We start from the raw sequence: 63,943 nt of genomic DNA on the forward strand, positions 1-63,943 counted from the left end.
AAAAAAAAAAGCACCCCACGGTTCTGCAGCTGGGGGACTTAAAAAAAAATGTACATTTTGTTTTTCTTTGAGTCATTCCAAATGTTTGTTAACTGCATTGTTCAGACACATGATTCCAAATGTTAACTGCATTGTTCAGACACGTATTTGCCTCTGTGAAGGCTGCCCAGTGGTTGGAGCATACTTAAACATGGTTGTAGTATCGCTTGTATGTAAATTATGTCTGGGTTTTTTGTACTTTCAGCCTTAAAAATATCTTGGTCCTGTTAATTTTTTTGTTTTTGTTATGCAAAACCCGATTGTGACCTCTTCTTCCCCTGTTGGAGGGTCGATCCGCTGGGTGGGGAAAGGGGTCTCAATGTGAAACATGGGGTGCCAGACCGGTGGGGCCAACCTGTACACTGACTGAAACAATCCCAATAAAGTGCACATGTGTTCCGACAACGTTTGTCTCTGGTGTGTGTTTTAATGTGACTCTTGAAATCTGACAGGTAAAGGACAAGATGTCTTCATACTTTTAGTTTTTCAGACTCAAACCTAAAACAGCCTAAATCCTGAGGTGTAATGCTTCATCTTAACATTTAAAAACTGTAGCATCAGTGCTTAAGATTTGGCTCTTGCCATAGAAAGTGAATTGCAGCATTTAAAATGATTTTATCTAAACTGGTCTTAATCACCTGTAAATCACTCATTTGGCTCAGTTTTGCCTGTTAAGTCTAACACGATGACATAACTTGTTTATATCCTCAAACTGAACTCCACAAGTAAATGTTTTCACTTAAGGGCACATGTCAAGTCTTGACTTGAAGGTTGGCTTGTGAACCTGGACAAACCTCAAACAGTCTTAACATGAAGATGCACCTGTAATGTTTAACAGAGCCAGACTTTGACAACTACTGTTTAATTGCAGCAGTAAAAATCTGTTGGATTATAATGCAGAAAATGTGCTGCAATCATTTAGTAAATCAACAGTCAGGAAAACTGAGTACTATCTGACACTGTAATACTTTATACTACAGTGTGTATAAATGTACATCACCAATAGCCTGAATACAGCCTTTATCTCTAATCAAAATTCTGCTTTGTAATTTACTGTAAATGTCTGTCACACAATACTGTAAATCTGTCCTACAGGCAGCAGGATTTAATAGCTTCATGCTTTTGCACTGATTCTATTGCAGCTAAACAGATGGAAGCATAGTGAATGGGTCTGCACAGGTCCAGGGGTACAAGAGGTGAGGGGCCTGTGTATGAAGTGGCTTGTGAATCACAAAGTAAAATGAGCACAGTGAAATACAGAATGAGCATAAATAGAAAATGACCCCTACTCCCAAAAAACAAACATAAATATACAAAATACAAAACAAACATAAATATACAAAATACAACTGAATAAAATTAACAAAATGTGACAAATTCCTCCTAAAAAGATAAAGAAAACCAAACCTTGACTCAAAATGATCAGGAACAATGAACAGAAAGACCAAACTGATCGATAACTCACAATAAATGACTAAAACTAAAGAACCAAATAATGAACAATGATCAGGAATAGATACGAAAAGACCACACAGACACAAACTTATCCCAAATAAAGACAATAAAAAATACAAAGAAATGCCTGAAAATAGAAAATAATGACAACAAAGAGACTGAAAAAACTAATACTGTTAAAGTTCTTGTAAAGAGACACACAAACCAACATGACACGACCAAAAACAGACACAAAATGACAAAAAAGGAACTAAATTTGTACAAAAAGCCTCAAAATGTTCCTAAAGAACCCAGATTAAATCAGGACAGGGTTACACAAAGACGTCACCCACGATCTGAGATCAATCACCAGTTGTCACAATGTCAATAAAAACGAATCTCAGGTGGTTCAGTCTGACATCACTGTGGATCAGTGTTCTCAGGGGATCATGAGATCATTAACCAGAAATGATGTGAATGAGTGACTGAGGATGATATTTAACACTTTAATGAGGGGAATGTTGTTTTTTTGTTTCTTTTGTTTTGTGTGTGTGTGTTCCTAAAGGACAAACCTTCACAGACAGTGTTCACAGTGACTGTTGGTGAGTCTCTGGCTGTGAATGTGCAGCAGTTGTGCACTTTATACAGCAGGTGGCGACGGAGACGTATGTTAATTTCTATTCAAATCAAGGAGCGACTCTTCTGCATTTCTCTGCATCTAAACACTTTAATTCATATCTAATCGAATGCAGAGAACTGAACCTGAGTCCACGCTTTGCATGATGGCTGTTATTGGGCTAATGGACTGTGAGTGTGGACATGTGCAACCGACACAACGCTGTGTTCAATCCAGCACTAAAACCAGGACCATGAATAAAAGATGCTGATGCTTTATTCCTAGAATGGCGGAAAAAAGATCCTCAGCGGATATCCGCACATTTCCTGTCCACATCTGAAAGCAGATCTCCACATTTGCATATTACAGAGATGAAAGAGGATAAGAAGGAGGGTGGCGGGCGCTGCCCTGCCCTCATGTTCTATGCATCATATCCTGTTTCTGTGTATGACACCACCACATCTGACCAAAGTCATGCCGCATCCATTAGTCAGGCTGTCCCACTTCCATGCAGCGTTCCAGGCTGCGTGGAGACACCTCATGATGTACGATGATCCTGGAGTGCTGTGCACATGTGTACCAGAGTACATGTGTGCACTGATATGACTTCATCTAATAAGTCAGGCTGTGAGCAGCCTGCTTTGTGCATGCACACACACACATACACACACACGTTGCATATCAAGTGTGTTTGGTATTGGAAATTTATTCCATCTCGCTGCAGCCGCCCCTGTGATTCTGCTGAGGCTGCTTCTCTCTGATATCCTTTTACTGCCACGCCAGCAAAACACTCACCACCAAGGAAACTGTGTTTGGCATGCGTGTGTGTCTTTGTGTGGATGTTGAGGTTACCGTGCCTGTGTGTGTGTGTGTGTGTGTGTGTGTGTGTGTGTTTCCTGTGCAGGTGTGAGCTCTGCAGGTGTTTGTGAATGAGCCTCTCCAGCTTCCAAACTGTCTATAACAGCACAACGTCTTCCCGTGAGAGACGACACAGAGGGGGACCAATTTGTCAGAAAATGAGTCTCACTGTGTTCCTCCATTTACCACAGCTGTGCAGCTTCACTGCACCTCCTCTGGTCGGGTCACCGATCCACCCACCTCCCCCTGCATGCCACTCTCAGCTCCCTACACCAGATGGAGCCACTGCGCTCTGCATGAGCCTTATGGCCTGTAAAGTAGGTGAAAGGCAAATAGAAGGCTACCACAGCTGACAGAAGGAGGCCAGCACAGAATAATAGATCATATTCATGTGCACAAGCTTCTCTGTGATTCTACTGAGGCTGACATGTTCACTGATGGTCCTGCTCCCTTCCTCACAGTCATCCCACTGAAAATTATCTTGTTTGATTGACTGACTTAATGTTAAGGCGCTGACTGACAGGAGGTTATTAAAACTGGTTGTTTGGCTCATCTTTCTCCAGATAACATGTTGTTTTCTCCTGTTTTTATTTCCCTGTCAAAATATATTATGTACCCATGATGCAGATGTTCCCACCTACCACAATCCTGGGTAGGAATGTAGACTTGTTATAAAAAGAAAATGAGAAGAGCCAAAGCAAAGACGTGTCAGCGGTGTAAAGATGCACGGAGGCATTTTCTCTGAGGTTTTAGGGGCCCTGACACATCACCAATGAACTTTTACTCAGCAGCACATGTGTCTGTTGCATCAAAGTTTCCTCATGGTTGTGGCAAAGCTGGATGGGTTTTTCTCAAGAAAAAAAATCGGTGATTTCCCAGAGCTTTAACCACACGGCCGCAGAACAAGCACCAAAAATACACACCCTGCTCAGTGAGAGGTTTGCTTGAGCACCCTGCGTGCTCACCCTCCCCTCCCAACACTCCCCCATCCCCCATCTTGGTTCAAAGCTGTGGCAGATGGGAATCTCTTTGCATGTCTTTGCCTTGGTACTGTTTTCCACAAATACGCTCGCTTTGGATTTGATTTAATTCAACATGCAGCATCAGTTCAAATTGATCCAGTAAATGTTGCCAACTAGTGGTCTTGGATTTGGCTCCATGTGGCAGAAATGAGGGTCAACTTAATTATTTTATTAGCTCTGGCTACAGCGTGCACATGTGGTGGATCATGCTGTAATGAATCAATTAATCACAGAGCACAGAAGCAAAAAAATATATGCAGCCATGTCACTGTCACAGCCCATCGTACTGAAACTAGCTGCAGAAATACAGAGCATCACCTCATCGTACAATCATGAGTAAACAAACCGATCTAGATTTTCTTTTCCTTTAGTTTTATGTTCACCAGGACAGCGTGAGTGTGTTTGTCCACACTGCACGGCCCTGTCTGATGACTCGTGCATGTACCCAGTGGTATATTTGTTGCATGTGAGTGTGTGTTTGTTTCAGTCCAACTGAAGACACGACACTGCAGTTAGCTTTTCTTCACACAGGCGTGGATTTGTGTTGCCGCCGTGCAGACGCTTCAACAACAACAGTGCAGTGGTTGTGTGGAGCCTGAGCTGAGGTGTGATGAGTGGGTTTCACCCTGTTCACATGCAGGACGCTGTGTGTGAGAGAGAGAGTGGTTTGGGAGGAGTCCTGGAAAATATCCAGACTGCTGTTTTATTTATTGCTGCTTCTCATTTGGCATTTATGGAATATTGTAGGAAGGATGTCTGAAAGAGAGCACGTCCACACACTGAAGCTTTATTTGCAGCTAAAGTGCTGATATTGAAGGGAAGGTGCTTATGCAGGAGGACCTCTTCATGTGTTTATTTATTTATGTATATCTTTTCCAGAGAGGAGTGGAACCCCCAGCTGACTCAATCAATGCTGCTTCTGTGCTCTGTCCCCTGTGGGTTAATGCGGCCACACGCCTGGGGGAGAATCAGATAGTCTGGCCGCCAAATCAAATCATTTGCCTGATCCTTCAGCTGATAGCGCAGAATTAACCCAAACCCCAACAATGATATTTGAACAGCAACACGGGCGAGAGATTCATGTGAGATATGGCACCGAGGCAAAGATAAAGACACAAACAAGAAGGGGACGAAAGAAAAACACAGGCAGCGGAGGGTAACAAATGTTCTCATTCTGTAATTTCTGCTCTGTGGAAATAAAAACGACACAGTGGAATGAAAACTGGCCGTGGTGTTATATTGACTCAGCAGCATTTAAGACTATAAATCATGGTTTTCAGTATTTTTCCACTGCAGCCCCACATGGAGGACAACCTTGGAACTCAGAGTTGATCCATCCTCAAAGAACCCAGTTGGTGTATGGGCTATAAAAAACATAATCTTCCAACTGGTCCCATCTGTTCCTGCAGTAATGCATCCCTGTGAGAAGCTGTAGCCTAGAAATAAACCGAGAGGTGATGTAACTGTTATTATCATCTAACGAGGAAGGTGAAAACCTGGATATAAACCACACATTGTTCTGTAGGTGGAGAGTGCAATAACACATCCACAGTGGATTGGGTTATTTTGGCTGAACACTTACGGATTTCTTTACACAGTGACTGCACTGTTAGAGTCATTTCACCAAAATAAAAGTGGTTTTATTTACATTTGGGTTTAAACTGTGCAGATTATGGGCTACTGCTGCACCGATGCACAGGAAATATGTTGCTCTGCCCATTATCTCTGAAGCATGACTAACCTGAAGCCCATAAACTGTATGAATACCAACCCTGCGCTGGACGAGCCACGAACCCCCCTGACAAGAACAACAAGCAGAGGACGAAACCTGCCTCCTGCTCGCAGGAAGACAGAGAGAGCAGCAGCAGCAGCAGCAGGGCCCTAATCTGGAGGCATTGTCTGAATTCCCAGTCGGAGCGATTTGGAGAACAAAGCCCGGCTTGGACGGACTGAGCCGGGACATCACTGTGATCTCCGCCTGGTAATTCCCTCCCCGGGTCTCTTCAGGGGCAGGAGCTGCAAGCAGACAGGTCAGCGGGGTGAGGGCTGTCGCTGAGCGGCCTCCTCTTGTTGCGCAGCCCGGTGGGAATATTGTTGTCCTGATGGTGGAAAAAACAACAACCGGTGTGAGCACCGAGGGTGTTAACAAGACAGCGGACACATTTCCCGGGTGCTGGCGCTTGCGTGTGCCCAGAGAGGAGGCTCCGGTGCACGCTCGGTGCGCGGCCGCTCCTCCGCTCCTGAGATCAGGTTTCTGCTGAAGCGTTTTCTTTGCCGAACCGGAGGGTCGCCTTGAAACCGGCGCATGGTGAGGAGGAGCTGGAGAAGTGTGTGTGTGTGTGTGTGTGTGTGTGTGTGTGTGTGTGTGTGTGTGTGTGTGTGTGTGTGAGACACACACGGGCAGCTTGAAACCGCCTCAGATTTTTTAATCAACATTTTTTGTATCTATGTAACGCGCTGCGCTTCACTTCAAAGGAAACTTATGGATAATAATAAAAAAGACAGAACTGTGCACGAGGAGGAACTGAGAGGTCATGTGGATAGGGGGGTCACCCCAAAGCCCCCCCTCCCTCCCTATTGAGTTTTAAATAATAGCCCCAAACGAAAACGCCACTTCTTCTCTTCTGATGCAAACTCCGTCCTCACTCCCGCATGACGCGCACGGAGCCGCTTCACCCGCAGCCTGTTCGCGCACGGAGAGCCGCGCGTTATTCCTCAGTGAGAGCTGGACCAGGATGCACTGAGCCAGTGAATCAAGAAGACGTTGAATATATGACGTTAGTTCTCCTTTTGCACTTCAACAGTCATCATGGAACTTCAACTTTTCATGCAGCAGTTTGTTGTGTTGCTCTTCCTCACAGCAGCACACTCACACACCTGATCTCCGGTGTAAACATCAGTTTAAAATATTAAAGATTGAGGGCTGTGGTGTGGATTTCAAATCTAAAGGAATCATCCAGTTGGGGATAATTAGAGAGTGTTAACTGGGGAGTTGTTCTTTTCTTTATAGCAGGGGTCGTTGTTTCCTGTTGGAGGTGGTGGCGGCTGTGATGGAAAGTGATTTACTCACTGGGTCATTATCCGCTGCTTCCTACAGCGAGGAGAAGTAAACAGAGGCCAACACCACGTTTTTAAAGGTACAACGCTGCAACATTTTCCACCTCTGAGCGACTATTTCTTTATGTAATTAGCGTGGAAATGGGTGGTGGTGTCTGAGAGGGTGGGGGTGAAACGGCCCTCCACCCCCACTTTAAAAAAAAACACACTGCTTGTTTTGATCCCCCGTGTTGACGGGAGAGAGGACCTTGAAACGGCCCAACCTTGCTCCATAATTGGTTTTATAGCGTTGGCGCGCGGCCAGTGTGTTTTTTTAATAATGGGGAGGGTGGGGGGGGGAGTTAATTGGCATTTGCTACAGCCAATCACAGGTAAGCAATGTGAAACGTCAGCGCCGAGCTGGGATTGGTTGGTAGCGATGCGAGAGGGGCGGGCTCTGTAAAACAATGCTGCGTTTCATTGCTGAGGAGTTCACGGACGCGTCGGGGGCTTTTTCTCCCCCTGAGTTTCCCCCCACTTTACCTTCGGACTAGCCTGAAATGGACTACTCCAGTTCTCCCAGCAACCTGGGCGGATTTTAAGACCCCGTTTAGCTCCTTTCTTCAGGTTTCCCCCATTCAAGTAAGAGCCCGACATGTTTTTTCGCCCTTTTTGTTGTTTGGTTTTTGTTTTTCCACATAAAGTGTCAGAAGGTTTTAAAAACGGGCTCCGGGTTGTAAATGTGAAGCAAAAGGGCGCGGAGGTCAGTGCAAACGACGTGTTGGACTGATACAAAAATCGGGAAGCTGCTGTCGGTGTGAAAAAAAAACCACATTTCGAGACGTTTCCTGCGAGAAAGTTTTGTTGTGTCGTTAATGGAACCGTGAAAAGTTTGAAACGTGGCTGAAATGCGGAGCTCCTCCACCGAGCAGCCGCCTGCGACACAAAGTAGCTCAGCGGCGGCGTCTTTTGGAGCCGTGGAGGCGACATTCGTGTGAAATGTGTTTTTGTAAGGACCAAAAAAAGGTTTATTGTGGTTTGTGAACGAGCCTTTCTTCAGATCCCGCCCGCCTGGATATCACGAGTCACTGCTGTGATGTGTTTGCCTGCAGCCTCTGAAGGTTAACTCGACTTTCGCCTTGTTTTAACTCCAAATATTTTTACGCGCACTGTTTACTTTGTGTTTATTTCACGATAGTGCGTAAAAAATGTGCCAGATCCAAAAAGAAGAAAGCAAAGCGTTTGTCTTCGCGTTGCCTGCGGATAAAAGTCGCAGTTGTTTGTTTTCGTCCTCTTTACAGTAACTTTTATTCTAATTTTGCGTTTTTTAATATCACACATGCAGAAGTGTCTGGAGGTTGTTCTTTATCAGCTGTTTCCCAAAATCATTAAAACCGACGTTTAGACAGATTCGAGACGCGCAGCTCGGATGGACCCAGATTAAACGCGGGTTTCTTATGTAAAACTGTGTTTTATCTTAATGCTGCTTCTAACTTTGCTTTAGATTTGAAGCCGTCGATGACCTGACTGTGAATAAAAAATGTTAGTTTTAAAACTCAACTCAGGTGTTGACGGGTTTTGATTTCTTCTCCCTTCCAGGGCAGCACCCATGTCCAATTGCGAAGTGGCCCGGACTAAATTCGCGTCTGTGGGCAACAAAACACCGCCAACCCCGCTGATTAACGATGCAGGCTTTTGCAACCTTATTTATTTTTAACCCGTTTGAAATTTATATTTGATGCGCCTCCAGTATTTATGGTGGATTGGTTTACAGGGCGAGTCGGCCCGGAGTCCAGCCTGCGATGCTGGTTCACGGTTTAGGAAAACAACTGATCGGTAAAGGTGGAGGAGCTCGTTAGATTTCGACGGTTCGCGTTTGCATCGCGGGCTCGTTGGGTGTTTTCACGGCCGGAGCGGAGCAGCTGGCCGCCCCTCTCCTGGCCGTGTTTGCCTGGGAAGCGGAGCCGCGGAGCGGCTGCCTGCTCGGTGTGCAGCGGGGGTGGAGTGCTACTAGACCGCTCAAACGGTCTAGTTATTAGATCACAATATTGTGGATACAAGTCAAAGCTGCATTAAGATCTGCTGTCAGGATAAACCAGGAGCTGCCCAGTATGGTCGATCAGCTAATATTCATCGTTTAGTTTTCAAGTGGTTTTCCAAACTGCGTCATTGCACATATGGGCCGCCTGTTCGCTGGAAAGACGAGAAATCATAAAACTACCAGTTCCCAACAGTTCGCTCAATCTGCCCCGAGGTTGTGAATCAAGCATTTTTCTCTCTTGTCGTATTTTGTAGGTGAGAATGGCTGAAAAGGAGTCGGAATCGCCTGGAAAACTAAAGACACTATTATAGCCAGAATTGGCTTTTTCGGAATAGGGGGCCTATCCGAACGGACAATTTCTTTTTACAACTTTCCCCGCTGTGGATAATGGATGGCAGAGATTTTGGACCTCCCCGATCCGTCCACGTACCACCTCCGTTGTTGGCGGGGCTCGCAATGGAGTCTCACCGACTCGGAGCAGCAGCTGCAGCCGGGAGGATCCCTCCCTCGCCCGGTCACTTGGGCGCGAGTCATCCGCCACCTCTCCATTCTGGAAAATTCTTGCCATCGGCCATTAACCTACATCCACACCACAGTAAGTATATGACTGCTAGATTGCTTCACTGTGCATGCCCTCAAATGTTCAAATATTAACTTAAAATAAATAACGCTGCGCAAAAATGCGCACAGTTTCTGGAAACGTGCGGTCATCACTTGTATGTCGCTACGGTGTCCTGTGGGAAAGAAACCCAGATGTAGATTTCATGAGGAGGAGTGGCTGTTATAAAGCAGTGACAAGTTTCAGATGTGAAAGTATGGCACCATGTTAGGGATTCTCAGCTTTTGCAGCGGGCAACGCATTAGCGGAAAATTACTTCCACACACACACGGCGTCAGGTTTTAGGGCTCCGAGTGTTGAGGGCTGTGGTGCGGGTGTTGTTGCAGCAGTGTGCGGGTCAGGGTGCAATGGTCTTGGATTGCATGTGGATCATTTACACCGCGACTGCTGTGGGAACAGATGTAGTTTGTGTTTTTATGTGTGGGAGTGGAGAAGTTGTGACCTCAAAAGGATGACAGACCAGTTCTTACCATGTTGGGTGTGTGTGTGTTTGGGGAGGGGGTTTCTGTGAGTGAAGAATGTCTGTGGTTCAGTCGCCACTATTCAGAGTAGAAGCCACTCTCCTGGAACATTTGGCAAAAGGGCTGATGCTGCTTTTCTCTGCATTTATACAAATGTCGTTGGGCATCTCTGCTGTTGCTTCAAGTGCGCTGGGGAATCTGTGCTCAGTGAAATGAGTCTGTTGGGTCTAAACTGAATGGTTCAGATATGTTTTGGTCATTAAAGACAAACTAATCAGGCTCCATCTGACCTGTGTGTGTGTGTGTGTGTGTGTGTGTGTTCCTGTAGTACAGTAGATCACCTACAGCGTGTGTGTTATTCCCCGCTGAGCTGCTGATTTTACTCTTACAGCTTGCACAGTGATGTCTGCTCCTGCTATTAGTTATGGAAGCCTTGAAATAACATTGTGCACAAAAAAGATAACAGTGCATGTTTTCATACAGCTTTGTGGTTAAAGGGAAAGTCAGAGCACAGGCTCCTATGTTCCAACCTTATGTTTAGTGTGTTGGAAACATAGGTCTGCTGTGTCTTTTGGAAAACGGAAAGTCTGACAAACGCCCTCATCAAATTACTTACATCCCCTGAAATCATGTAGCTGCAGATGGAGATACAATTACAGTTCCTCTGGTTCCTTTTCAGAGGTAAACCCTGTAGATAATAATACTCCAGTTTAACCGTGTTCCCCCGTCCTTATCGTCGAGCGTGGGTTCAATGCAGCCCTTGTAATTTGGAGCGAGAGGTACTAGAGGTCTAGCAAAGTGAGGCAGTGCTCGTGGGGCAGGGCTCTGATGAAGCGTTAATGTGACACCGGCAGAGCCCACACACTCAACTCACACAACAGGCACATGAAAAGCTGTCAGAGATGAAACCAGCTCACAGCAGGGAGTGTTAGGATGACTGATGGGTGTATCTTGGCAAAGAGAGGGTGCAGTTTATTGCAGCTAGAGCTTGTGCCTGGAGATTAAACTGGAAATATTTGCAGGTGAAATGATCAAACATGTGGATTTACTGTAAACCCTGCAGAAACGCAGCTTTGTGGGGGTAAGTGTGTCTTTGCAGCAGTGGGGATGATGTTCCTCCTGTTCCCATGCTGGGGCTCCGCAGCGAGCCGTGCTGTTTGTGTGCAGATGTGCTTGTGAGGAACAATTTGATGTGTTGCCAGCTGAAAGGGGAGGGTAGGTTTGCGAAGTGGAATTGACCCGACTACTGCTCCAGCCCAGATTGGCAGTTTAAACACTCCTTTGAAAGCGGGAAACATTTGATTCTGCCCACGCACTGACCTTCTCACTCTCTGATTCTCTCATCTCCTCTGTGCACATTCGCCGCCTCCACCCACTGAAACACTGTACCACTGTACGATACAGGTCATTTAGCTTTATGGCACTCCTCAATATCAAATCCCCGCACATTACATTAACCAAACCCAATTGAGATCTCAGTCCCATGCTTGTAATAACACCATGCCGCCCTGTTACAATATAATTACCCAGTAATTGCAAATGTTCATAATGTTCCCATTTAATTGCAATAAACAGCAGGAGTCCAGCTCTAAAGGTGCAAGTGTGCAACCAGAGGAGCCAAGGTCGCCCTGCTACTGTTTCTGTTTGCAAGCATGTCCTGGAATTCAAGACTTTTTTTGTTTGGACTTTGTTTTGGCTGAGCTCTTGATAGCAGGGTGGACTGTTTGTCGTGGCCAACACACCCTTATTTCCCATGACTCTGTGTTATTTTGTTTTCTTTCTTTTTTTTAGTTTCCACCTGATTTAATGGAGTCTCTCCCTCAATGTTTGCAGCTTAACATTTGTTTTAAATGAATTGTGAAGCTGCAAATAGTTTGTTGACATTTCTGCTCTTTATAAAGACATCGTTCTCCAGCAGCAGGTCCTGCTTTCTAGGCTGCAGTGCCTGTTCCTCTGTTTTCACACAGGTTATATCTAAACAGTCACTGTTTATAGATCTAAAATGGCTGTAAATGGTCCTCTGTATACTGGAGGTCTGCTGGAGGCTCGATCACCAGATTGAGGCCATCTGTCCTCTTCCTCCTCTTCCCTCCCTCGCACCCGAGAGCAGCAGAGGAAGGACCTGCTGAAATGTGACTGCATGAGCAGCTGAGGTTGGAGGTGCCGTAGCATCCCTTGTAAAGGTTGCAGATTATTTTGTTGTGATTAGTGTGTATCGGCATTAAGGATGAGCAAGTAACCTTCACGAGTGACGTTCTTTTGACTGCATTTCTGACAGAGTACATCACTTTTACATTTTTTTGTTCGTCTACTTAAATAAAATTATGTTGCTGCAGCTGCAGGAAAAGTAAAGCACATCATGTCCTGTGCACAAACACACCAGATACCTGTTGTTGTAGATAATTACTCTAATTGTGTCGAACGACATTACATATATAGGAAGACATTTTGGAACAAATGCATGTTCACTGAGACGTTCAGGGCGGCGTCCTGTGTCTCAGACTTCAGGGATAACACGCCTTAACCAGAAACTTCCCTCCTAATTTGCCTCTCGCACATACACGCACATTTTTGGTGTACGCTCGGGAGTAGCAGGAGATGGAAGCGAGAGACACAGAGCCAAATGTAGGTGTTGTGGTGAGCGCAGAGAAGTGAGGCGAGTGAAACCGCACAAGGCAAATGGAAAAGGAGAAGTAAATGGAGGAAAGTAGTGTTTTGCTGTCGAAGGATAAGAGCTTTGGGTTGGTGTGCGATTAGATGAGAGGATTGAGATTGTGTATGGGAACAGGAGCATGTGATTGTGCTTAGTGCAGTTAGGGCTGGGGTTTCCCCTGAGAGTCTCTGCAGTGAGAAATGAAGAGATTTGTGCTGACCACAACACATTCATACACGGTTGGATAAATGTGGTCGCCCCTCAAATGCTTTTTCTTTCAGTCTCACATACACACAAGTGTAAGTATAATTCATGCTGCCTGCAGGTCAGACCAGGGTTGTCTTTCCTGATGCCTATTAGTCTTCTATGCTATTTAGTTAGTGTGTCTGTTTACATTAAAATTAATGTGGTGAGTGTTTATATGTATTCAAGACGCACTCCCCTGTGAGAAGATATAGCTCGGACACGTCCCCTCTCAGATTAATTGGATCCTTCAGGAGAGAAAACAGGCTTCTAAAGCTAAGGCACAAGACGCTGCTGCCCTGCGACAATAAACCTGTCAGAGGCAGAAAAATGACACACAGTCCTACGCACACACAGCTGTCAAACATGAGAGTGATAGACTGGTGTGTGTGTGTGTGTGTGTGTGTGTGTGAGAGGGAACGAGCGTGTCGCGGCATGTCGAAATACCCAAAGCATTAGGTAAGTCGCTCGCTCTGCCAGAACCCTCCCTTTAAATCAAACAACACGCAAAGGTCACACACACTGCGTTATGTCTGTGTCTGTCTGTGTGGCTGCACGTCCCGTTACATAAGCTTTGTAATTTTCCTGCCAAGGCACTTTACCTTCATAAAGCGCTGTCACATGAAAGAGACACACAGAAGAGGTTTGACACGTGTGAAAAGTCAAATTATACAGTGTCAGCGTGGTTAGCTGCTGATCGGTAAACGGGTTCCTCCACCATCTGAATGTCTCGGGTTGATTTAGCTGCCTGACCTGTTGCACTAACGTTAACTAGAAGAATCTGACACTGAGAAATGTTTGCTGTTATCTGATGTTACCAGAAACCAGTTGAAGGAGTTGGCATATATAGTTTACAGTATATTATCCTTTTTGTCTTAAAACGTTACACAACTGTTTTCACAGTCTGCCCAACTTTTGTAGGTTAAAGTAAAATCATCACTGGAGCAGCAAAAGTAACAGTAGTCATGTTATAATGTGAACGACGGAGAGGAGAGAGGTCAGCTACGCCGACGATAACGGAGCGAAACTAGGTGAAATAGTGAAGCAGCGGGTTGTTTATGCAGCATCTGGAGCCGTTGAAGGAACAGGGTGGTGCTCAGTCCCTGTGTGCCTCAGCCACAGCTTGGCCTGCTGGCACAGGGAAAACAGGAGGTAAAACAAACAGTTTCTGCCAATATAAAAGAATTAAATATGAATTTTTAGTTTTTAGAATCTAAATGTTCTGAAACCGTTTCAGTAGAACCACAGAAGATGGATATGAACCTGAAACTATGCATAATGTGGTTTCTTTATTGAAATAATTATCTACAATCAACTGACCAAACTAGGGAAAGGATAACGCTGAGTTCTGTGGAAATACGTAGATCGAACGTTACTGTGTGTTGTTATCAAAAGGAAAAATTAAATAATTACAGGTTAATGTCGGCCCATCCTCTAAATCTTCCTCTAGATGATGGCTGAAGTTTTACCTCTCTATTAATGTAGCTACCCATCTCAAAATAAAATCCATTGGACTCGATCGACTCCAAATGTCCAAATGTGAGAGAATCCAGCGTCTGCTCAGTGGGAGACAAATAAACAACCATTTCCACAGGAACGACACCCGTAATCGCGGTAACTGTGCAGCTGTAGCCTCAAAGTAATTAGAGGATTAAAAATGCTTGACAGAAAATATCCCTAATGAAAACGAAACGGTTCTGGTTTAACCTTTATTTTCACACTTTTCTTTCTGATAAAACTTTCACAACGTTTTCGTGTTTGGTTTTTTTTTAGTTTTTCAGACAGATCTGATCATTTCCTGTCAGTCAGCTCCTCTGTGGTTTTGTGCTTATACCACCTTTTTAGTTTATGATACATGTTAAACAAGAAGTCGGTCACCCCTGTGTAGGTGTCATGTTTCCGCATGTTCTTCAGTGTATGCATCTGTTTGGCCATGCAACTGTGCACATGTCTGTCTAACAGCCTGCACGGCATTACATGTGTTGCAAGAGCGTTTGAACCATTTGGTGATGCACAGGAGTGTGTTCACAGGAGATCTGCATGCAGCAGCATGACCGAGCACATGCATTAGGTGTGTTTCCGTCTGTCGCAGCGGTTTATGCAAAGTTTGAAAAAGATGCAAGAAATAAAGTAGAAACATGGTGTTTGAGGTGAATTTATTGAACGTTTGAATGCACTTTTACAGGGACACTTGAACCCAACAGTTCAATAAGTTAATATTAAAAGCAGCACATGCTTTTCGTACTATGATGTCTGCTGTGAAAAAGCCTTCTGCAGCTGCTAGAACTCCACGTTCAAGCGTATTTCTGTTTGGTTGGTCTGAATCATGTCGTTCCTTTTTGTAACATCTGTTTGACAATTGATGGGTCTCCTTCCTAGTTCATAATGTTGCTTTGTTCAGTGTAATTACATTTGCTCGGAGCTTAAAGTGCAGCCTGCAGATCTTTTGTCTGTGTTTTTTTAACCATATTTCAGTTTATTTTTTAGCTTTGAGTCTTGTTCCAGTTAATTATTTCTCGCGTTGCTGTGAATTAAACCAGTGTAGTAACAAGTACGAGAGCCAGGAGAAGTGTTGGACAAGAGTTGCCATAAAAAGTTGAAAGAGCAACATCACAGCAGCAGATTCTGATCCAAAAATGAAACTTCAGCCCAATGCAGGAGCGACTCTATGTTTAATTTACACCACGCTGAACCATTGTCGCTCTCAGAATTTGCAGGATGATGTTTGAATATTCCTTCTAACAAAACACATCAATTTAAATTGTTAATATTTCGTTTTCTACATACAAGGGGAAATCGCCACAAGGAGATCTACATCTCTCCACAGTATTCAATTTTGTCAAATTTCCAAATACTCTTATTATTGTAGTCTCAAGATATGCGCTGGTTTTTCCATGAAGACGTCTTCAAGAATTACCAGTCTCTGCTTTCTTCCCTGAATTACTCCCACACTCTTTGTTTTTCTTACTATTTATAATATTTTTATCAAATATTCCACTTTTATTCCAGAAAGTACACAGATAACGTGCTGTCATCACAGCTTATTATATTCTAGCTGTTGTTGGGGAACTTTACACAGTTTCTGTGTAATTTCTTTATTGATTACCTGTATTAAAAGGCAGCTTCACGCTTTTTAAAGTGTAGTCAGGTGCACACTGTCGTTTTTATTTGCTGTTATTATTCCTCTTGTTCATACTGGACTTTAAAAGATGTTTTCCTCGCCTCAGTACAGTCGGTGTAATGTCCGATTGAACCCGTGTAAATACAGCAGGTAACTGTCTGGAGAATTCACAGCAAGCGAGTGCAGCTGATGCTTCATCTAAGTGCTGTAAAAAAACAATGTAGATTTTGTCAGTGTAGTTTTTGTGCCTCGTCTGCCTCTTGCATGCTCTCCCAGATGCCACCACTCACAGCGGCCACTCGCTCGCTGTGATGTCTCTGGACAGTTACCTGCTCTATTCACACGTGTGCTCAAACGAACGTCACGTGGACTTTACTGGAGAGCTCACTGGGTAAAATTAACCTCCTCTCCAGCTGCTTCAGGCACTAATTAACTTTAGGGTTCCGGTGCTTGTCTGAAATCAGCTTTTTGGTTGATGTTTTACACAAAACGATGTCTGTGGCTTTTGTCCTCCATCTATAAACTGTACTGAGGATGAAGGAAAGAGGAAGACAAACCTGTTCCTATAGGCACCTGACTTTTTAAGGCACTTGAACAGTTGTGAACTCATCCTGACTGTGAAACAAACAGAGGACACGTCATGACTTTGCTTTGACGCTGTCACATCTTTAAATCGAGTTGAGAAACATCTTGTGTTCAGCTCTAGTTCACAAACACACAAACAAAATAGTTTCCTCTAAATGACTCAAAACAGGAAAACCGGGCTCGTATGTTTTGAAATCATTAACACACTTCAAACCACATGCCCCGCAGCCTGAATGAACTCTCTCATACACAGACACAGACACTGTTTGTGTCACCAGACGTGGATTCAAATACTGCGCATCCCTCACTTTGTGTTTATGTGAGGGCGTCTTTGTCCGTCTTCACTGTCAGGATTAATGGTTGCTGGTTAGCTGCGGCAGAGACGGATAGCATGGCGGAGTTTTACTGTTTGAGTGTTTTTCTTGCAGGGAATAAAAACCAGAGATCAATAGAGGACCCCCCCCCCCCCCCCCCCAGCTAACCCTGCTCCGAGTACCACTGATGGAAAACAGATGGGTTCACAGTGTGTGTGTGTTTGTGTGTGTGAGTGCGCGCGGCAAACATTTTTAACACAGGTTTTTCTATTGTGTTTTGTGCTTTCGTGCACATTCCACTTTAGTTTTTTGGATTTCGTTTCCTCTTACTATAGCTCAATTTGCGATCCAGACTCTTGTTCTTCAGTTTGATTTCACTGATTTTTTTTCTCTGTGCGTGTGGGTGTGTGTTGGATTTGCAGCAGCGTCTCTATCAGAATTGATCTCCAGTGGGCCTTCTCCTCTCTGATATCCAGTTTCTTATGAGGAAATGAAGTCTCGCAACGTGTTGGGAGTCAGAGAACATGTTTCTTGGCAACTTGCTCATCCCAATATGGCAAACTAACGGTCTTGTGAAGTGGGAGCCAAATAATGTGCGTTTGTGTGCGTTGGGAAAGCGGGATGGAGTTGTTGAGGGACGGAGAGAGAGAGGAAGGAAGGAAGAAAGGGTGGAGAGAGAGAGAGAGTGAGAGGGAGGTAATGAAAGAGTAATTTCAAAACATTTAAAGAAACGTTTCCCTCTCAGCTACCAGTTGGATGTTGTTTCTGGAACGAGAAGTGCAAATGTTTTCCCTCGTTCTACCCCTCCCTGTTTTTCCTCCCTAACACAGTTCAGGGAGGGGGAATGGGAATTTGGGATTGTTTTTCCCTCATCACTCTGTGTGTGTGTGTGTGTGTGTGTGTGTGTGTGTGTGTGTGTGTGTGTGTGTGTGTGTGTGTGTGTGTGTGTGTGTGTGTGTGCATATGTGTGTGTGTTGACTCTCCATGCACAGATGAAGGGCGCTGCAGGCGGCTGTGATGCTGAGATTGATCCCTACTCTGGTGAGGCATCTGTGCCTCTTGACGTTTGTGTTAGAGAACCTAGTGTTTGGCCTGAAGGAATGGAAAGTGCTGACATCCTAGCAGGACCTCAACCACCTAGACAGGTGGTGCTTGTGTGTGTGTGTGTGTGTGCGTTTCATTCCTCGCTCCCACCAGGTAACAATTAGAAAATAAATTATAGGTGAGGATAATTTGTTAGAACAACATTGCTGGCACGTAGCCTTACACACAGTGGAGTGAAGGACGGACAGGTGGCAGTAAAAATGTGCTTTTCTGTTTGTTTTGTTTTTTTTTTTTGTGGTGACTCATGTTATAATTTACATTATCAAATTACACAGAAAGGTCATGAATCACTGGAAGGTGAGTCATGCTTTATCTCACACAGTGCAAATCCCTTTTTGCAGTTTCACATAAGAATACTCCAATAAATATCAGAAGATGTTTGACACACAACACAGTGTAAGGCCGGGGATGTACTTGTACATTTACACAAAAACAATACAGTAAGGAAGCTCGATGACGCACTGGAGCCACTGAACGGCAGTGAACCCTGAACTCCTGAAAAACCCCATTCAGAATCTCATTGAGATTTTTACATCTTTAATAACCTCCAGCCTTAAACAAAGCTATTAAAAAATCTATTATTGTTGTTTTTATTATGTTTAGGAGTTTTTATTAATCAATCATTCAAATTTGAGCATGTGCAGCTTGTAATTCATGGCTGTTTAATAACCAGCGATGCTGACGTCACCGAGGTCGCTCTCATAAGATCCTATCATGTTATTTTAAGTCAGTGCTACTGCAAAGCAAACACTTCCTTTTGGCAGCACTTCAAAGTTAAAGCATTGTGCGGGTGAAACTTGGATTGGTTTTTATTGTCCCAGGACACGGTTACTGACACTTTTTGATAGTAACTTAGTTTCAGCATGTCATCAGGTCACAGTGCATCAAAGTATGGTGGAAAACAACTCAACTATTGGCCGGCGTGTCTTTTAAAACAGCTCCAGTTTGTTTGGCAGCACTGTCAACAGATACAGCAGCTGCTCGTCTGTTGACTTTCTGACAAAGCAGCTGCTTAAGGAGTGTTTACTGTATTATTAAACTGCTTTTACTGTTACACAAGAAACCACAGGTGTCACCAGATCAACCCGGACCAAAACCGTGAGGATTATAGAAGAAAAAGAATATTGTCGACTGTGAGCGATTTAAACAGGATGGGGAAATGGATAATAATCACGTGTGTGTATTAATGAGCCTCTGCTTTAATGAATAATACAAAAAGGCACAGATAGTCGTCACCGTGCTGCACATGAGCGCTGCACGCAGTCCGAGGAGTTAACGTACTGAGACTAACTGAAGGTTAATCACAGGCTGTGTGTGTATTTGCGGATGGGTGAATTTTCATACGATTGACTTTGTGTCCGTGTTTTTGCACCTGATACGTGTATTTGTCCTCACGTGTGTCTTCTGCAGTGTCTCTGGCTCAAAGGGCATTCACTGCGAAACCACACAAGTGATGCAGTGTCGCCACTCAAGCTATGAAAACACAAACATGAAGGGAAAATACACTCAGTCGTCAGATTATTAGGAATGGTCGCTCCATCTAATGCAGTTCAGAGAGGTGTTGATTCAAACGTGTGGTCACTTTGGAAGATTTGTACTTTTATTATGCTGCATGTTCACTTCTCTGCAATACAGTTCAACTGCAGCACAAACTGCATCCTCCAAAATGACCATATGGCTGAATCAACACCTCCGAAACAGGACAAAAAAACGAATATCACCACCTTCACAATGGAGGATTTATTGCAGGACGAGTTCGTTTTAGCTTAGTGTTGCTAATAAACGGCCAACGGAGTGTGTCTAATAGGGGCTGGGTGTGGAAGCATCCACCTACACATTATTTTCCAGAGAAGAGAATAAAGGAACCGAGCTTTTCTCGGGTATATGTGTGTGTACGTGCCTTCTGTTTGTGATTAATGGAAAAAGCTGCATTTGGTATTGATTTACAATGCTGTGTGTGTGTGTGTGTGTGTGTGTGTGTGTGTGTGTGTGTGTGTGTGTGTGTGTGTGTGTGTGTGTGTGTGTGTGTGTGTGTGTGTGTGTGTGTGTGTGTGTGTGTGTGTGTGTGTGTGTGTGTGTGTGTGTGTGTGTGTGTGTGTGTGTGTGTGTGTGTGTGTGCGCAGAGGCAATGACGGACTGCAGTTATAATGTACTGATTTAGATGCAGGAGAAACTCGGCAAGCACAGCATGTCTCTCGAATTCCCACAGGACTAATACAGAAACGCACAAACACACACACTCAGTCCCTTCCCCCTCACCCGTATACAGACGGCACCCTTTCCCCTACACACATGGTTAGTTTTATCAGGGTAATGACTGTGCAGTGTTTTCAGTAGTGGGCTGGGTGTGTGTGTGTCTGCAGCAGGGGGGTGTAAACCTCAGCGAAACATTTTTCAGCTCTTAGTCGGCTGTGATTGGAAGACGCGGTAATGGTTCAATGTTTACAAGTGGCCTGATTACCCACGTGCAACAGGAGGAAGCATGATTTAAAAGAACAACTAAACCACAAAAAGGATAATTGTGTTTTACTAAGAATCATTGTGTTGATTCTAAAGTGGAGGATCTGGTTTTAAAGATGAAAACAGATGTGTACATGCAGAATGGGTTATTTGTTGGATTTGAAGAGACACATTTGTGGTTGATACAAATCAATACTATGGTGGAAATCTGCACTAAACCTTAAGACATAGACAGATTTGATCATTAATGGACTAAAGTACTCACCCTGACCCACGGGTGACCTCCGTGCTCTGTACATTATATATTAGCATTTTTTTTTCAACAGTCTGTGCAGTAAAAAACAAATATTGGAACTAAACGTTGAACACACTTGAAACTAAATATTTATTTTACAACTTTAATTACTTTTTTTAGATTATATAAAATAAATATAAAACACTTAATAAATCACAACATATTGTTTATTATTCATCTCTCCGTATAAATAAAAGTTTAAATCAACATCACCTTTAACACTTATATTTTTTTATTTAAAATTCTGCAGGAGGAAAATATGTATAATTAACATTTATACACTGATCGACACAGATCTGAATTTTAATATTTTACAGTAAATAAAAATACTACAATATCATAACATTTCTTGTGGACATCAGATACATTTTTTTTGTCTTATCAATTTAATCTAAATTTCTTGGCATGCGGCGATGTCAACCTGGGCCCTGTTATTTTTACAAAAATTTAGAACATGTCATTTACCACATAGAATAGAGAATAATCTGCCGAGTGTTATAGGTCACAAACGGGTGAGTATCAGTAGCTAAATCAGACGTTGTGTGTTGGGACAGTCTAGCTGTTCACCCACTCTACTTTAAATAAAGTTACTGTTAAAGATAAGAGATGATCTGTGTCTACCAAGAGATCGAAACTGGCAGTTTGATCCAGAAGCACCCCGAAGATTTCACCACACGGTTCCTGTTGTGTGATGACTGTGGTTTTTAGTCGGCGGCTGCATAAACTGTCCTTTTCTTCGCAGCACAGTCTGTCTGTGGTCTGTCCTGTTGTAGCAGAGTGCATGGCGGCTCAGAAATAATGTGATTACAACAGACCGCCTCACCATAGAAACACCAGCTCGTATCGATTACACACACACACACACACACACACACACACACACACACACACACACACACACACACACGGGACAGTGACGGTGTGTTCAGTATAAATCGATGGCCTTTGCCGATTATTAGTTTGGTCCTTGTGGTTTTGAGGATGACTGACAGTCTTCATTATTTCTCCCAGGCGATGCCTTCCCGGCAGGCTCCAGTCCCTTCCTGTCAGGTTTCCCCGGCCCTTTGACCTCTGACCCTGCATACAGATCGTCCAATCCCAGCAGTCTGCAGATGGCTCAGCTCTGGGCATCACACGCTCATGAAGGTAAATCACCAACACATCAACAAATATTCATGTTTCTGTTTTTCCTACTTAAGATTATATAAGATCGTCGTTATTGATCCCACAATGGGAAATAAAAGCAGCAGCATGAATGAAGCAGACAGACACACATACACATACAATAAACATGTATATATGTATATAACATTAAAGATTCTGCACTTTTCAGGGTTAGAATTTAGAATTTAAGTTAATTTGTGTTTAAATCGTTCATATGAGGCATTTATGAACAGTACAGAGTGTCTGTACACTGTTGTGAGACGTTCAGTTAAAGTACATGGTGTTGGTGTTCTGTGCTGTCCAGAAATGTCTCAACAACACAGTGTAAGTCATCTGTGTTGTGAGACATTCAGGGACAACCCTCCAAAAAATAAAAAACAATACAAAAATTCCAGTCTGAACCAAACTGTGGATTTGGTGGATGCTTACAGCCTATAAACCTTGCATGGGCACACATAAATCTGCATCCGTGCTGATACTTCTCTCCTTCTTTTCTGTCCCTGTCTCATAATTTAACTGCTTAAAACCACATCACATATTCATGACACAGTCTGGTCTTGTCAAATACTCAGGAGGCTCGTTCTTCTTCTGCTCCTCTTTGCTTACACCGGTGGGATCCTGTTCCATTTCTGTCTCTCTGCTCGCAGCTCTGCTCCTGACTCTGTCCTAAATGTGTCTCCCATCCTCTGTCCTCGACCGGTCTCTTACTTTCACCTGCCACGCGTTACTGTTGTAATTTATCTTTGTCTCCCGTGTTCTTTTTTGAGCTTCCTGTCCAGTCTGTACTTTGTCTGTGTCCGTCTCCCTCCACTTCCTCTGACCCACTTTTCTACAGCATCTGTCTCCTGACCTAAAGTAAGAACATTTTTTTAGACACACACAGGTGTATACATATCAGTGTGTGTTTTCATGCTCTCCTTGGTTTTCTCTGTTCCCTCGCTGTGTCCTTGTGTCTCTTTATCAAATCTGGTTGGAATAGGTCAGATAGGAGGAAACATATCCTGGAAGAGAAGGACAAATATATTGAATGGCTGCAAAAGAAAAAATGGTATGATAATAAATAGTAGGAAAATACGTGTGTGGTTATGACATTTTAAAGTCTACTTTTAAATCCAGTGGTCAGCTCCCACTAAGATATATCCTATTTCACTTAATATCCAGCCAAAGAAGGAAGGATAAGCAGTGTCTAAAGCTAAAGAAGTTAAAACCCACTGCTGGCTGAAGCAGCTGTAGACTCGACTTGCTCTGATATGAATAGAATCCTTCACGGCCTAAGAGAGATTCTTAATACCTGGTGACTGGCTTTAGCAGCAGCTGAAGTTACTAAAAGCTGGAGACACTTCCAGGCAGCCGACTGTGGATGTGCCCGGGATGCACTGTAGCTGAGCAGGAAACCCGTATCAAAGCTGTTAGAGATCAAGGTTGGCTGTTAGCTGTGGTTAAAGGAAGCTTTGCACAAACCTATCCTGTCTGCCTTTACTCTCGTCACATCATTCCTCATATATTTCCGTCGCCTTGTGCCTTCCTCTAACCGCTGACACCCCCCATCACCCGCCTCCTCTGCCTTCTCCATTTCTGCTTCTCAAAACCGAGCGGAGACAGATTTATGCTGCAGCTCCGCTTCCCAGCGCTTCTTGTTAGAGCGCCAGCGGCGTCTTTGATGCTTCTTGGAATGACCGGAGCGTGGGAATAGGGAATGTCTCGCCCTCTCTGGGTGGCAGAGTCTTTTTGTCTTATTGCCTGACACCAGCCAGCATTTGAGTTGCAGGCAGTTTGATCATAGAGTGTTACACCAGACACTTTGTCTATATTAAGATCTGGTCTCTTGGCTGTTGGGCAGATTAGAAAACAGTCACTGCAGGTGATGGAGGGTCAACTATAAGTCTTTAACTCAAAAATTAAATTGGTGTAAAAAGTTTAACACAATTGAGTGGTTAAATAATTTTATGAAAATGATATGAAATGTGGCCTCTTCTTCTTCTTTTGTCCTACAGTGGTCATTAGTGCTGATGGCAATGATTATTCATGCAAGCAAGCATGCAACTTATAATAATTAACTGTTTAATGACAAGCTCTGTGTTTCTATGTCTCCAGGTTACCCTTCTCTACCAAGCAGCCTGTACTCCAGCCCCTACATGTCCCTGGGGCACCTGGATCCTCCCTCGCTCTCCCAGCACCCCCTCTACGACTCCCATAAAGGTCAGTCGCTGAATGTTAGCGTATAGATCATTTCATATTCTGTGATACACCGGTGGCAGTAGGTTCGCTTTTGAGTGCAGACCTGCAGGTGTTAGTGGAACTGGGCCAAACCTGCAGCCAGAAATAGGAAACATCTCTCAGTCAGGTGGACCCAGCGGTCCCTGATTCATGTGTCATTTCTTGCTGTAGCTCTCTGTAGATCTGTTACCGCTGTAGGTTTCCTTGGCAAGTTTTAATATTTACTATATTCATCTCTGAGTAAATCTGTTGGTGTGTTTTTTAGAGGGTTTTTACCTGCCAGCCTCCTTGAGCCAGTCGCCTCTCCACCCTCCATCTGCTCCTCAACCCGCCCCGTCCAGCTCCACACCCCCGCAGAGGACATCCAGGGATGGGGGTAGGGAGCGGTCTTACCGTGGGGAGAGGGAGAGGGAGCGGTTGAGAGAGGAGCAGCGGCCGCACAGCGTGGTCGACCTGACGCAAGACGGGAGGAGCGAGGAGGACCGCAGGGGGAGGAGCGGCGACAGGGAGCGGGAGAAGGAAAGGGACCGGGACGTGGAGAGAGACAGAGACAGCTGGTCTTTCCATTCTCACCCCCACCAGCAAAAATCACACTCTCAGCCCTCCTCAGTAGAGCCCAGATCCCGGCGGTCTCCTCCACAGCTCTCCTTCCCTCCAGGTGGGGGGTTGAGCAGGTTTCATGGACTAGAAACAGACAGAGGGGGTCGGGACGAAGAGGGCGGCTCTCGATCGCACCAGAACCACAACTCTAACTCAAATAACTCAAACTCCGACAGACAGAGGAGGAATGACTCTGTGGCCACATCATCAGGGACCCTCCATATCTCCTATGTCCACCCCCCTGTGCTCCAGCCCTCGATCGCTGGTCTGGCCCACCCGTCCACACCCAGAGAGCCTGTCAGAGAGCAGCGGGTCAGTGCGCCCACATACGTGCCTTCTGTGGAGGTTTACGACGAACGGGCCGGGCCCATCCAGATCGCCTCGCAGGCCCGCGACAACAAACACAGAGAGAGAGAACGAGAGCGTGAAAGAGACAGAGAGCGTGAACGGGAGAGAGAGAGAGACAGAGAGAGAGACAGAGAGAGAGACAGAGAGAGAGACAGAGAGAGAGACAGAGAGAGAGACAGGGAGAGGGAGAGGGAGAGCTACAGGTTTCCCGAGAGGAGCCTGGTGGATCATCCTCGACTCTCTCAGTCTGGCGAATCAAACAATCAAAGAGAGGAAGGTTCTGTCATTTGTTCCAATGGTTCCATTGGTAAACGAAGCCAGGACACGTCGTACTCCTCCAGTCAATCAAGGTTCAGCCCAGAAACCAGGGACGTCTCTAAACACTCAGTCCGACTGGGAATAGAGCGGACCGCGGCGGAGCCTAAGTGGAATAGCATCAGCCCGTTGGCTAACTATGCCACGAGTCACATGGCTGCTTTGGCAGCGCAACACGGACACACACTCTCCTCCCCCCACAGTCAGCAGAAACACACACAAATGTCCCACTCCCCCCACTCGACTCACCGGCACAACAACAACCCTCACCATTCCCCCCAGACACACCCCTCTCCACACGGACATGGCCGCGCAGGTGAAGAGGGGAGTCAGAGACGCTACCTGGACCCATCGGCGCTCTACCGATCTGGGGGGTCCAGCAGCGGAGAGCGAGGCGGGGGAGCAGGCTCAGACCCCACAGAGGTTTCAGCCATGCAGAGTCTAATTAAATACAGTGGAAACTTTGCTGCTGATGGGTCCTCCAGGCTCTCTGCAGACAGCCAGGGGCCCTTTGGGGGTCTCGGTACCATTGGGATGGAAGCTGACAGAGAGAGGGAGAGGGAGAAGGAGAGAGAGCGGGGAAGAGAAAGAGACAGGGAAAGGGAAAGGGTAGGTGGTGGATCAGGTGGTTCGGGGGCGTTGAGGATTCCTCCCCAGCTGAAGAGGGAGCAGGAACGGCCGGATAGCGCCCGCTCATTTGGCCGGGAGGGAGAGGGAGAGGTGCGCCACCCACCAGTGGGCATCGCTGTTGCTGTGGCTCGGCAGAGAGACAGCGGGAGCACCGGTAAACAAACCAGTGGATCTTCAGACACACAGAGACCCCTGCTGCAGACTGCAATCAAAGGTAATGACGTAGTTTATTTTATCCTTAAACAGTGTTTAATGCATCATATTGACTTATACATATCTTCCTGTTGCACCTATTTCTAACCACGCTAATAAAATGTAGTTCTTCCTGCATTTCAAAAATAGAGGCTCAGAGGAAAAGTTTCAGTGAACGTACAGTAGGAGTTAATTCAGCTGATCAAACATGTAATTTTGTATTTTATGTGTTTTATTAGTACCTGGCAGGTTAAATCAAGTATACTTAATGCACTTTCTCCAGTTTCTAGCTTCTCCTCTGCAGCGTACTGCAGGGAGTGTTAGATCCCCTCAGTTAAATGAACCAGGAGCAAACGATTTCTCATTTTGGCCATGAATAATGGAGAATTCATCTTCTTTCAGATGAAAGTCCTACTTCCTGAGCCCCTGATTGACTTTAAGGTGTTCATGCATGTGATGTGATTGAAATGGTTAAAACAACTTCTTACTAATTATGTCATGGGACATATTTGGTTGAAAGGCTCCTTTTGGCGAGTCTGTCGGCACTCGGTGCTGCATAGCAATTCCTGCCACTCTATTCTTGGACGTCAAGGTCATTCAGCTACAGTTCCCCCCCCCCCCCCCCCCCCTTCTCTCTCTCTCTCTCACTGTCTTTCTCTTTCTCTCTCAGCTCCATGCTCTTTTCATTTCATTAAAGTCCTCTCTCCCTCCTCACCCTTCCTTCCTCTCCGAGAAGGTCTTTGTGGAGGCACATCCCACCTCGGGCACCCTTCTCTTTCTCCACTCTTTTCTTCAGCTCCACCTCCCCCGGCCCCACCTCCACCCTCTCTGCATTAAACATGTCATTACGGGGTGCAGCTAAAAGCTACAAACAAGCCTTGAATTACAATAAGACCATGGGTGCGTTGCTAAGCGATGGATCAGTCTTGAGACTGACGGACCGCATGTGCACAAATGTGTTTGTGTAGATGTGTATTTGCATGTGCATGCACGTGCATTTCTGTTGGGGGGGCGTTTATTCATTTCCTTGCTTGGGCAGAGTGATTGGTTTAATAGCATCACTCCCTTGCGTTGAGACGAGCTCTAAATAAATAGCAGAGGATTTCCACTATAAGGATGAATAAAAGAATAGATGGGAAGAGGCAGGAAGGAGAAGAAGAAGCTAATGAGAAGAGATGGACTTAGATCGATAGGTTGACAGACGGGAAGAGAGAGAGGTATGTCAGGAAGTAAAGAGTGTGAGGTTGGGGGATGACCAGTGACAGGAGTGGGGAGAAAGAGGGGGCGTGCAGCGCTAATCGCTGGCTTTCTGATGCAGAGAGGATAGCATCTGGGACAGGCTCCCTGTAACCTTGGTAACAGTCTTGAAACCTTTCCTGCAGAGCATGTCAGGGATTGTTAAAGTCTCTTGTCCCTTTACGGGCACACACACAGTCTTGTAGAGCAGAACTGAAGGGTTCAGCACACTCGTATAAAACCTCTCTGCTGCTCGGGGGACCTTCAGTCAGCGTCGATGAGTTGGAAGAGGGTTAACGGAAAAGAGTGCGAGGAGGAGATCCTCATGTTTATTCTGAGTTGTTTGGTTGAGTGGGTTTCTTTTTTCCATCTTTGTCTTTTGCTGCTAGCCTTCATAGTAAGCAGGATGGGTTTAAGAGTGTGTGTGTGCTGTAGTAGTGGTTTGTCCTGTGGCAGTAGACTAATATCTGGTAAGAGCTGACACTCGGAGTGAGGGCTGTCACCCCATTTATTTGTGTGTGTTGAGCATGTGTGTGCACACACTCTGTGTGCAGGCTGTGGTCCAGTATATTTTCAGCTTCTCCTCTCGTCACCTGTTTTTCTTCTTCTCACCACATCCAGTATCTCCTTCCTTCATACATACCTTCCCTCTTTTTCTTTATTTCTGTTATTATTTCACATTGTAGATTAAGACGTGTGCAGTAAATTTTGGATCCTTACGCTTTGATAAACTGTTGGCACACTCTCTAAAACAGCCTCATGTGGTAGTCACCTGGACTGCTGATCTGACATTCTCACATCTGCTGAGCACTTGTTGGTCGGTTTTCCTCGACTCTGCAACTCCAATCTCTCTCTGGGCATCCGTCACTCCCTCGTAGAACAGACTGGAATAAAGTAAAAACACAAACGATGGTCCAACTAACCGCCTGTTGACCTTTCCTGTTTTACACAAAAGGTATTTTCACACCTACCTTGTTTAGTCTGGTCTCGTATGTGGTTTCGTAACGAACCTGGGGGCGGCTTGTTGGTGGCGACAACCTCTGTGCTGAAATAGTTACTAAAGCAAATGCCAGCGGTGCAGTTGTTCCATGTTGCTTATAATTCTTATATAAAACAGGATCTTGTTTCAGGGTTTACGATATCTCACATTTTAGACTTGTGGTGATGTGTTTGGTTCGCTTGGATTTTTCTATATATGAGAGGAAACTGAAACAAGGGGTTTGGACTGATAAGAAACAACCAACCCAAGACACTGACTCAAATAAAAGTGCAGACTTTCACTGGTCCTATGTCCATTCCCTGGGTTTCTCTTTTTCTTATCGGCCTTCCTCAGTTGTGGTTTCTTCCTGATTCACACAGTTTCCTGTCAGCAGTTAATGTTGTGTCTGCTGCTTGAACTGCGACAGTGTGGTTTTTAATCAGAGCTGCTGTTAATCAGTGATTTCTGAGTCTTCTAACTAATTAACTTCTCCCCTGCAGCAGCCGTAACTCGTGGTCTCTCTTTTTTTTTTCCTGGGCTGGGCCTCGTGAGAACCAGTTTCCTCCCAGCATGTGATGTTTTTTGTAAAGTAAAGTTTTGCTTTAACACCTTTTCTTCTCACTCCATAGATCACTATGTGTTTGGACAGTAATGATAAACAATGAGATTGTGTCCAAACACACCTTTTCTTTTAGACACAGCTGCCGTTTGCTGCAATATTTATATTATTATATTTTAAATTATGTATCAGTCGTACAATCTTCTCTTTCTTGGACATGCACATTGTATAAGTGTTGCATAATGTGTGCAAAGTACTCACCCCCTGTGTCTTTCCTGCTGCTGCTCTGTCACTGTGTTGATCTCATGAGGGGAAATTAAAGTTTATCTTATCTTAAACTTTTCACAGATACTGTTATCTTATTGCAGAGCTCATATTCTTTTCTTTAATATCTATAGTATGACATGAAGGATAAGGTTTAATGATTCCAGGAGAGTGTGGAGCTACTAACCAAACTGATCTTATCTTTTTCTTTTTCCCCTCCCTCTGTCCCTGAACCTGTCACAGATGAGGAGCGAGGGGAGGACCGTGCTCGCCACCATGAAGACAGACTGCTGGCCGGCCGACTGGAACGTGAGCAGGAGAAAGTGCTCAGGTGTGTGGCTGTGACTGACAGACTCATTTTTCCCCCCTTTGTGCCAAATTCTCCTGATAAACCCAAAGCAAATGGTTTCCAGTGAAATCTGCTTCTAAACGCTCGTTATTAAAAACGTGTCGCCTCCTCCCAGGGAGTCGAAGGAGCTGGCTGAGTTCACTCAGATGCACCCCACCCCTCTGTCTAGCGGTCTAACACCCAGTATGATGACACCCAGCCTCATGACCCCCAACCTTATGGTGACAGGAGGGGCTGCACTAGCAGGGGCAGGACGATGGCCTCCAGACCCCTCAACTCTGACCTCTCACCCTTGGATGCCTCGGCCCGGAGCCCCCCCTGTCTGGCTCTCCAGCTCACCTTACAGTACGTACAGATGATTGAAAACGTTATGTAACTGACACAAACACGTGTTTGGATGTTCTTAAATCTGCACCTGAGGTTCATTGTTGGTGCGATTGTTGTGATTTAATCTGAATTAATTTGTGTTTTGGACTGTTGGTTGGTAAAGTAGCTGTACGACCTAACTAAAAGATCTGGTAAAACTGCAATGGGCTTTTTTAAGTCAACCAAGGAAATACTTTGCAGATGAATTGATCATGATAATTTCTTTTTATTGCTCGACAGCAATAAACTCAGTTTATTGGCCCCGACTTGTCATCACAGCATTTGCACAGCCAGCTGGTGAAATAGCATTAAAACAAATGTAGTTCCCTCATTAATGACAGATGTTCATGTTGGAGATAAATGACTTCACATGTACGGTAATATAATAAATTTACACAACAGCACACTGCCCAAGCGTTTGTAGAAGAGAAGAATCCATCAGAGTTGAACACCAACACATGCATGCTTGCAAAATTCTACTCCTCTGTGCGCTTTTCTGATTGGCGTAGCTGAAAAGGGAGACGTCTTCTCCTCCCCGTCGACCGGTTCATCCACTAACAGCCTCCAGGGGTCAAGTGCCACAGACATTCCCGGTCCTTGCAATACATTCCAGACCTTCTCCTCCTCCTGCGCTCGCTGTCCAGAAATAACACACATCAGGATGCACATGCTCACATTCTTATGCGGACTCGCACATAACTGAACACACAGAAACATCTGAGAACGTGGAGACATGCATGCACACAAACCTCCCAGAGGTCCAGCTCTGTCTAGACTCTGCAGGCTGAAAAAACAAAGTGACACAAACGCTCCTAAATTCACTGTTTGCTCTCACATGTTGTGGATTCAGTGAATGATTGAGGTAAATTGACTTTTGAGTCTATTTTTAATGCCTTTTTTTTTTTTCAATTTTAACCCTTTTTTCCCTCCTGTTCAGGCCTCGGTCCCTCCTCACTCCACCAGACCCTCCCGCCTGGCTACCCACCCTCTCTGCCAGGCTCCATACCCCCTCCGTACCAGTTTGCCAGAGACCCACAGTCTGGACAGCTAATAGTCATCCCCACCGAACATCTGCCACACTATGGTGCGAAAGCCGCTCTGTGTGCATGTACATATGAAATCGGACGAATGTGTGCATGATTTGCCAGCGACTTGTTGCATTTTAGAAAAAACAAATCAGTGCCATGTTCATTTTAAGACAGATGTTGGTATTGGTAATTACTGTAAACAAATAGACTTGCCAACAATATTATCAGTCTCCATGTGGTGCTGTGGACTGTGTGCCAGTGGTTTTTGCCTTCTTCTGCTTTACAGCACAAATGAGAGCACTATGATACAATTCAGACATCTTTATCTTCTTCTAAAAGAGAAAACAAAGAATATAGTAGCAACACAATAAAGCTTTGATTACCAGCCAGGTGTACTTCTGTAGCTGCCAGAAATATTGTGGAGTACCTCAGATAATTGGGCAAAGATGTAAAATACTGTGTAATTAAATAAATATATCTACAAACTAAGGTAATCATGATATCTGAACGATTTAGTCGTGTGTGAAAAGTTGTAGCAGTAAAGTAAATAGTTGTATTAATGAGCTAAAAGTTAGTAATGAATAAGTTCTTGAAGTAGCTAAAGTTTAGATTAGATTACTGTAAGAGTTTACGACAATTCTAATGAGCATTAACAGTTATTAAAACAAACACTATTACATTCACAGTTATATAATTAAAATTTAAAAAATCTATGTAAATTATGTCTTAGTTCAGCTTTCTAACGTTTGTTTTTAAAATGGATAATGCCATGTTCCTGCAGGAGGTGATGTACTGGAGCGTGGAGCGCCGGTGTGGTCTGGCGTGTACGGTACAGGCAGCTCGCTGCAGCACGCAGCCCAGCTCCAGCTCCTCTCTCAGCAGCAAATGCTCCGGCAACAGGAGCTGCTCATGATCCACCAGCACACAGCACAGGTCCTGGAGCTGCAGAGGAACGCTCAGCTAGTCGTAAGTGGATGCAGCGTTGTTGAGAAGCAATGGACACTGAGCAATGCAAGCCTTGCAAACATCCTTTACAATAGTTACATAAATCATTAGAGAATCAATAGCTAGAACCTAGAACCTAGAACAGCAGCATTGCCATTGTACTCTGAGTCAGTAGTAGTTATAATGCTGTAGCAAGAGATACAAACAGAACTTTCTTCTCTGCTTGTGTTTCAGGAGCGTTTAAAGGCCAGCGAGCACCGGCCAGAGCTGGGAGATAAACCAGACAAGCGGAACGCAGACCCCAAACCTCGCCCCTCCTCTATATCATCCCCTTCTCCCTCACCTGTCCTTCATCCCCGAAAACCTCCCCCACAGTCTCGCTCGCCAACCTCCTCTACGTCCTCCCTAACAATGTTACCTCCGCTCCCCTCCCCAGTGACGACTCTCAAGTCAGAGGAAGGGGGGCAGAGAGTGTTATCTCATCCTCCATCGCCCCTGCCTCACCCACCTTCCCCTCGATCGGCGTCTCCGCCGCCGTCCTCGCCACGGCGGCCGAAACAGGAGGCAGCCGAGGAGGGGGAGGTGTTACGGAGAGAGCAGAGAGAGGCACAGAAGCCGACCTCTGCTGCTTTTCAAGGCATCTATTCTGGTGAGTCTAAAAAAATACTGAAATGTGCACAAGTCTGATTTACCTCAGGAGCACCTTCATCACACAGTATGTTTATAAGACGGTGACATTAATCAGCTGTGTTGGACTGAAACTAAACGGAGAAATGTTTTTGTCCACTGCTCATCCAAACACTACTCACTGCATCAGTTTGGGTTAAATAACTTGTTGCCAGCTGAAACACAATCATCCATGCAGTAATTATCCAATGGGAGGCTCTTATCTGTTTGTTTAGTTGGATCCAGGTGGTGACTTGTTTTGGGGATGAGCAGTGTACATTGAACCACCAGTGCCTGTAGTAAAAGGATAAATCAGGCATGTCCATGGTATTTTATGAATGTTATTAGTGACTCTAATCTGTATTTTTGTTTTATTATGACAGACCTCCCTCCCGGTTACCCTTACCAGTCCATTACTGCTCCATTTGGTTCACCTTTTGCCCCGTATCACATCCCAGCGCCCACAGCAGCAAACCAAGACGTGGTCCCACCGCACCGCTCTCACTCTCCACCCTCTGCTTCCCCTTTGCCCCCAGCCCACCTCCATTCAAGGCTGCTGGAAACGGACATCAAGCCGCGGAAACTAGAGCCGTCAAAGACGGGGTCTTTCCTCAAACAAGAACCTGATGTGGAGCAGCCTCCTCTGGACTTGACACCTGAACCTATGGGTCCTCTTCGCCGGAGCTGCAGCCCTGTTCGTGCTAGTCAGGACAGAGAAGCAGACAGGGAAGCCCTAAAGCCCCAGCCTCAACTGATCTCTCTGCATGTCCCCAGTCCTCCACCACAACTAGGTGAAACACTGGAAGAAGTTAGAGAGGAAGACCAAGAAGGAGGTCCAATCAAAATGGAAGTGTCATCTTATTCCTGTCAGGCGGCGTATTCTCAGCCTCCTCCGCTCACAGAAGCTGAGCCTAAAACGGAGGTCACCAAGGATCCTGACCGAACACAGTATCCACCATGCATCACTGCAGATTCAGACAGCCAGGAATCAGATCCGATCTGTGTGTCACTAGAGCAAAACAGCAGCGTTGTGTGTGAACAGAAACAGCCAGCCACTCCAATCAGTTCACACACTCCCAGTCAGAAAGAAAGTGTCACAGAAACTCCAGTTTGCCCCCCTCCCACCTCTATCTCTCCTCTGCCGCTGGTCTTTAGTCCAGAGGATCCCATGGCAGGGATGTTCGCCCTGCTAAGAGCCAGCGAGGTGGCCATCCAGGCCCGCCCCAGCACCCCACCTGCCCCAATACTCACACCAGAAACGGACAACTCCTCTGTGGGTGCAGACTTCAGCGGTGCAGAGTCTCTGGAGATGGTGGCGCTGGAAGGGATGGCACTGCTCAGCCAAATGGCTCAAAGTGAAATGGAGCACATCAGCCAGGAGCAAGGTGGGTCAACAGAAGAAAGTGAGGGAGTCAGGACGTGAAAATAAACTCGACTGCATCTCTGTAATGTTTTAAATCCAATTGTTTCCATGCAGATTTGGCACTAGTTGGTCTGGACTGTCTACTTGAAGCAAGCAGACAGATTTTGTTGGAGGCCATAGAGAAACAGTCCCACATTAATCTGTCCAGGGTGCTGGACCCTAACAAGAAGTACAGCTGGAGGCAGAGGAAGGAGGAGCCGGTAAGATGAAGAATCTGTCAGTATGTGAAATGTTGTGACAGAGTTGTCGCTTTTTAAAAGGTATTTATTTATTTCTTTTTTGTCTCTTCCCTGCAGCTGTATAGTAAAATGTCTGTAGACATGTTGGACGCAGTGGAGGTTGAATACCGTGTCCGCCTGGCTGAGCTGCAGAAGACGTATAAGGAGAAGCAGAGAGAGCTGAGCAAGTTACAGAGACGCACAGACAAGCGGTGAGTCTTTTATCACACTGCTGCAGTTATTACACACCAATACACATCTGCAATAAATTCTCTACCTCAGACAAACACACACACACCTTCAGTAACGCTTTTTACGCTTACATCAGTGAGCGGCAGCAGCAGGAGGACGAGAGGCAGAGTCTGACCAGACGGGGCAGAGGGCGACCCAGGAAGAGAAAACATATGGCCACACCTCCCAAACTGGACAGCAGGCCTGGAAAGTGAGTGCGATTCCAGCTCAGTTCAGCTTGTTTTCATCCATCGTAGCAGGTTTTTGTAGCCAAATGTTCAGTTTTTAACTTCACCAATATGTCTGTCTCTCAGGCTGGGTAGGACAGTGCAATACTCTGAGGACTCTGAAGCTGGGGAAGGACAGAGGAAGAAGTTTCGTCTGTCCAGGGAAGAAGAGGAGATGGAGGGTGGAAGTGGGGCAGTGAAAGTGAAGAAGAAGAAAAAGAAGAAGAAGAGCTGGGATGACCAGGAGCCATCCACAAGTCATGCTCTGGAGGTAATCCGCTTATTGGAGTACGTGTTTTGAGTTTGTCAGCAGTGTAATGAGATGTGTTTTATTAATGAAGGGTTTTATTTTTTGGTGTCTTCAGGTGTTGAAAGCAAAGCGTGGCCACGTGTGTGAACAGGAGCAGCTGGCGTCGGAGCTCGACAGAGCTCTGTCGCTGTCGCAGCTCGGCTCGCTCAGTGCGTCTCGAAAACTTTCCTCCAGCACAAAACTAGACAAGTCAAAGGGCAAGTCTGGACAAAGTCGGATGAAGGAGCGCAGCATCCACTCCTCCGGTAAGGGAGGCAAACACAAATCGGCCACAAAGGTATCTGCTTCCGAGACCGTCCGTAAAGTGAAAGGTCAGGAGAAGACGGCTTTGTTCTCTTCCACGAGGTCAGAGCTCAGCAGCTGCTCCAACAGTGAGTACCAGAGGAGAATTTGACCTAACGCAGATTCAAATGTTGAATTTTATTTGCATTAAGCGTTAGAGGCAGCAGTGTTAATTGAAACTTAAGGACATGCACTGAGAGCATGATTAGTGGAAGCTCAGGAGCAGGTTTATGTCAGAGATCTTTTTTTGAGTAATGAAACTTTAAAAAACAGTGGAGTTGCATCAATTAGTTATATTTGCCAAGTTTAATCTGGAGCAATCTCTGTGTTTTGTCCTCATGAGTTATAACCACTGTCTCTGCACCAGACTCTGATTCAGAGGAGCACAGTTCTGCCCGAGGGGGCTGGCCCCCTCTCTCAGGCACGCGTTCCCAGGGCAGCCTAGCCAGGAAGAGACGGTCTGCGTCACCGCCGACTTCCCTGTTGTCCAACAAGAAGTCTCAGAAGAAGAAACACAAGCACTTATCCCTGCTGCTGGAGGAAGCGGGCCTCAGCTCCTCGGACGACTCCTTCGACCAAGGTTACTGACCAAATCTTACAGCCCCCCCGCCCCTCGCTGTTGAATCAGACAATACTTTGTCCTTGAGCCTCGTCACAGCTTGTGTCTTTGCTTTTCGCTAAGGCAGCTGTTTTTCAGACTGTGCTTTTAGCTTGATGATCCCCACGTCTGTTGCTTCTGGCTTCTTTGCAAAGTTGCCTTTTTTTAAGAAGAGTTTACCCATTTCTACGGTGTTTTTACTGCCTGGAACGGTTTTGGTAGCATTTGTACATTTGAAAAACTGTGTGAATTGTGAGATTTTTTTTCCATAAAGTTGTATTGCAGTTTGGTACCTATAAGCTTTATTAAAGATGTTGATTTGATTGGTACAGAAAGCGAAGCGCTGTGGTCCTTGTGTCTGCTTCATCTGTCTGTCCGTCTGTCCAGCTGCCACTGCACCTCACACATCCTTTACAGTGCTCTGTTCGTCAAATATCCCTTCTGGGCTCCTGGCAGAAGTTAGGAAACACTGTTCAACGCTCAATGTTTACATCAGAGAATCTGAAAAGATATCTGTAGGAGAAAAGCTCAGAGCACACAGCTGAATCTGATTGGACAGATACGCGGTTTAGTCAAAAATGGTGATAAAATGAAATTAAACGAGATCTTGACTTCTTATTTATTTACTTTAAGTGTTTATCTACGTTTGTCAGCCTAATGTTTAGTGATGATGTGGCCTGGTGTTTGGTGTTGTGGGGAACTAAATGCACCATGAGTGATGCCTTTAGATGTTTGGGGATATTTGGACAATAGAGCTCCTCCTCTGTGTCTACTAAACCTTTAAATAACCCTTTTCCCTTTCCGCTGCTCTCTCAGACACCTTGCTCTGTCCTCTCACCTTTCCCTTCTCACCTTTGACCCCCTCCTACCACATCCTACCCATAATGCTTTGAGTGTCTCTTAGCCTGTTCCATGTGCTTGTGCTGCTGCCGCTGCTCCTGCGACATTACAGAAGCTTGGCGAGGACTAGCGCAGCCTTGAGCCTACAGTGCCTCACTACAGCTAGTCTACGCTGTGGCTAAAGCTTTGCTTAAGCTAGACTGTGCTAAGGCTAGGCTCTGCGCTCTCGCCGCCGCCCTGTCCCCGCCCTGCCTGAGGCCACACCCCTGTCACCTGCTCTGTAAGTAGGAAGTGCCCCTCCATCTATTCTTTGACCGCTAACATGGACTATGCAGAAATTGAACTACATACATTGAACATTAACTTTTTACCTTTTGGTTTTAATGTTTTTATTGTTCTCACAAATTGAAGCTCTTGAACGAGAGCCATGGTTACCACCTCGTCCAACTTCATGAGAAACTTTAGACATTGAGTGCTCGGTTCTGATGGAGGATGTAACCATGGTTACTCAGATCTGATCCCAAGGGGCCTCACAGGGCTGTCCTCTCAGTGCCTGCTTGTTGCATCGTCTGTCGTTAACACACGTTGGATTCACAGTACAACATATGCAACAAATCTGAACAACTTGAAGCAAAGTTTTAGCCTCAACAAGTAGATTTTGAGTAACTGAACAACCCTGGAAATTATTCACATTAGCTGGTTTAACCTCTCACCTTGCTGAAGTGATTTACAGGTGTACTAGCGTACTCTGTGACATCACTTGTGGGTGTGGTCAGTTAAACAAAAACCACCAATTTTCATCTTTTTGTGAAGTTACTCTAATAAAAATCTTTGAATATACAATCAGTTCTTTTAGTTTATTGATTGAAGTTATGTTTGTGCTGTGAATCAACTCTCAATGTTAACACTCTAACCCCTGAGGAGACGTTCATTCTGTTCATCTGTCTGGACCTAACTGCTAACTACCAGCAAACCTTCAGTACGCTGCAGTGCACAAATACTCAGCTCCCTCTCACATTTTGCATATTTTCTTTTGTTGTATTTAGTCAGAAATAGATTTAATCCCAATCTCCACTCAATAACCCAAAATGAATGGAAAAATACATTTACAGGACTGATGGGATTTAGTGTTTCCCATTCTTCTTGACAGATCTATTCAAACCTCATCAGATTGAATGGGCAGTGCCATCTTTAGGACTCTCCACAGATGTTTTGTGGTGTTTAGTTTAGTCCAGTCCACTCCCAATCCTTCCCCAATGCCACGCCTATGATTCACAGTAGAGATGGTGTAAGCAAGTGATGTTCACCACACACTACAGAGAGTTTTGCCCTACGTGTTAAGACAAGACATTTATTCCCTCCAGTCCTTAAAACACTGGTTGATAAACTCCAAACAGGCTGTAGCTTCCATCTAACCACTCCTAACATAGTCCTGATTGATGGAGTGTGATGTGTCATTCTGCCACGTTCTCTCATCTTTGCGAAGGATTTCTGAAGCTCTGTGTCTGATTGGTTCTTGCTCACCTCACCGAACAACAGGTGTACTTCACCTGTAGGCACAGTAAATCCTAGACAGGATACATCTAATTATAATCTGGATTCTTAGAAAACATTCTCAAATTTTTTTGGACATTTCGGGTCATTGATTCGACACTGATGGGCGTAAACTGCAGTTTTATCAACTCTATGTGAAACGTACAACAAAGTAAAGTGTGCAAAATCTGAACTGGTCTGAAGACTTTCTCAAGCTGCTTTTGTGTGTGCTCCGCTGGCTCAGAGTTACAGGAGGAAGTGCAGATTCTTGCTTCTCTGTTGCATTCTCTTATGTTTGTGTGTGTTTTAATAATAAATGATACACGAGGCAAAGCTTCAGCTCACCTGGTCTAAGCAGCTGCGAGTGTGTGTGTGTGTGACTCACATGCATGTGGTAAATCATATTTTCTCCTGTAATTTTGCTCACACAGCATTACAGTGTGAATGCAGGCTGCAGTGGTTTGAATTGTGTATCTTCTCGCGCTCCACATGTTAAAATCTGGGTATCAGCACAGGCTGTAAATGTGTTACTGGAAGATCCAGGCTGCTGTTTCCCTTCACATAGGTCTTAACTCAGCCTTTCTGAGGAAAGTTGCGTATTGATCCTTTTTCTTTTTGTTAATTCATCTTCTCGTGTGTTGACAGTCAGTACAAAGCAGCAGAAAAGAATTGATTTGAACTCTGGCCGAGGCCCAAGCTGTAGTCACATTAATCTCTAAGCTGAAAATCTTCTCTCTGAAACAGAAACCTCAGAGGACGAGGACGACGACAACGAGGAGGACTCGGATTCGGATGACGGGGGCTGTGAGGAGAGCGGGCTGGGTTTGTTGGCCAGGTTTGCAGCGAGCGCGCTTCCTGTCAGCTCGGCCCCTTTGAGCCTCCTTCATGACCGCAAGAGCCGCAGCAGACAGAGCACTCTGGGTAAAAAAAACACAGCAGACACAAATGAGTTGTTGTGACAGAGCAGCAAACTGGAGTTTGAGCATAAAAACAGAATATAATGTTTGTGAAGTGCTGTGGCGTCCCTCGTTAGGCTGAAGGAGAACGTAGACAAATGAGTTCACTGCACCAACTCTCCTGTTTTAACTAATTTCACAGGTTCCCAGACACTGTTCCAGACTATAATTGTATTTTTTAATGGCTGAGCAGGTTCCCCTGCCTGAGCATTTGTTCAGGATTATGTTATTGATTCACGGTTAAATATTCATACATTTCTAATTGTCTCATCAGGGTGCATGTAATGATTCAGTCTCAAATTATGTATTAGTTTCACATTGATCAATAGTCCAATTCACAGAGTTATCGATTACAGAGAATCTAACACCTCGGTTTATTACTGATAAATGCAGGTTTAGGGAAGGGTTGGATTTTATCTGCAGGAAGTTTTATCAGGAAGAAATACTTAATGTACCAAAAGAAAAAGTACTCATTACATAGAAGTACTACTTTATTACAGTTATCGACAAAGGTGACTTTAATGTTACTGCTTATAAAGGTGGAACTAATTTTAATTGCTTAAATTAATCATCTATAATAACTCAGAACTTCATAAATTATTAGGATTTGTATTATTAATCTGCTAAATAATTAGTAACTACAGCTTCCAGATGAATGTAGTAACGTATAGTCAGTGTAGTAACAGGATAATAATTACATTTGAAATGTGAATGTCATCTTAAAATACATCTAAAGTAAAATGATACATCCTGTTATATGATAAATATCATGAACTTATATAATACTGGTGGGTTCTAAAGCACAGTACCGTGACACAGCCTTTCATTTCATTTAAAATAGAAATACTACTAATACTTTCGAGGTATAAGTACCTCTAAACTGTTCCAGGTGTACTTTCCTTCACTGATCTGTCATCATGTTCTTCTTTCCTCTCAGGTTCCTCAGAGTGTGAGTGGTCAGACTCTGGTTCGGACCTCCAGCTGAGGAAGTTTCCATCCCTGCTGCACGGCAAACGCTCAGCCCCAGAGCTGCCTCTGTTGCCCCCGGCAACCCGCCGCATCGACCAGACCAGCCCCACCAAGCGAGATGATGCCCTGCCGGCCAAACGGAAGCCATTGCCCAAACCGCGCCCTTCGCCTCGGTCCCCGCGACAATTTAGCTTCGACCTCACCTCCAGCTCCGGGATCGGCGGCTTCAGCGAGGACGAGGGCTGGAACCGGCGACGCAGCGAGAGGATCTTCCTCCACGACGCCACGACTTCAGCCAATCAGACATTGGCATCCACACCTGCTCCCACCAGTCAGAGCTCCTCCTCATCCAGCTCGGCTCCCGCTCTCACCCCAAAGCCTGCCTCCAGACCCAAACCCGCTGCACCCAGCAGAGAGGGGAAAGATGTGGTGAAGGTACGTCAATAATTCATCTGGTTCTTATTCACCAAAAGTCTTTTCTCTCACTGCTTCACTGCTCTCCTCCTTCAAACCCTGGTTTCCTCACATCCTTTTGTCTTCCTTGACATGTCTGTCTGTGTGTGTGAGTGTGTATGTGTGTGTGCACGCCAGCAGGGTTTCCCAGTACTTCAGTCAGTGCAGCACTCCCCTGCTGACTGTGTCGTGTTGCTGACAAGAAAGGACAACTGCAGGCAGCCTTGCAGCATCCCACCCTCTGTGTGTGTGTGTGTGTGTGTGTGTGTGTGTGTGTGTGTGTGTGTGTGTGTGTGTGTGTGTGTGTGTGTGTGTTGTGTGTGTGTGTGTGTTTTCATGCCTCCATTTATCCATGTGCATCCTTTAACTTTGTGTGTTGACTTTTATAAAACCAGAAAAAGAAGCTGAAGGACTCTTCTCTTCCCGTGAGCCCGTCCAGTCTGTGCAGTCCAATCACTGACGCCCCTGTGTCTCTGAGCCTTAGTCCAGCACGCAAGAGCCAGACAAAGACCAAGACTAAAGAGGTCAGTGGGAAGATGGATCAGCTGCAAAGTCACTGGAGAAGTGAACCTGATTAATATTATAATGAAACCAAAACGTTTTAGTTACTTCTCTAATCTGCAACACATATTCACAGAAACAATAAGTCTCATAAATTAACTGATTCTTTGTGCTGTAATTAAACTTGTTTCGTTCTATTACTGAGAGAAAACCAGCAAACCTCTTGTACTGTGTGATTTTTATGCCATCTGCCACCAGCCAGACCTCGAGTTTGCTTTGGAAAGGCAGCGAAAGTGTGTGTGTGCATGGCTTTTTGTAGTGGTGCTGATGGCAAGGATGTGTATCCGAGCAGAAAAGATGGTGTATTCAACACCATAAGTGTTGTAATATGGTTGAAAAGTTAATTTGTGGTGTCTTGGCCTGGTGGCTTTGTGGGCTGCAACAAAATAAACAATTTAATCAGTGGATATTAAGATAAATATCACAGAATGGCACAATCCACTTTGCCTTGGGTAACAAACTTAGAGCAGGGGAGTTTTCCTCCTTAAACACATAATTAAAACCCTTGCATGCTTTTTTGCAGCAGTCCAGGGGAGCAGTAAGCCGGCTGATGGAAAGCATGGCAGCGGACGAAGACTTCGAACCCAACCAGGACAGTAGCTTCAGCGAAGACGAGCTTGTCCCACCACGCAGCAACAGCGTCTCAGAGCGGTCCTCCCCACCTGGTACGTTCACACAGACACTGCGTAGGACTGCAACAGACGCTAAGTAATGACATGCATATCGATCCACTGATTTATTGTTGCGTTCAGCTCCAGTGCAGTGTGTGTTGGACAAAGATTCTCTGGTGGACGGTCTCCGAGTTTTGATCCCGATGGACGACCAGCTGCTGTACGCAGGACATGTGAACACTGTACACTCTCCTGACATGTGAGTACAAACCAGCAGACATTTAAACAGAACCAGCATTTATATATGAAACACAGTTAAACAAGGCTCTCTAGACTCTTACAGGACAGTTTGACATTTCGGGAAACACTTAATCTTATCCTAAGAATGTGGGTACTATATCTTATGTCTAAGTTCACTTTCTGTTGACATCTTCTTCCTCTTTCACGTCTTTGTTCTCCATATTTTTTACGATTGTTAATTTCCTCTTTTGTTTGTTGACATTCTTTAAAAATTAGTTAAGAGACACTTCTGTATGACAAAAAGTTATAAAAATAAAAGCATAGACTTCACACAAATTGTAGATGAACCACATAATACATTAAGACCATTACAAATTAATTAGTGCATTTTAAGGGTGGATTTTTTTTAGCCTGGACATTTCCCTGTTTCCAGTTTTTATGTTAAGGTAAGCTCACCTGCTGCTAGCTGTAGCTTTAGGCGTTGGTGGTCGTGAACTTCTGTGCCATGAAAGTACATTCACAAGAGTAAAAAAATCTATAATCATGGCTCCCAATCTTATAATTATGAGATCTTACTTCAGAACGAAGTAAGATGAGAATAGTTCATAGGAACAATAGTTAATTTGGCATTTTTCAAGATCTCATAAAAAGTTATAGTGGGTTTCACTTCATCTTTGTCTGAGACAACAGAGACATTATGAAATTACCCAGTTTGTCTTTGTTCCTCTGAAATGAACACAAAAAATTAAAAAAGCCTAAAAAACAACACAGTGTTTTGGAAAATGTCACATTGATTTTTTTATTATTTTGTGTCTGCAGTGCACGTTTGTAAGAAAGCAAAAAAGCTCATAATATAAATCTGGTGCTTTAAACATGCACAAACACACAAACATGAAAGACACAAAGCATTGCATTTAAGCCTAAATTGGGTTATTTAACTGACAATCAAATCCAGAGTGGCTTAATTAAAAGAAAACAAATAGACTAAAGCCCCATTCAGATGGTATTAGTATTCCAGGGGGTGTGGGCATTAGCTGTGCTCCATGCCAAACAACACAAGGTACACACGGTACTATAATCATTATTTGTATGACAGCACAACGCCCAGACAGCTACACATCAAAAATCAAAGCCCCCAAAATCAAGATTAGGATTTATTGCTGTGCGGCTAAAAGATGAGAAAGCGAATGCCACTGTGGAAAGTGTCCTAAAGTGCCATAACAAGCCCTGGGCCTTGCACATTGACCCACATAATTTCAACCTCCACCTCTTTCACATGCTTTCTCCCTGCAGATACAGCGTGGTGGTGGAGGGGGAGAGAGGAAACCGACCACATATCTACTGCTTGGAACAACTGCTGCAGGAAGCTGTGAGTAAACTGAACAGTTCTCATATATAGATCCTCTACTAAATACTTCACATCTCAGGAGTCTAATGCTAAATTGTGTGTGTGCAAGAGAGTGGTTGACATTTAAGAGTTCTTCTTTCTGTGTGTGCAGATCATCGACGTGAAGCCTCCATCCGTGCGCTATCTGCCAGAGGGCACCCGCATCGCTGCCTACTGGAGTCAGCAGTACCGCTGCCTTTACCCCGGCACTGTTGTCAACGGTACAACAACAGCACGTAAACACAATCCCACCGCTTACGCGATATGATTCATAATCCACTTACATGGAGAATTTAATTGCCGCTTGCAGCACAAATAAATGTAAAAGATCTTAACAGAGCTGCTCCTTTAGTGTGTAATGCAGTTTATTGTTTTGAAGAGTCAGATGATAACAGGAACGTAACCGCTCTGGGTTCTGTTCTTCTTCAGTGAGCTTTGCTGCAGTAAATAACTCAGTAGTGTGATACAGTACTAATCAAAACACATGCTACAACATGTGCGTTGTCATTATCTGCTAAAATGTCATAATGAAGTGTTCACTGCTGACTTGTGATTGTTATTTTTACCCAAACAGGAAGTTCAGATATCGACGAGAATGACGATCTAATCACGGTGGAGTTTGATGATGGCGACACCGGCCGAATCCCCATCTCCCACATCAGGCTGCTGCCTCCAGACTACAAGATCCACTGTGAGCACACAGTTCTACAACAACAACACTAGTCAATCATGATCTCATGATATTATTTTCTTATTCAGATAAAGGAGACACACCCATACACACACTTTCCTCATTTGACTTTCACGTGGTGTCACAGTGTAGATTTCGTCATGACTGCAGGGTTTGAATTATGCTGTATTTATTATACTGTATGTGTGCAGTTGTCGTATCACACCTGTTTAGATTTGCATGAATGATGTGTGTGGGGGTGGGGGTGTGTTTTTCCAGTAGAGTTACAGAAACAGCTTTCTGTATTATGCAGAAAGTTTCAGCAGCAGCACAATCTACAGCCATCATTTGAATCAACACCTCTTCAGCACAGTTTAAACAATGACTGAACATTATCATCTTCAGGAAGGAGATTTTATTTTGAAGACTGTTGTATTAGACTGTGGTAGTTAAAGCTAAGAACCTAATAAATTTTTTTGGTTTTAAATAGAAAAAGGGGGGATCAATCAGCCAGTTAAGCTGTTTTACAATATTAGATTTAATAATAATAATCATTATTAGATTAGATATTTCTTTAAAGACCATGTTGTATTAGTGTCACCTCTCCACAAAAAGTTACTTACTTAAGGAAAGATTTTGTATCCCGATAAATTTTAACGACTCTATTTTTAAAAACTGTCCGTTTCTTTTTCATTTATGCCAGTTTTTATAAACCAACAAAGTTGAGGCTTCAGTAATAGGGGACAAAAATGGCTAAGACCCCAGAGAGTTATTTAATGTTGAGAAGATTAATTTAGGGCTTGTTAAAACATTGCATGTAACAAAAACTGTTTTATTCTTGTTAAGAAACTTCAAAGAACTGGGTTCGAGCTGGGGATCTTTGTTATATCTCACAGCCTCTCTCCCCCATTCTTTCTCCGCCGCTCCACTGTGAAAACTGTCAAAAGCTAAAAACCTAACGCCTGCTGGTTCTCTGCTTCTGTCCAGGCGCTGAGCCGTCCCCTGCGCTGCTCGTGGCCAGCTGCTCCAGGAGGAGAGTCCGCAAATGCAGCAAAGAAGGCAAAGAGGCAGGAAGCAAACCAGAGGAGACGGCTCCAAAGATCAAAGGGAAACCTGGTCGTAAACCCAAACCCAAACCAGGTGAGCTGGTCCAACTGGCTTCCAGGGACGGATGATTAACAAATGGTTTTGTCAGTTGTCATTTTGTTTCCTCATTGGGGCAAGAGTTTAGCATCATCGTCACCAACCCCGTGTTTATTCTAGTAAAAGATAACGTCCTCTTAAGTGAAGTTAACTAATTCAACTTGATCAGTGTGTCAGTGAAATACCTGGTAGAAACTAGTTTCATTAGTTCCATAGAAACAAGTAAAAGAGTCTGTAATGTGGGAATATGTTCCCCACAGGAGGTAGAAATAAAGGAGAAGGTGCTTAAAATAAAACTAGTGCACTGTGCATTAAGTACTGCCGTCACTTTAGCTGTTACTTGCGTTTTTCTTTCTTGGAATAATTCCCCGGGACCAGTAAAGGATATGTCCTAATGCACAGGAGCCAAATGTGTCATAAAAAGAAGTGAATTTCACATTATTTGGTTCAGTGCTCATCATGAAAGAACAGCGTGTTCCTCTCCTTTTACATTTCCTTTTAGTGGGAAACATTCTGCGTTTATGTCGATTAGATTTAATTATAGATATGAGTGCTATATGGTTAGATAATTAAAGAGCTAAAATCAAAACTTCTTTTGTCGTCTTTTGATGAATAATTTTTTACTTTTTAAAACAACAGAAGAAACAAAAATAGCTCTCGACTCTTTTATCAAACACTGCTGTCAGCTGTGAACTCAGTTTAATGAATGTGATCAAACAGCTCTTTTGTTGTTCCATAAATTTTAGTCTGTTACGCCGGCTGTAGTCTGTGTTGCAGGTCTGATTTGCTGACGCTGGCCTCGTTTCGACCGGCTAAGCAGTTCTTAAATGCAACCTTTTCATTTCAGACTTGTGTCTGTGCTGATTTGTCTCCCGACGTCATGAAGCCACACAACGAAAACATCAGCGTATTTAGTGTAAACTGATTTGTTGTGTTTGATTCTTCTTCACAGAGACTTCCATGAACCCAGATGGTCGGGAGAAAGCTGATCCGCCAACTTCTGCTGCCCAGCCCGCAGAAAGACCCCTGGCTCCAACCAAGCCTACCCAGGACAGAACCTCCTCTGTCCAGAAGACATCTCAAGAGAAGCCACGACCTGCATCTCGTCCAACAATGGGAACACAGGCAAAACCTGGCCGCAAGAGCTCCACCACGTCCCCTGCAAGTAGCCCCACCCTTCCTAACCCGGTACCCAGGAAAAGCAGTTCAGCCCAGTCTCTTGCTGGTAAACCAACACACACTTCCCCTCCCTCTCTCTACCCGTCCACATATGGAAAAGTCCTGACGGTGGATCTGTACAGCGAGCCCAATCTCAGCTCGTACAACAACCAGCGCAGAGAAAGAGAGAACACCAGCACCACCTGCAGACCCATGTCCAGACCTGGGGTCACGACATCATCGAATGCGCCAAAGCCCACTGCATCATCCACACCCAGACCCGTCTCTGCCTCCACACCCAAAACCAAACCCTCTTCTGACTTTCACAGCAGCTCCAGACCGAGCCTCAGCTCTGGACTCCTACCCAGCCCCATCTCCAGGCTGTCAGCAAGCAAACCCAGCTCTTCTTTGACTCCCAGACCTTCGTCGTCGTCGTCATTGTCATCATCATCATCCGCCCCCAGGCCCAAACTGAAGGTGCCATCCGACCAGATATCATCCAGCTCCAGACCGAACCCCATCTCCAGGACCAAGCCCAGCTCAGGGCCAAGTGATGCGGGCTCGGCAGTGAGGCGCAAGCCCCTGTCTGCAGAGCCCCTCGTAAAGCTTGACCACGAAGGTGTCACCTCCCCTAAGACAAAGAAGACTAAGGCTCTGATGCTGCTAGAAGGTCGGGGGGTCAGACGAGATCACACCCCCATCACCACAGCCTCCACCAATCAGAAGCTACTAAAGGCTAAAGTGAGAGCTCCAAATAGAGAGCCTGGCCCACAGGAGAAAGAGTCCAGCTACAAAGCACAGATGCTGGCAAAAGAAAAGGGAGACAATCATGGAAGTGGTGGTAGAGGACAGGACATGGACACAAGAGAGGAAAAAGGCAAAAAAGACGAACGAAGGGACGCAGAGAAAAGAGAGGAGAGGAAGATGAAAGCGGAATCTCAGAGTAGCAGCAGCTCAGAGTCAGAAGAAGAAGGGGAAAAAGGTAAACTTAAGAAAAAGAAGAAGTGCACTTCTAGCTGCTCTTCTTCCTCTTCGTCCTGCTCTGGTTCCTCCTCCTCATCTTCATCATCTTCATCCTCATCGTCCTCTTCCTCTACTGACGACTCCTCGTGCAGCTCAGATGAAGAGAGAACCCCTACGCCTACGCCAGGCCCCATATCCTCGCCTCCAGCACAGGACAAACTGAAAGAAGAAACAAAAGAAGAGGAAGAAGAGGAGGAGGAGGAGGTGAAAGAGGTGCAGGTAAAAGTGGAAGAGGAAGATCTCTCTCCTCCCGCACAATCTCCCACCTCTTCAACGTCTCCAACGAGTGCTGCTCCTGCTAAACCTGCTAAACCAGCCACTGGGAAGGGCTCCGGGCAAAGGGGGCGTCCTCCGAAACCGAAGCCCAGCGGGGGAGAGGGGAAAGTAGGGAGACCAAAGCGGAGAGAAGGGGTCCATCTTCCCACCACCAAGGAGCTGGCTAAACGTCAGAGGCTTCCCAGTGTGGAGAACAGACCCAAAATTTCTGCTTTCCTTCCAGCCAGACAGCTCTGGAAGTGGTTTGGGAAACCAACTCAGGTGAGCAGAGGAATTACACACGTTCTGGTTGTTAATTAGTATTAATTAATTAATAATAGTTTGTTCTTATCCTCTGTGACTGATTTACCTTCTTCTACCTCCTCCTCCAGAGACGCGGCATGAAGGGCAAGGCTAAGAAGCTCTTCTATAAGGCCATTGTGCGCGGACGAGAAATGATCCGTATTGGTGATTGTGCTGTGTTCCTCTCTGCGGGCCGGCCAAACCTGCCCTTCATCGGCCGCATCCAGAGCATGTGGGAATCCTGGGGCAGCAACATGGTGGTCAGGGTCAACTGGTTTTATCATCCAGAAGAGACAAACCCCGGCAAGAAACTCACTGACAAGAAGGTAAGAAGGCGACTAAAGGTGGGGTCGTACCTAACGACCAGATCTGTTCCTAGAACATTGGAAACTGTCCCTCTTGTAAAGACTTATCTTATTCTCTCTTCAGTAGTATTAATTTTGTTAAAATTTCCTTCCCAGAACCGGGATCAAATGTGTGGTCAGTCTTTACCAGCAGCTCTCCACTCTTCTATCCACAGGAAAGACTTCATGGAGGTGAGGGGAAAAAGATTTACTACCTTAATCTACCTCAAATTTATTCTTCTATTTAATTTAATATTGCAATTCTTATTTGTTTATGTTCTTATTACATATTTAGTTACCTAGCTACGTACCATGGTAAATACAACATTGTGAGAGCACATATTAGTTTACAGATGGAGTCCTTAAGCTAGATAAAGTTAACATTTCAAGTTAATTTAGTAGGAAGTAAGACGAAGCTAATGAAACTGGTGTCTTGTGCAGCGTGCCCTGTACCAGTCGTCTCACAGCGATGAGAACGATGTGCAGACGGTCAGCCACAAGTGCCTCGTGGTGAGCGTGGAGGAATATGAGCAGATGGCCCACACCCGCCGCTACACCGACAGCGAAGATCTCTACTACCTGGCTGGCACTTACGAACCCACCACCGGCATGATCTTCAACACTGAGGGCGTTCCAGTCATCTGCTAAGCAAATACAAAAACACACTATGAGTCGCTGAAATCAAGTCGTGACTCAAATGACCAACTCTGGAGCGCACGGCAAGACGAAGTCGACCCGCGGTCTTTCCAAGTCTGAAATTCACTCATGAGGGTTTTTTTGCAGCCATGACTCTCTGAACTCAACTGCTCCAGTACCATGATACACTTCAGACAGACTGTCGTGAACAGCTACTACTACTACAGAGACAGGAGACACTATGGACAGTATTAAAAGGAACACGTCTCCTGAAACATTTGCACACACAAACTCCATTAAACACAAACTGTTTTGCTTGCTGTGTTCATGGGAATTTGTCAGACCACAGAGTACTTCAGTCACATGTAAATATGCCCTGCATAAACACAAACATTTACACTCACACATGCAAAAACACATGTAAATACTAAATACTCAACCAACACACACACTCACAGACACACACACACACACGGTTATATAGAGGAAAATATGAGTGTTTTATTTTCATGTAATAGATTTATGTCAGAGTACTTTTTTCTAAAGAGGTAAACAGTCAAGAAGCTTTAATGAACTGTGAATGATGAGACAGGAGAGAGGCCGGCGTCTATCCGTCCGCCCTCCCATTCCCCCGACAGACGGACAAACAAGCGTTGGTGGTCTGATGTTGTGATTATGATGTTGCTGTGGTGATGTTACAGTCATGTTACAGTCATATAAATGTACAGAACAGCAGGAGCGACAGACAGACAGACGCAAAGAGGGAAAGAAATGCACAGAGGTAGAGACTGTCCAACAGAGAGCACTTAAAAAAACACTTAAAAGTCTATTCTCCTTAATCCTAACCTTCACCTTCCCACGACAATCCTAACTCGGCAGGCAAACTGTCTGCGTGCTACTAAAACTTCAGCCTCCCTCCGAGACTCAGGCTAAAGAGAGACGAAGGAATTTTGTGCTATTAAAAAAACATTTCACATTTTCATCTGTGAATTTTTTACCGTAAAGGAAAAATCCACCCTGAAACGCTTAAACACTATGAAACAAAACAGCTGCTGGTTAAAGGGATTTTAGAGGAGGCATCATTGAAAAGCATTCTGGGAAATGCAGGACACATTATCTTGTAATAAAAATGTGTAACCAGGTAAAGCAAACTACAACAGTTCATCACAGTAATTCCATGAATGCACTAAACAAGGCAAGCTGGTGTATTAACAGTGTAGGAGGGTGGATTCTCCCTTTTTATTTTTTTAAGGTTGTTAACACTGCAATCAGTCCAAGATGCATCAAGGTCGCGGCACCGATGGACCGCATGAAGCTGCCTGCACTGATTAGTTCAGCATAATTCAATTTTAACACTCATGTACCGCAGTTTGGCTTTGTTCATTAATTCCAGCTGCAGTGTTTGCAACCTCTACACTGTCCTGTGTTCGACGTATTTCATGATTCTTTTGGTTCTGCTGTTTTATGGGTGTCTGTCTCACCCTGGCTTGATCACATTTCACCCTGCGAGCAATCATCTTTGACATGAGTGCACTTTCAATGAGCTCGGCTGCAGAGGAGACTCTGTGACTGGGTGTCATGTATGTCTTCCTAGAGTATTTACTTATTAAACCCCCTCCCGCCAGCAAAGGCCCTTCCCGCCCTTAAAACACAGATAAACACACGTGACCACGTCCCGTTTTACACGTCTTTCTTTTCGGCTCTCTTAGCTGCTTATGAATTTTTTCTATGTGCCTAGTTTAAACGTTTTTAGAGACTGTTGAATGTTGTGCTCAGGGTTGTGAGCGTTTCAGGCGGCCTTACTCTCCCAGGCCTTATGACGACGGTTCGCCAAATCTCTCCTAGGTCCTGCCCCCTACTCCTGCCATGATCCTTGGTTCCTTTAGATGCTGAGGAGTAATCAGATTGTTCACTTTCAAGTGATTTAATGTTTAAACAATCCTCCGTTCTTGAGCTCTGATCCCACTTAGCTACACTATGGTGTCTAATGTGTGTATCAGATATATCAGTATCAATATGCAGCATAAAGTTTTCTGCATATCTGTGATTATCATGTTCATTTTCTTGTATGTTGCCGTTTCCCTCTCTCTGCTTCCCTGCAGAGATTGAAGATTGTCTTGTTGATATTCAATAGGTTTTAAATTGTACTCTCTTGAGATCTTTCATCTGAATTTTTCTGATTTTTATTAGAGGCTAGCGTATACTTTGTTTGGAAATGCTGAGATGGCTGCGAGACGTCTGTCGGACGACCCACAGTGTTGTGATGTGACATTTTCCCGGTAAACGTCAAGACGTCCCCTGGTGTCAGGACACGTTTATATCAAAATTTTGATAAAATCCAAACATGACAGCTGCCCACTAAAGGAAAGTTTGGTAATGTGCTGCTAGTCTATTAGTATTGAAATGGTGTTAACCAGGTACGGAGTTGCTCTATGTGCTGTTTTCTGAGATGACTCCGTTGATTAGTACCAGAAATTCTTATCTGCTAAAGCCCCACCAGCTCCCCAAGCTGCTGCCCTTATGTTGGCTCCTTTCAGGTGGAAAATCCTGCCTGACAACACACATCCAGAGACAAATGTTTAAAACATTGTGAGTGACATTTAGCCAAACTGGATTTCTGGTTGTTAATCTCCGCTGTGTAACAGAGAAACAGGTCGTACCTGTGTTTGCAGAGTGAAGTTCAATCGCCCCCTTCGTTATGTTTGTTTATCCCTGGAGCTGCTAAAGCACTTTTTTCTGTGTTTGTGTGTGTGAGATAAGGCATCTTATCCTTTGCTATTACACACTTGCACACCTTTGAAACCCTCTCAGATGTGTGTTATTGCCTTCCGATCTTTATTTGCCCCCTATCTCCATCCAAAGCCCAGCCTTAGGCCTTCAAACAGGGTCCAACACAAACACACCAACACAAATTCCCCACTGCGCCTTCACTTTTAATTGGTGTCATATGTTTTTAGAGCCTGCATTTGTTGTTTTTTTTTTTTTTTTTTAATCACTATTTGTGTTTTTATGTGTGATAAATTTTTCTCATCTCTAGTTTTTTGCATGTTTCTGTCTTCTTTTTATTTTTTCATCCCTTGCTTCCCCTCTCTGAACAATCGTCCACGCCTCTCAAGCAATAGTTCTGCTGACAGGCACTGGGAGTTAGCTGCTAGAGAGAGAGAAAGGAATGGGAGAGAGAGCAAAAGAGAGAATGAGAGAGAGAGAGAGAGAGGTGGACTGGAGGCTGGTTCTTCATCTGCTGTTCCTTCAGTATCGTTATCGTCCTGTTACAGAAAAAAAAATATTTTGAAAATAAATAGAAAAATCATCTAAGTTTTGTAAATGATCCTTCACTATCGAGAAGAGAAGAGCTATCAGAATATACTTTGTACACATCTAATCTTGTAAAAAAGCAAAAAGGATAGACTTTAGAGATGAATCTGAAACCTCATATATTCGGTCGCCCTATACTGTATGTGTAAGGAACTGGGTTTTTTTTTTTTTTTTTTTTTTTTTTTTTTACAGACAGCATCTATGTTTATCAGTGTTTCTTTTAATCTGTTTTAGTAACTAAATATTTTATAGTTAATCAATAAACAGATGGAACTGTATGTTGGGTGTACTGTGAGTCTCTGCCACAAAAGTTATAAAGCATTTGAATTATTTTCATATTTTTTTGTATATTTGTTTCTTTTAAACAGCTAAAATCCTGAACTTCCCACTTCCCCTCGCTTTCATTTTTAATTTTACAATCTAAAATGCATTTTAAAGGAAAGGTTAGAGGTTAGAGAAATTAGATATCACATAAGCAGTTAGCTTAGCTTAGCATGAAGACCTATATGTACTATGTTCAAAAGTACTCCACCATGATTTTACCTACAAATTTGAAATTTTTTGTGGCAGGAAAAATCACACAGAATAAAAATATTTATTGTAAATGAATTTCATATTTAACTGCAGACAAATTTTTTCAAAATAAAATATGTTCATGAATATAAGAGGAAAAATCTGACATCATAAAATATACACTATAGTGCAAGGTGGTTAGTCCATCATAATACATCATCATTTCTTGTTATATCATATTTTTTATTAACAATCTGCAAATTGCTGAATAAATAGTGGAGTAAAAGTTCAAAACCTTTCTCACGTATCACAAAGGTGTGGAACAACCTACCCACCTACATTATGTGTTATAACCTCTGCAGCTCAGAGGAGAAAAAATTCAAAACATCTTACACTTAAACCCCATGAAACTGAAACAGCTCTTTCTAGAGCACTTCACTTTAAGTCTCCTCGGCTTAGATATTTGCTTTGTACCTCGTTTGTAAGTTGCTCTGGATAAATAACTAAATGTAATGTAATGTAAATCCAGTCCTCCATCGCTTGTAGTTTTCTTTGCCACCAGAAGCTGCAGCTCACTCACCTTTACTGCTCTCCTGGTTTTTCTTCTTCTTCACCTCAATACCTGGTTTAAGTTTGTGTGGACTGCCCCTTTAATCAACAGTGGACTCCATCAGGCCTCCATTTTGGCAGCCCAGTAATGAAGCTGCTGGTTGGAATAAAATGGAGGAAAGTTCAGCTTCCTCTGCAGAGCTGACCGCAGGAGACACACTTCACACCGCTGACCGTTCACGACTCTGCCCTCACCGAGCTGGCATGTGTGGCTGTGTGTGTGAATTACTGTGTGCTACACGTGTAATTAAATCTTTGCTGACATGGAGTGAGTGTGAGTGTGTGTGTGTCCCTGTTTCACAGTGAGAGCAGCAGTCAGGGGTTCGGGACGGCCGCCCCTCTGTTTCCTGCAAATGAACCAACATCAGCGTAACATCAGAACCTGCTGAGAGCTTCCTCTGACACACACGTGCAAATACAGAAAGGTATCCGCACACACACACACACACACACTCGCTCTACACACTCTCCTGTGGGTGTGTCAGCATGGAGCATTCTGATTGGCCAGCATCACACAACCAGAGACGTTCTATTGGCTGAGATTTTATTGCAGCGTGAAGATGGGGCCAGAGGGAGCTGAAACTGTGAGCTGTGTGTGTGTGTGTGTGTGTGTGTGTGTGCCTCCACCTCTCTGCCTTTCTTTACTGTGTTTGCGTTTGTGTGGGTCGCACACATCGGTTTCCCAGGAGACAGGTATCGGAGTTGAGGGGGCGTTCAAACGCACACAGAGCACAAACTGTTTGACAGGCTTGTTATTCAGACCGGAGTCTGCTCACAGACTTGCAGAGCTCTGTTTGTCCTTCAACTCTGATTTGTCAAAAACACCACAGAAGAGTTTTGTGTATTTATGTCCAACTCCACTCCCTCCTCCATCCTTCTGTCCAGTGTCTGTCTTTCAGTCTCTGTTTGTTTTCTTCTTCATGTGGTTTTCAGGAAGGTTGAACTGGACTGTTCAGTGCAACCTGGAAACATCTGCAAATGTTTGGTCTGTATCCTCCATGCTTACTTATAGTCCTGCACCTCCCATACCTCTGCTCTCTATAACCTCACCGTTCCACTTTCCACTTTCCAGAGCTCACCTCCATCTCTCTAGCTCTACCTCCACCTGCTTCCTGCTCTCACCACAGATCCTCATCTGTCAGCCTGTCTATCACAGACCAAAGAAGAGGCTCAGAGATGTTCCTTGATGCAGGCCCACCTCCACCTTGAACTCCTCCATCACCTACAGCTCACCTCACCACTGTCTTACAGCTCTCATACATGTCCTGAACTACTCTGACATACTTGTCTGCCACTCCAGACTTCCTGATACAAACCACGGGTCCTCTTTCAGCACCCTGTCAGACGCTTTCTCTAGATCTACGAAGACACAGTTCAAGTCCCTTTGCACATCTCTACTTCTCCATCAGCATCCTCAGAGCAAATACTGCATCTGTTGTACTTATTCTAGGCATGAAACCTCTGCTCACAAGTGTTCACCTTTGCCCTGAGCCTAGCTTCCACTACTCTTTCCCCCACCTTCACAGTTTGGCTCATCAGCTTCATTCCTCTGTAGTTGCCACAGCTCTGCACATCGACCTTGTTCTTATAAATGGGCACAGTACACTTCTCCTCCTCTCACTCTCCAACATCTTGTTAAACAAACTAGTCATAATCTCTACTGCCACTCCTCCTAGACACTTTCATACCTGCACAGGTATGTCGTCAGGACCAGCTGTCTTTCCACTCTTCATTCTCTTCAATGCCCTCCTCACATCACTCATAATAATCTTTACTACTTCCTGCTCCACAGTCACCTTTTCTGTTCGCTCTCTTTCATTTTCCTCATTCCTCAACTCTTCAGAGTCTCCTTCCATCTTCCCATCACACACCTGTCAGTACATTTCTATCTCTACCTTCAATCACCCTCACCTGCTGCACATCCTTCATATCTCTATGTCTTTGTCTCTAATTTACCTGTATCTCGCTGTACTCGTGTCTACTCTCTTCTGTCCTCTCAGTGTCTCACTTCTTCTTAGCTAACCTTTTTCTCTATTTACACACCTGGACTTCCTCATCCCACCACCAACACCCTCCTACCTGTCTCCCTGATCACATTAGCTGTAGTTGTCCAGTCATCTGAAAACACCACCCACAGCCTGTCTCACCGTCTCCCTGAAAACTACACCCCATTCTTCCTTTTTCAGCTTCCACCACTTCATCCTCTGCTCTGCCTTAGTCCTCAATAAATAGCTCACAACCTCCTTCTTGCAGCAAACTGAACATCAAAGTGATCCTGTGTGCTTCTCCCTGTTTCTCCTCCAGGAGAACATTTCCATTTCCTAAATGTTCCCCCTTTTTTGTGTGTGTGCCCCTAATTAAATATTCTAGACCCACCCCTGGAGCCAAACTGGCTTTAGCTCCATACAAACATGAATTAGACGTTGCCTATTTAGCAGAGGAAACCTACATACTGCACTGTGGGATATGTTGAAGTTATTTATGTTATGTTTATTTATTTATTTTTAATAATATTACTTGATATTACAATATGGAATAGCTCCTTAGTGACAAAGACAGGAGTTGCTAAGACTATAATATTTACATATAGTGTGTGTGTGTTTGTATTTGTGTGTGTATTCTTTGTTTCTCAGGTTTTTGATTGCTCTCTCTCACCCTTCACTCTGTCTCTTGTTCTTTTCCCTCTTGTGGTAAATTTGAATGTGAAATGACAACTGAGCCTTACAAATATTAGTTCAGAGTGTGATCCCACATGGAAGAGTGTGTGTGTGTGTGTGTGTGTGTGTGTGTGTGTGTGTGTGTGTGTGTGTGTGTGTGTGTGTGTGTGTGTGTGTGTGTGTGTGTGTGTGTGTGTGTGTGTGTGTGTGTGTGATGTACTGCATATCAATTAGCTATCTATTATTCATGCTGACAACGTAATGAATGAAACATCACAGTCTTTGTATTTCGGGCATGTTTACTTGTCTTCTCTCTCTCTAGCACACACACAGCTGCCGTCGTGGGTATTTAGACAGGAGTGACAGTGTGAATGAAATCCCATTGTAGCTGTGAAGCCGAGGTGATGCCCACTGAATACCTGACAGCTCAAGTCTTCGAGCTCCTCCGAATGAAGGAGCAAGGACATCATTTCCACTGAGGATGAAAAGACATGAATCAGTCTCTCAAACATATCTAAACAGTGTCCTCTGGCTTGTCAGGTGCAAAAAGCCAAAAACAGGACAGAGAAATGTATTAAAAATGTGAATACACTTATCTCCTTTGCCTTTATTCATTAGGAGCAGCAGCAACTTCTTTGTGGGGGTTTTCTCCCCAGGGTTTTGCCTCTCAGGCTACATGCAGGCTGCCCTGACCTCATGATTCATGGCGATTGTTGGAACAGGCACGGCTCAGCACTGAAAACAATACTTTAACTAGATTTCTGGGGGAAATAATTTAATATACAGTATATTACATGTAGCTAATATTCTACCAACAGTAAAACTAAATGTATTTTTTATTGTCATGGAAGCATAAAATATCTCACAGCCTGCGGGTCCTGGGTGAGCATATAAAATGTTCTGAGCTTCCTAAATCTATTTTATTCTGTTTTTTGACATCAGATCAAATTTAATTGTTATACTATACATGTTTTTATATAAAGGCTACTTATGGTTCAATTCTATTTTTAATGATTTGCTTGAAAATGTTTATCTTTAATTATAGTTGCTGAGTTTGTTACTGTAACACATACGGGGAATCACTTTTGGTCATAAGTCTTAAGGACAGTAGAAAATAATCAACATAAAACAATACAATGACAAAAATAAATTGACTTAAAAGTGCTTGTGCCAGTCCAAACACCATGATGTATTTTAATGTCATATACGTTTGTAATTTTTTTAAATGCAGAGTAACAGCAAAACACAACTAAACCATGTAAATCCAGTTAAAGCTAGCAACAGCTACAGCTAAACCTATACCTCATAAACTTTAGTTTAGTTTAGTTTAGTTTAGTTTAGTTTAGTTTAGTTTAGTTTAGTTTAGTTTAGTTTAGTTTAGTTTAGTTTAGTTTAGTTAGTAAGCAGCTACTAAATCAGCTTTTGACTCAGGTGGAGTTTTCTGTGGTTAAACTACTTTAAATAACACATTCAAATGTGTTCAATTGTACATGAATGTAGAACAAATCATAACCAAATCAAATCAATTCTAATCAAAACTATCAGAAGAAGCCAGCCGGCCTCGGCTATTAGCTATCGAACGTACTGTAAGTCAGGCAGCTGCTGCACCAATCTGTCAAACACGGCCAGCATTAAATCTTTTCCTTACTAACTTCAGTCCAACACAACAATAAAACTGGCAAATACATTTAGTAACACATTTAGAGTAAGTAGCCTGTCTTAGAGATAAAAAGCAGAAACCACATTTTGTTTTTAGTTCATACAACTTTTCCCTCTGTAGCCCAGTGTCAGTGTTTAATGTGTTAATAAATAAGATTTCCAAATATGTCAACAGTTCACATAGTTCAACTTAGTTTCAGTTCTGTGCTGTCGTTGGGCCAAAAGACAAACTGTCTTCCTGTGTTATAAATGAGAATTTCACAGTTACTTTACAAAACTTGAACAACCTGAATTAGAAATTTTGAACAGGAAAATAAAGATATCTCCAGCTCGAGGCTGCCATCTGTAGGAAAGGTCTAAGGCTCAGCACGAGGAGGTTTCTGTCTAAATTCATTTTTATATCTAATTTGTTTTATATCTAATTACATGATGACAGATGAAAACTTTCTGTGCACTTTAAAATAAATCTTTAAACCTCATGAAATGGAGACAGTTCTTCCTAGAGCACTTGAAAAATAGATGAGAGATGAAAGATTACACAGAAAAAACATTACAGCAAATACTGGTTTGAATTTGAGATAAAAGTTAATTTTTATTATTTGATCGGATTGAAATACAATGATATTTCTGGCACGTCTAAGCAGGAAGTTACAAACACAAAACCACATCTGAAATTCATGAGAAAGTTGTAGTTGAATTCTGTCTTTTCTTAGATGTCTGTGAAAAGTGTTTTGAAGAAACTTTTTTTGTCCAAGCTTAATCAAGAAACCTGATCTCGACCCTTGTCAGCTGTCAAATTACAGGCCGATATCAAACCTCCCCTTTATCTCAAAGATTCTCGAAAAGATAGTAGCTGGGCAGCTATCCTCGTATCTTCATAGAAATAACATACACGAACTCTATCAGTCAGGATTTAGGCCTCATCACAGCACAGAGACGGCCCTTGTTAAAGTAGTAAATGACCTCCTATTGGCCGCTGATCAGGGTAGTGTCTCTATGCTTGTGCTACTCGATCTCAGTGCAGCTTTCGACACCATTGACCATAGTATTCTCCTTCACAGACTAGAAAATGTTGTTGGGATTAAGGGAACGGCCCTCTCCTGGCTTAGGTCCTATTTGACTGATCGTTATCAGTATGTAGATCTAAATGGCGATTACTCCACATGCTCTCCAGTGGAGTTTGGTGTTCCACAGGGTTCAGTTTTAGGCCCCCTGCTTTTTTCCCTCTACATGCTTCCTCTGGGCAACATTATCCGTAAACATGGTATTAACTTTCATTGTTATGCTGACGACACACAGTTATATGTTTCATCAAAACCAGATGAGATCAAACTGCTTAATAAAGTTGAGCAATGTGTAAAGGATATACGAGACTGGATGCTAATTAACTTCCTTCTGCTAAATCCTGATAAGACAGAAGTACTAGTTATAGGATCATCTGCAGCTAGAAGCAAGATGTTAGACCACACCGTAACTCTAGATGGCCTTTCCGTTACATCTAGTGCAACAGTCAAAGACCTTGGTGTAATTCTAGATTCCAGTCTTTCATTTGAAGCTCATGTAGATAATATCACCAGGACAGCTTTCTTTCACCTCAGAAATATTGCCAAGATAAGGAATATTTTGTCACTAAATGATGCAGAAAAATTAGTCCATGCTTTCATCACCTCTAGGTTGGACTACTGTAATGCCTTACTGTCTGGCTGTTCAGCCAGGTGCATAAACAAGCTTCAGTTAGTTCAGAATGCAGCAGCGAGAGTCCTCACTCGAACCAGAAGATACGATCACATCACGCCTATCTTATCTACACTTCATTGGCTCCCCGTGAAATTTCGCATTGATTTTAAAATACTACTTTTGACATTTAAAGCATTAAATGGTCTTGCGCCGCATTATCTAAGTGAACTGCTAGTGTCTTATGATCCACCACGCCTACTTCGCTCAAAGGATGCTGGCTGCCTGTCAGTACCTCGTATCCTAAAAACTACAGCTGGGGGCAGAGCTTTTTCTTACAAAGCCCCAAAGTTATGGAATAGCCTTCCAAATAGCGTTCGGGACTCAGACACAGTCTCAGTGTTTAAGTCTAGGCTGAAAACCTACCTATTTAGTCAAGCATTTGAGTAAATAGATCTGGGAAGGACTCATGGACGTAGAGCATTATGGTGAACTGGTATGTTTAGATGCTGTCTTCCCCACTCTCACTGATCACTCAGGTTTGTTGATGGTGAAGTGTTTGGTTGCTCTACATCCCAGTGCGCCCTCATGTCTGTGTTTTCTTCTGAACCCACCCTTTTAGTTAGGCTGTCATAATTAGTCCTGCCGGAGTCCCTGCTGCACTACACTAAATATACATTCACCTCAAACTTTATCTGACTGTGAATACAACTCTTCTCTCTCTTTCCCTCTCCCTCTCTCTTTTCCCTCTTCCTGTCTCTCTGTCGAGCTACACGTCATTCCACCCTTTGCCCTCTGGACCTGTCTGACTCGTCCTGATGCCCAACTTCTGGCTGGAGATCTCGTCGCCTGGATCCACCGTTTGCCCTTTGGGATGCGTTTGGAGACTGGATTGGTCACAAGCTACTATGATGTCGGTCCCGGCCTCGGCGGACATCGGAAGCTGTTTCTTGGAGGTCTCGACTCAACGCTCGATAGTCAAGGAATGGAACTAGTCTGCCTGCAATAACTAACTGGACTCCATATTAACTTAAAATACTTTAACTGTTATACTGGACTGCTGCCTACACAGCATGTAATCACCCATATGAGGATGGGTTCCCTGTTGAGTCTGGTTCCTCTCAAGGTTTCTTCCTGTTGCCTTCTCAGGGAGTTTTTCCTTGCCACTGTCGCCCTCGGCTTGCTCATCAGGGACAATCACATTATTATGACTCATACACATACACTGTTCATGTACTGTTCTTTGGTTGTGTAAAGCTGCTTTGTGACAATGTCAATTGTAAAAAGCGCTCTACAAATAAAATTGAATTGAATTGAATTGAACTGTGTCAAAATTCATCAGTCTATTCAATTCTTTGTTGTTGTTTTCATATCCACCAACACCCCAGTCATTTCAGTCTCACTCTCCTGCCTCTCTAGTTATCCGATGTCTCCCCTCCGACCTGTTAACTAATCAGCCGTTATGTGTTCTGTCCTCTTCAGACTGTATTCATCTGGATTTGTGACTACAGCCACTTGTTTCCAGTGCTCTGCCTGGATTGCATTCGTTAACAAAACTTTGACCAAAACTGTCTAAAAAACGTTAACACGTCACCTCAGAGTCACTCAGGATGCTGATAAAACCTTATTCCAAACACTTTAGGACTGTGTTGTTTGTTTAATATATTCATAACGAGCTATAACAATCTGCTTCCACGGGATGTTTCCACCTATGAAATGCAGAAACTCTGAGAATGTGAAACACACTCCCAGAAACCTTTTACCCTTCTACTTTCTTTCAACCTTCATCTGTTTCCTCCATCTTGCTCCTCCTCCTCCTCCTCTCTTCATCTCTACAGTATGTGGAGCAGAATGACTAATGATCAGTTGCTCTGTCACACGCCAGAGACTTTCTTTCCCTGCAGCCATATCCAAAATTAGCACACACACACACCCTCACTCATGCAAGCCTTCACGCAGCAGGTACATGCACACACACAGACTCACAGATAAGCAGGGCAGCTTCACCAGAACACTTTGACCTCTATAACCCCATTAACACAAGATACGACACAATATATAACATCTAAACGATTCACCCTCCAGAATCTGAGCTTGTGTGAACTGAGTGGAGCCTGCAGCAGAAGAGCAAAGATCAATAAAGTTGAATTTACCTAACGTCCTTCTTTTCTTTCTTTGCCTCTCTGGGGCTCTCTGACACAGAAATGAAGCTAAATAAAGACTAAACCTGCGAACTTTGACACTAACTCTCCACACCAGGATCCATTTGGACCTGATGTCCTCGTACTGCAGAGTCCTTGGTGCTGTTCTCTGAGCAGCAGCTCTCTCTGCTGGATAGTGGCTGTTAATACAGATTTCTTCCATGCACTGATGTCATGTATTTATCTCAATTTAGTCTTGCTCAAGGACACTTGTAGTGGGAAGACACTTGCTGCCATTAGATTAAGGATGTCGTGGTTGTCTTGTCTTGCAGCCTGTTTACTGATGCAAAAAAAATACAGTTGATCGCATCCAACCAAAAGAAAAACAGTTCCTGTTCTTGAATGCTAAGGTGGACAAATAAGTAGAAGTTAGATGAAAAAAGCACTGAAACTGAGCATTTGGCCATGTTTTAGCATTTCACATGACTTCAAACTCATGTTCTCTGAAATCTGAATCTTCTCCTTTTTCTAAAATGGAGAAAAGTTCGACTGACTAAATGTAGTCGCTTCCCGTTTTGACAGACGCAAAGGTGCCTTCATTTAAATCATATGATGCGAAAATGTTTCCCTCCTGCAACAACAGAAATAGCAACAACACCCATAAATGGAGGCAGCAGACAAACACGTGAACTGTTTTATTGCACACTTCTGATACAACTGAACTCATTTAGCACGTTTACAGTAAAATAAAAGTTTTAGGAGGATATAAGTCACATTTTGACAGGTTAAACAATTATATTATTAGTAGAAATAACATTTGTAATGAGTCACTGAGGCTTGGAGCTACACTTCCCATCCTTATCACCAAGTGAGTTAATCATGGATCCTTTAGGTACACATATGGATTTTGCTTTTGGATTAAACATTCGACCTTCACACAAAAATGACACCAACAAAAAGGCCAAATTAAGCTAAATGCACCTATAATTTAGTCTCTGTCCTTTTTTCACAAATATCACTTGAAAAATATCTTATGTTACAGTGGATATACATATACACATGGCTTAATATCTGTACAATATATTTCTTTTAAGACCATCCTGATGTTTCACAGTGTTCAGTCTAAAATAGTGAGTGCGACATGGTTTCTGAGGAAATTCTCTGCTGTAACTGGTGAAAAAAATGAGCGTTATCTCATAATGTGGCTGATTTTTAAATAGAGAGTCACATGGAGGGCTGACAATCATCAGACCTGGGATTAAATATTTAATTAAGATGTTTCACAGGTTTTGTTTACATGCATCTACATGGAGCGTTACGGTGAATGTTCACATGGTGAAATAACCATATTTCAAAAACCCTCACCTCTCCATGCTTCTCCAGAGCTCACCCTAATTAATCCAAATACACCTTCTGTCTGTGTAATAACGTTTATTAATCTGTGGTTGTTTGGTTTAAGCCTCTCTTTAAAGATTTTTAATATTTTACCTCCTTGCTCCCTGCAGTATATTATAGAACACAGTGGTATAAGCAGAAGCCAATAAACAGAATAATTTATCTTAGATTAATAGTTTAGGGAAATACGCAGTTTTTTTGAGAGTTAAACGAGAAGATTGAGACCAGATGTACAGTAAATATGAATCTACTGCTAGAAGTCAGTTAGCTGTAAGCAGTAGCTTAGCATTAAGACTGAAAGCAGGGGAACAGCTCGCAATTAACATGTACATGTTGTTTATTTTCTCCACACAGAAAACTGAAGTAAAAACTGACAGTTTGTTATTTTACAGGGCAAGAAGACCACTACTTCAATAGGTTTCAGCTGCTTGCCTGGAAACCAGTGTTAAAAAACAGCAACACATAAAATAACATTACACACGATAATAGAGCAGGAATTAATAAATCAGGTAATTTTTACATGTAAGTCACTGAACAAATTAAACAATAGTTAACATGTTAATTTAGAGACACTGACAGGTCCAGGCCAGGCAGCTGTTCAGCCCTGTTTCCAGTCTTTATGCTAAGTTAAGCTGCACGTGCACATAGGAGCGGAATGTGTTCTTATCTAAATTTAAAACAAATAAAATGTCATAAATGTTGTAAAAAGTAAAACTATTCTTTTGAGTCCACTTGAAAAATTCAGAATAAAATAGGCTATTGTTTAAGATTCTCTCTGAAAATGGCCCAATGATGGAAAGAGACTTTACGTGACACATCTGACCAAAAATAACCAAAAACATCTTCAAAC

At 43.9% G+C, this 63,943-nt stretch overlaps 2 protein-coding genes across 4 annotated transcripts in view; both read left to right on the plus strand.

Moving 5' to 3' along the window:
• actb2 (actin, beta 2) overlaps window positions 1-444 on the plus strand; it is a 4,231-nt gene extending 3,787 nt beyond the window's left edge. Inside the window, exon 6 of the mRNA XM_026362877.1 lies at window positions 1-444. This exon is cut by the window's left edge and continues 349 nt beyond it. The gene's annotated coding sequence lies outside the window, so the exon portion shown is untranslated.
• A 7,024-nt stretch (window positions 445-7,468) lies between these two features.
• tnrc18 (trinucleotide repeat containing 18) lies at window positions 7,469-52,634 on the plus strand. Of its 3 annotated transcripts, none has more exons than XM_026345538.1 (30): window positions 7,469-7,647; window positions 9,301-9,641; window positions 21,913-22,047; window positions 24,160-24,264; window positions 24,548-26,389; window positions 29,649-29,736; window positions 29,870-30,099; window positions 31,058-31,204; window positions 31,930-32,114; window positions 32,328-32,742; window positions 33,143-34,144; window positions 34,237-34,382; window positions 34,479-34,612; window positions 34,729-34,842; window positions 34,946-35,129; window positions 35,224-35,539; window positions 35,818-36,030; window positions 39,166-39,342; window positions 40,315-40,781; window positions 41,195-41,323; window positions 41,884-42,025; window positions 42,113-42,230; window positions 43,505-43,580; window positions 43,711-43,819; window positions 44,173-44,289; window positions 45,256-45,408; window positions 46,364-48,129; window positions 48,240-48,476; window positions 48,612-48,686; window positions 48,936-52,634. In XM_026345538.1, the coding sequence occupies exons 2-30, from the start codon at window positions 9,434-9,436 to the stop codon at window positions 49,140-49,142; spliced, it is 9,237 nt and encodes a 3,078-aa protein (XP_026201323.1). In that variant the 5' UTR covers window positions 7,469-7,647; window positions 9,301-9,433; the 3' UTR covers window positions 49,143-52,634. The 3 variants fall into 3 exon arrangements, with proteins under 3 accessions (XP_026201323.1, XP_026201332.1, XP_026201313.1); XM_026345547.1 differs by having other exon boundaries at window positions 41,887-42,025; window positions 48,936-49,142; XM_026345528.1 differs by lacking the exon at window positions 7,469-7,647 and adding an exon at window positions 7,845-8,126 and having other exon boundaries at window positions 48,936-49,142.
• The last annotated feature ends 11,309 nt before the right edge of the window (window positions 52,635-63,943 follow it).

Source organism: Anabas testudineus, chromosome 8 (genome assembly GCF_900324465.2).
Source record: "Anabas testudineus chromosome 8, fAnaTes1.2, whole genome shotgun sequence".
Lineage (NCBI taxonomy): Eukaryota > Metazoa > Chordata > Actinopteri > Anabantiformes > Anabantidae > Anabas > Anabas testudineus.

Excerpts from the sequence above, each read along its gene's own strand:
- tnrc18 (XM_026345538.1), top strand. The coding sequence starts at position 9,434 with ATGGATGGCAGAGATTTTGGACCTCCCCGATCCGTCCACGTACCACCT. Across the intron at positions 24,265-24,547 it reads CCTCTACGACTCCCATAAAG|AGGGTTTTTACCTGCCAGCC; the intron begins GTCAGTCGCTGA and ends TGTGTTTTTTAG. Across the intron at positions 42,026-42,112 it reads AGAGCGGTCCTCCCCACCTG|CTCCAGTGCAGTGTGTGTTG; the intron begins GTACGTTCACAC and ends TGTTGCGTTCAG.